The sequence below is a fragment of the Zootoca vivipara genome, chromosome 8 (assembly GCF_965207765.1).
Source record: "Zootoca vivipara chromosome 8, rZooViv2.hap1.1, whole genome shotgun sequence".
Classification (NCBI taxonomy): domain Eukaryota; kingdom Metazoa; phylum Chordata; class Lepidosauria; order Squamata; family Lacertidae; genus Zootoca; species Zootoca vivipara.
Window position 1 is genome coordinate 35258633 of NC_142591.1, and position 72089 is coordinate 35330721.

Consider the following 72089-nt stretch of genomic DNA (forward strand, 5'->3'; position numbering starts at 1 on the left):
ACCAGCTTTCATTGGCATCATGCTTGCTTGTTTTGTATTTTGAAATAACTGCCACTCAATCAGCTGATAATGTCATACAATTGTTCTTTTAACAGAGTCTTATTTTCCTCCAACCCCAGATACCTGAACAATATTCCGGAATGCATTCTGCTTTCTGAGGGTGGAAAGGGAAAGAAGTACCGGTAGAAGCAGTAACACGTTGGGGGAATTCCATCTTGTGTGAGGAGACTGAGAATAAACAGAGAAGACACAAAATGTATTTTTAAACTAAGGCCACTTTTTAATTACAGCTTATGAAGTGCATATGGGGGGAAATCAATGTGAGGGAAATATTCAAAAATGATCAGATTCCTAAGTCTGTCATAAATTGGGTATAACTACCCTTCAGGGAGGAATGGTGGTCTTAATTCCACCTCTCCCCCACATGCCACACCCCTTCAGTGCAGAGGGCAGCTCCCTAACTCCCATCCCCAGAAAGGCCCACTACTCTGAGTTATCCAAGTTAGCCTCAGAAGTGAACCATACATTGTCCCATGAGTCCCACAGCCCTGTGTACACGTCTCTGGAATCATCGTTGACCTGAGAAGTGCTTTGCGGTAATCCCATTCCCTTTCCCACACGTATCTGCCAGTGACCACAGCAAGTAACCTATTTATTACAGTTGATGAGAAAAAGATCCTGCTCAGCCCTGTAATGGTGCCGGGCTAGTGCCACACAATATACCATTGCGACAATGCAGGCAGCATGCTCTGCATGAGCCCTTGTAGAGATGACAGAGTGCTGGGCTTCAGGCCCTTTTAAGGTCTGTACTCATCAGCAACCGAGTGGATTCTGAGAAGTGCAGTCAGGTTCAGGGAGCATAAAAAGTTTGAACAAGAACTCTTTGAACAAGAGTAGCGTTCTGATCCCTGTCCAGGGTTCTGAAATACGTATTATTGACTGTGCATGTGATTCTGAAATCTCGTCTGTCTACTTCCTGCCTGTCCTTTTCTTCTACTGCACCCAGCTTGCTAGATTTGTGCTTTCCTGATTTGCATGCATTATTTATTTATTTATTTATTTATTTCTATCGATATAGATTTCTATCTATAGACCTATACCCGAAGGACTCAGGCTAGTTCACATAAAGGATCACATACATAAAATAAAAATACAAACAACAACCCATTTTTTTAAAAAAAAACCCTAAAAAGAGCCAGCATTTTAGAAAGGGTATAGGATTTAGATCAGGTCAGGCAAAGGCCTGGTTATTATGAAGGTGGCATTCAAATGAAAAATGGCAGTACAGCAGGGCTTTAGGAAACACTTTTCTCTCTCTTGTCATAATGAAAATATTCAGTTGATGGATTATTTAATTTCTATACTGCTTAATATATTTAGAATCGCCTCAAAGCGTGGACAAGCAACAACAGACAACTTAAGCAAAATGTTACAAAAACACGCAGTTACATATAAAAATGCTCCATTAATACAAAGTTATTAATATAAAAAATCAATATCAATTTGTTTTCTTTCAGACACACTCTCCCTCTCAGCCTCTGGGGGTCAACCAGGGTCCAAACAAACTCTCAGCTCACCCACAAAAGTTTCACAATGAGAAGAGTTCTGAGTCTTTCACCCTAGACTTGCTTTTTATGTGCGGGCTCAAGGGGGGGGGTATTTCCTCAGGCTCCCCACAGTTTTGTCCTATGCAGCTTCACTCTCCACACCCAGTTTCAGGTACAGCTTATTTGTTGAGTTTCCCAGGAGGTTCGGAGGATGGGGAAATGACTCCCCTCCACTCAATCTAAGTGTTGTCAGCTATCATCCTTTTTCTGCTTTTCATGCTTTTCATGCTGAAACACTTATCACATATAATTCACATTAGAACTGAGAGCTCGTTGGTGGACTTCTTTAGAACGGTGTAATATTATTTTATTTTTATCTCAACCATGTACAGTAATAACTCATCTTATATACTTAACCTTTGGAGTCACCCCATGGCTAGTGTGTAAATGGGATAGAAAGAACACCTTATAAAGTCAGGTGAGAGTCCATGGGTTATCCAGGTCAGAAAGAGCTTTTAAGCTCTCCACCCTTTTTGCTGGGCAAGACTATGTGCTGCACCAGCTCTGGAAGGCTATAGATGCTTGCCTGAGATCTCATGGGAACTTGGATTGTCCCTTGAGATGTCACAAGAAACTTCCAGAGCTGGAATGCTAAGTAGGCCTTCCCCAGAAACCAAGGTGGAGAGCTTAAGAGCTCTTTTTGGGTCAGGTAACCCCAAGCTGACCCAGTGCAAAATGAGCTTTTAAGCTTTCTGCCTTGCTAGGAACTTGACTGGCACAATTTCAATCATAAATGGTTGGAATCGTGCAAGTCAAATGCATGCAAGATGAAGGATTACTATACTGTCTGTGCTGCTTAACACTGCAGTCTCCAAGGGGTGTACATGTCAAAAAGATATAATATAGATAAAATCATTAAAATTAACCACAAAATTACTTTAAATGCCTCTAAATATATATAAAAAATGTGTTCATCAGGTGCTAGAAGTTAGCAGGGATGAGGCCTGTCTAATCTCAGCTGAGAGGCAGTCCCACAGAATTGAGCCTACAATATTTCTATAAACAAAAGGGGCCTTCAATTTGGTGATCATTGCAGAGGATGCAAGAAATGTTTTGAGTCCTGGAGTGACTTCTGATTAGTCGGGTCAACTTTGTGGCAAGAGGAGATTAAAAGTATTGTGTTACTTAACATTCTTTATTTTTCACTAGGGATACCCACATTTATTTTACTAAGTTATAAACCACTTCAGGTCTTATAGACATTAAAGACTTATACAAGAAGATAAAAAATGAAATGAAATAAAACGTTCTACAAACAATTAAAACCATTTCTACAAACTCTCAAAACATAACTATTCCAACAAGTTCTAAAATCAATAAAACTGTTTCTATCCTGTTTCTTAAATGACTGGGCCACAGCTCAGGGAAAGCCTTCTTAAACAGAAGTATATTCAGTGGGCACCTAACCATTGTGATTCTAAATGCCTGTCTAATTTCAGCTAGTAATTGATTTGAGAAGGCTGGAGCAGCAGTACTGAAAGCCTGTTTTTTTGTACAAACGAAGCACATCTCTGGGATACGTGGTACTTTCAGCAGTGAGAGCACTGTTGAGCACAGTTGACAGGCAGGGATATATAAGGCAAGGTGTTCACTTAGGGAACCTGGTCCAAAGTTGTTTGGGGATCTGTCTAAATCTGATTGACTACATAATATTGTTTTCCCTCCTTGGTGGGTGACATCATTCTGGAAGAGAAGAAGCATTGGTGAAGGGGGAGGACCTGAAGCAGAAAGGAGAATGTGAGCAAACAGTGGTTGTGAACAGTCAATGAATGTGAGTTAAGAGCTTTGGAGTGGGTGGGAGGGGGAGATAATACCCACCACAATCACTACTTTTAAGGTGGATAATATTCAGTGTATTATCACCAACATTGCTTCCTTCAGAGGATGCTAACCTGAGTGACTAATTCATTTTATTATTCATTGGAGTGATATTCTATTCATTCTTCCTTTTATTTATTTTTTGGGGGAGCCTACTACATAGGTGCAGGTGTTTGAATTCCTATTGCTTTTTTGCATACCATTTGTTTCATTTTGGAATCTAATTTCATGCAGTAATAATATAGGACTGGGTGGGTGGTTCCCCTCCCCCATTCCACTGTTTTATTGCCCTTACATAAATGATCGCAGAAATCATTTCTAATGGATTCAAAAGCAGCAGTGCCATTTTAATATTAGTCGCTTGAAGAAAAGCAATGAAAAGAAATCCAGCTCGATAACATGAAATAGGGTTATATAAAATTGCTCAAGTTGTTGTATGAAATATTCAGCACATTTCCAAAATTTGCAATGGCAAAGTGTTTAGTATCAATTCTTCAATTGTGAACTTCTTTTTGCCATCTTTGGCAGATTTCAATCTATAAAATGTTAGGATCAGACTCTGGTTGATTGCTAGCTGCTAAACATTTTGGCTCCTGAAACTTGGATGTATGATTTGTGTTTCAAATTTGACCAATTTAGGACTATCAATAAGTTTGATTTGCTAATGTCGGCATAATAAACCTAAGTAACAGGGATAATCTGCCCTTTGAGGGAAAAAGGTATATTCGTTATATTTATTCATTTGATATCTCACCCTTCTTTCCAACGAAGCTCAGAATGTATGATCCTCTGTATTGTATTGTATTGGAATGCATGCAAAAGCACAAGAGGTGCTGATACAGAATATCTCTGGCTGACTTCTTTAATGTCCATTCTGCAGTGATTTCCATGTCTCTGTGACCCAATTTCCTATAGCACATTCTAAACTTTTCTATAACTTAGTGAGCTTTATTCCCAGTTCATTTTTGCAGCTGCAGGCAGAATTGGTTGTAGTGCTACTTGGGGCTGAATATTCAAGCCAGGACATAGCATATTTTTCCATGTATAACATGCCCCCATATATAACACGCCCCCTTTTTTGGGAGGACTCAAAATTAAGAAAACACACTGTGCACTTCCTCTTCTTCTTCTTCTTCTTCTTCTTCTTCTTCTTCTTCTTCTTCTTCTTCTTCTTCTTCTTCTTCTTCTTCTTCTTTGGCAATCACTCGTAGCCAAGTAAGATTGTCTTCCATAAACACGATTTTATGGAGGCCAATTCTGGGTCCACACGTTCTTCCACACACTTATTTTAAACTTCAAGAAATTAGGGAAAAATATAGTCCTATACATGGAAAAATATGGTAGTTTTGTTGCGTGTTTGTGACATGTTACAAAATTCAAGCACTTCTCTCCACTTGTCAGGTACTAAATCAGTTTTCCATGTGATCTACCCTGAGTGCTTATTTTGAGGTATTTGCTCAAGAAGGTAAGAGGAGGTACTATAAGATGATTAATCCCATGACAACCGAATATAGTTGCACAAATAGTTGCAAGCTGCTTTGGAGTTTTTTATTTTAAAAACGATCAAGCAGTATAATAAAAATTATGAAAGAAAAAAATAAATGAATAAACACGCAGGACATTGACCACAGGAATATTATTGGTACATCTAATGTTGGCCTTGCTCAGAGTACTCCCATTAAAAATAATGAACATGCCCACCTTAGGTCCATAATTTTCAATGGGACTACCCTGCATGTTACTCAGTTGAATAAAACTTGTGAAAACTCTTTCATGCCTAATTGATCCAAACAAATGAACAATGAAGAAACAGGTGACAATCCACATCAATACAAACACACACACGAGCAGCTACAGTGATTCCAAATTATAGTCAGAAAGCTTCCCCCCTATTTTTGTAGCACATTTTAATAATAATAAAATCATCAAAATGTTTTAAAAATTAAAATGGCAAGGTAAACAAAGAAAGCATGAACAAAGCATGCCACATATAGTGGAAGCCACCAAATCAACAGTTAAATTAAATTACATTGTATACCTGCATATACAAAATAGAATACCAGGTTCCTGATCCTCAGTCATATTGAAAATTATTTGTTCTGCATTTTAACCAATCCCTTATTTGGAGCAGCTTGCACATGGATGCACATGATGTTTCATCAAAGGAGTGAGTCAACTGAGCACTTTTGTATTAAAAGTCTGCTTTCGATGAGAGCTATCAATACATAAAGTAATTGCAGGCTCCAGAGAAAATCAAAATGCAAAGTAATGAGCTTAGTTAAGAAGGAGAACTGAAAAGATGAACAGATCATCACAGGCACAGCAGTCTTCGGTCAGCTCAGTTTGGGTCCCTTGTCCTGATGTTATCTATCAAATCAGCAGTAATGGGACATAAATTGTCCTGACCTGAAAAAACACATGCCTACATTGTTACTGCAGAGATGAACTCACCAGTCCCATCTTTTTTCTTTTTTTCTTTGGAAAGTGGTGTGCATAACTGTTGCCACCTGGAGAAAATATTGCCCTATTTTGGTGTATAAAGAAAACAAAAACTGTTTTCATTGTGTGGTGTTATAAAAGAAGGTATCATAGTTTAGTATGAAGTTAGAATAATCTGAAATGCAAAGTAACCAAAGTGGCCTTCGGAGTGTTTTACTTGCCATTTCCTTTGTTTTGCAGCATAACACATTAACCAGGCCAGCTCAATCCTTCCTTGCCCCTGAAATGCCCTGTTTTGGGACTTTTTTGGAGGGAGGAGGTTAGCATTGGTGGAGGTTTCCACGGGTGGTACTTCAGCCGCTCACCCATTCAGCAGGTGGAACTGGGAACTCCTCTCCAGCAAAGAAATGAAGGTGGCACCAGAGGGTTTTTTCAAATTTCAGCAGCGCCCTATACAAGGCCAAAGAGCACTTAGCTCTTGGGTAATTAGTCTTGGGTAATCAGAACTTGGAAGCCCAGCAGCAGTACCCCCAAAGATTCCCAGCCATATTTATAATTTATATTTACAAATTTATATGCCACTTCAATGTATTCTATTTCAATTCGCATCAGATCTTTGAAGCAGAAACAGTAAATCCACCAAACAAAGCACATAAAGGTCACATTAAAATCACAAACATTAAAACAATAGGTTTATTATGGTCACAGTCAGACTAATAAAAGAATGATTCACACAGAGCAATTCACGTAAGAAGAAAACTTAAGATTCACTTGGGAGGCAACTGAAGAATTACATTATGAATGAATGCTGCATTGCCATTAAGGCTTACAAGTTACTTACAAAACCTGCCTTATGTAAAACTTGAAGAATTGTCACTCACTTCCTGATACAGACTGGTGGGGGAGAATAGCAATCCTGCTCTGGGTATAGAAAGGACTTGTTTCACCACTGTTCCCATATCTGGGCTTTCATGCAAGTGGTTGGACAATCAGGGCAAGCTGTGCATATTTAAATTGTAAGCCCAAATAGTCAACATGGTACCCTCCAGATGTTAGTGGACTACAATTCCCATCAGTCCCACCATTAAGGCCAAGGGCAAAGGGTGATGGGAGCTGCAGTCCAGCTACATCTCCTTGAAGACATCTCTTTGGCTTACTGTGATATAAACTATTTATAAATCAAAACATTATCTCTTCCAGCAATTAGGATTAGGGGTTGAGAGGATATTTCAAAATGTACAATCCAGATATGAAGAAAACAATAAGAATTCATTTTCAATTTGGTTGACAACTCAAGAATTGAATATAGCTTCTCTTTCCCTGGAAGCAATATTGGCAGTAATAAAGATTTGTTACTCCGTTTCCACACAAAGAAAAGACACTTGCACTAACAATGTGCTATTTTTAGAACCATTTTCCAAAGCCATCTTTTACCTGACCCCATTTTAATTGGTACTTTTGTGATACAGTTCAATAATCCCCTCCCCTCCCCATACTGCTGTACTTCGAGGGTAATATGTGGAAACTGTCAGCCCTCTTTGTGTGATTTCCTTTCTCTCTTTATGCAAAGAGGGGTTTTTATTTTAAAATATTTCCTTTCTTCATATGCAAACTTACTCCGCCCTGCTATGACTGTGTGAAAAGCACTCTCATTGTGAGGGGAGGGGCATGATTTTGTGAGGGGGGAAAAGACTCTTCCTTCAAACTTTATGAGAAAATGGGAAATAAAAATGTTTTAAGCAGGTAAAAAGTTAAATTAAGACATGATTCCATTGCACAAATAATCATATTTTCTGTGAAAGTGAACCCGCAAGCAACTAGTCTAAATGTGTTAATTTATTCTAGGGGAAATGCTTGCCTAGATGTAGAAAAGAAGATGAGAACATACTTATCTGTCTCAAAATAAATTTATGCCTTGCTTGCATCCAGAATTATAGTGGTTATGCAGACATTTTTGTTCTTCTCTTCCCCCCTCCCACTTCCATGCAATTCGTGTGTGTGTGTGTGTGTGTGTGTGTGTGTGTGTGTGTACCATAACAATAAATGCAATTAAGAGAAAATTCAAGTAAAACTAGTCATTGTTATTATCAGGATAATTGTACAATTTGTGATAAATTCCACATGCAAGATTCTTTTCTAAGACTGCCACCCTCAAGACAAGAAATCTATCCAGAACAATGCTTGGTCGGCTGAAAGTCTAGAAAGAATTAGTCTAATGACTGTGGCATCTATGGGAATTGCCATCCCTGCATTCCTAGCCCACTTCGACCTCAGATGTTGTTCTGGATTTGGCTGTTGAGTTAACTGTTACTTTGGGAGTATGATTCCAGGACTGTCTTGAGGTTCCGCCATCCCTGGAGGAACAATCATTGAAGAAAACAGAGGAGACAGAATTAGCAGGGGGGTATCAAGGTATCTTATATAGCTTTTCTGTGGTTAAAATGAACGACTTTACCTTTTCCAATGGAGGGTTTAAGAAGGTAAAGGTAAACAACCCCTGACAGTTAAGTCCAGTCGCAAACGACTCTGGGGTTGCGGCGCTCATCTCGCTCTACAGGCCGAGGGAGCCGATGTTTGTCCGCAGACAGTTTTTCCGGGTCACGTGGCCAGCATGACTAAGCTGCTTCTGGCAAAACCAGAGCAGCGCACAGAAACGCCGTCTACCTTTCCGCCAGAGCACTTTGACGTGCATACACACACACACACACACCTAAATATCTGTGTTAGAACTGGCTGGGTTTATAGGACATAGACATATGGGGATGTAGTATTAAAACTAAAGTTGTTCATTATAAGACATGTGGGAGACAAGTTGTACCATTAGTTTTATTTATCACCAGTGCTCCTGACATTGTCTGTCATTCACACTTAAGATAAGGAACACTCCATTACTCCTTTCTCTCTGAACAGGCATATTTTATCAATTCTGCCAGGTCTAAGAAGTTGCTTGCCAAGTTGCACTTCTCATTGTTTCTTTAAACATAAGCATTGCCAGGGTGGATTAGTTTACTGTTATGTCTTGGTCTGCTCCCCTGGCCCCAACCCAATGTCCCTCATTCATATAGAATAAAAATTCCAGGCATGGTTGTGGATTTCAGTATTGTTCAAGCAAGAAAAGGATTTGGCCCCTACTCTTTCTCAAAATGATGTCCTGTTTGATATTCCAATAAATAAATAAATAAATAAATAAATAAATAAATAAATAAATAAATGACTTGCTCAAGACAGAAACAGGCTGGAACAAAATTAATTGTCTTGCAAGCTCTTCTTAAGAATGGGGTTTTTTAAGGGAGGGCGACGTTTGGGGATTTTTCTGTTACAGTGAGTAAGGACATATTTATATTAAGTCATGTAACAAAGTCATTCTATACAGCCTTCTGGAATATAATCTATAAAGTCTATATGTCACGGGAGGCATAGTTTTCCTATGATGCACATCTGTTTATTATTTAGCCAGATGCCCATGGAAGTGGAATGCATAGCTGTGGGCAGGTGGTGGGCTTCATGGCATGCAAACAAACATCTCTACCAGGCATTTAAAATAAACACAGAAGAATCCTGCCTTGAATTTATGCTCGTCATTTATCTCTATTTGTTTGGGACATGTGTGGTGTAAAATGCAATACTTACATGTTCATAACATAGTTTTCCCTGATGTGAGTTTCAAACTTTCATTATAAATGTTAGCCAATGCAGTGTCAAGCTTCCTTGAATATGATCATTTTCATGAATGCTGAAGGTTCTCTCTTTTAGTAGGTTTTGTTTTGTTTTGTTCTTTTGCTACTTTATACTTCAGCTCTATACCCATTTAGCTGATAGTAAGTCCTATTGAACTTACTTTTGAGTAGACATGTAGTATAGGATTGTATTGTTAGCATATGTTAACTTTCTTGCTTCAGTGTGATAATGTCACACTGGCTTACATTATGTTACTTCCAACATTAACATCTTTGTAAGCGACATGTCTACCTTGTTAAAAGGTAAAGGTAAAGGGACCCCTGACCATTAGGTCCAGTCATGACCGACTCTGGGGTTGCACGCTCATCTCGCATTATTGGCCAAGGGAGCGGCGTATAGCTTCCAGGTCATGTGGCCAGCATGACAAAGCCGCTTCTGGCAAACCAGAGCAGCACATGGAAACGCCGTTTACCTTCCCGCTGTAGCAGTTCCTATTTATCTACCAACCTAGCAGTCTACCTTGTTCTAGACTCCAAAAAGGATGACCACCCATTCTAGAGAACAAGGCTATGTACACAGGCTTAATTAAATGACTACTGTACTTTTAAGCTTAGAGAAGTGGATCCTCACTTTCACAGTAAAGTATCATTGATCATTAGAAGGGACATCATAGATACTGACTTCAGTAATTTGTATATCTCCTGAAGCACATTTCTCTTCCTCTGTGATCATAACATTTGTTTTTGCCAAAACCGTAAGACCATGATGCATGTGGTGTATTTGCTCATGCAAAAGAGTGAACACTAAGGACTGACAAGGATAAATTGCTTGAGGGACAAATGAACTCACCACAAAGAGTGGCATTATGAGTTAGTGACCACCATCTCTGACAAACAGAAATGCAGCACCTGGATTTTGCAGATTCACAGCCCAATCCAATACTTGGATTCATTCCAACCCATATGATCTGAGGTTGACTCAATCCAGATTTGGGCCCCAAACTGAATCAGGGGCATTGCACAGTGTTTAATTAGAGGTTTAAACCAGGGGTAGGCAACCTAAGGCCCATCGACCACAAGCGGCCCAGGGGGGTCGTTTAACCGGCCCACGAGCTGCCCCCGGACCGAGCCACCCGCTCAGCGAGTTCCCGTGTGCTGCGCTAACGCAGGGACTCGCTTCTGTGGTGCTGGAAATCACGGTGCTAGAAAATGTGTCTGCACAGACGCAGATGCTGGAAATCAGCGTGCACGCAATCGGGCCCATGGAGGGATCTCCGCTAGAGTGAACCGGCCCAGGCAAGGTAAACCTTGCTGACCCCTGGTTTAAACTCTAATTAAGCACACAGTCAGGAGGTAGGGGGAAAGGAATGACAGGCAACCAGACTGTGGAAAATAGGGTGGACAATAGCCCTGCCTGCATACTTAAGCCCCCCAGCAAGAGCAATTAAGACGTTTCTTTTTTCCATTTAAAAGAAAAGAAGGATGTGCTCATATGCACTTGCCTATTTTTTCCGTCCACTGAAAAGTCACACGCTCCTTAGTTAATTGGAATTTAAGCCTAATTGAGCAAGTTCTGTGCATTTCAATAGGAAACCATGCACAATCAAAATTCTTCTACAGCTGGGGCAGAGGAAGGGTTGGGTGCAGGCCACCCTGGGTTTCACCACTGGGAGAGACGTGGTAGCTTGGGTGTGTGCAGGCTCCACGCTGCCTAAACTGTCTGCTGTCTGCCTCCCCCCCAGCTGCAGGGTGGCTGAGTGGAGGAGCTAGGCAGACTCTGGAGACCCCGCGCCTGGCCGCGCCACCCCAGGCGCCCAAGCCGCTTCCTCCGCTGCTGTTCTACAGCACATATGAGAAACAAAATAAAGGCTCCATCTTTAAATGGAGGACAATACTAGAATACAAATAATATGTGAAAAGAATGGGAAATTCCTGTTTTTAAAAATATGAATATTGCATATTTCATTTTGTAGATAACTACCAGAAGAAAATGCAGTTTCATGTTTTGTCAAGGTGCAAATATATGCAGAAATATCTAGCAAGGTGCAACATATCCCTAGGTAGAATATCTACTATGCATACAAAGCTTGCTATCATTCCTTTGGGATCAGAGCCATCATCTATCTATACCATTTTAACATATCTTTCAGTTATAGACTTAGCATTTTAAAGACATATAATTTCTATATGCCCTGCATTGTATAGAGAGGAAATGTGTTGTTTATAAGTCCCATTTAAATAACTAGAACAGGTTAGTCGCGACTCATGTAAGTCCTATCGATTCAAATGAGACTAAATTCTAACTTCCTCTAAATCCAACCACTCATATGATTCGAAGAAAATGCTGCTTCTTACATTTTGTAAAGTAAATAAATCTTCTCATGCCCACGTTCACGGAAAGTTGAAATAATTTTTAAATCACTGGTTTTCCTCTAACCTAAAAACTAACAATGCAGTCCCATTTTCAAGGTATACCATGAAAACATGGTGGCAACTAAACCTCCCATTCCAGCATAAATCTATACTGCAATGATGTGCTGAATTTATGCTCACATAGTGAATTTTAACAGTGTAGTGGCATTGTCACATTGTCGGAACCTTAAATCAGTGTAATTGCTATGTCATCATAAATACGTCTAGGGAAGAAATGGAAAGGTAGAGTTGGAGAGGATCAGATGAGTGTTCAGTTTAATCTCAGTACTGGGACATCAGCAAGGGTGATTTCAGGTTCCAACTTCTTGATTACTTCTTATATGAAATGGTGGAATGTGAGGATGGATATGAATTTGTGAATTCTTGTATAAAATGACCCAATATACACCTGCCAGACCAACCTGTGCATTGAAATTTAGTTATCTATGATATTCCTGAATCTTTCAATTCAATTGTTGATTTTTAAAAATGTATCAGTATACATTTTAAATTGTATGTTTTAAGAAAAAAAGATGAAATACCTATATAATAGGTTATTAAAAACAAAATTCAGTGCAGATATTCTTTAAAATAAAATAGCATGGCCGCTTCCTGCAGAAATGGGCTGACTTGGCCCAGAAATAAACTAATTTGTCCAGGTCTAGGAAAAAATAGCCAGAAGATGATGTCAGCCAAAGTAAGTACTATGCAGGAGGCAAGCTGGAAAGGGTTGAAGGGCCTTAGTATCCTGTAACTAGTTGAGAAAGTCGGAAATCCTAATCCCACTCGCCAAAGTGTTAGCCCCATTAAACTCATGGGAAGTATTTCTGAGTCAACATGTATAAGATTATGTAGTAAATGAGATAATCTCTTCTCTCTCTCTCTCTCTCTAAATTACAGCGGTACCTCGGTTTAAGTACACAATTGGTTCTGATTCTGCTCTGGTCAGACCTCACCTGTAGTAATGTGTCCAGTTCTGGGCACCACAGTTCAAGAAGTATACTGACAAGCTGGAACGTGTCCAGAAGAGGGCAACCAAAATGGTCAAAGGCCTGGAAACGATGCCTTATGAGGAACGGCTTAGGGAGCTGGGTATGTTTAGCCTGGAGAAGAGAAGGTTAAGGGGTGATATGATAGCCATGTTCAAATATATAAAAGGATGTCATATGGAGGAGGGAGAAAGATTATTTTCTGCTGCTCCAGAGAAGTGGACACAGAGCAATGGATTCAAACTTCAAGAAAGAAGATTCCACTGAAACATTATTAAGAGCTGTTCGGCAGTGGAATTTGCTACCAAGGAGTGTGGTGGAGTCTCCTTCTTTGGAGGTCTTTAAGCAGAGGCTTGACAGCCATATGTCAAGAATGCTTTGATGGTGTTTCCTGCTTGGAAGAGGGTGGGACTGGATGGCCCTTGTGGTCTCTTCCAACTCTATGATTCTATGATTCTATGATTCTAAGTCTGTACTTAACCTGAAGCGTACTTAACCTGAAGCGAACTTTCCCATTGAAAGTAATAGAAAGTGGATTAATCCGTTCCAGACGGTCCGCAGAAAACTTAAACTGAAGCGTACTTAACCTGAAGTGAACTTTCCCATTGAAAGTAATGGAAAGTGGATTAATCCGTTCCAGACGGGTCTGCGGAGTACTTAAACTGAAAGTACTCAAACCGAATCATACTTAAACCGTGGTATGACTGTACTGCACGAAATTAGATTCCAAAATGAAACAAATGGTATGCAAAAAAGCAATAGGAATTCAAACACCTGCACCTATGTAGTAGGCTCCCCCCAAAAGAAAAGAAAAGAAAAGGAAGAATAAATAGAACATCACTCTAATGAATAATAAAATGAATTAGTAACTCAGGTTAGCATCCCCTGAAGGAAGCAATGTTGGTGGTGATACACTGAATATTATCCACCTTAAAAGTAGTGATTGTGGTGGGGATTATCTCCCCCTCCCACCCACTCTGTATTCACTTTTTCCAATCAGTACAAACACCAAACTAAAAAGACACGTACAACAAAAACAACCATAATAACAATAATAACACAAATTGACAAGACAAATTTAGATACAGTAATATCCCTATGCCTACTTAAATGTGATCATCTCTGATGATCTGAGTCACTACAGAAACACCATATCTTAGGAGTGCCATATTTCTCCCTTCACAGTCCTGCCTCCTGGACTGAACTTGGGGGCTTTTCTTCTGCTGTGCTGTGGTGTTATCACTAAATTTGAACCAAGATTTCTCACAACACATTCTCCCGCCCAACCCCAACCCCTTTGAAAAGGCAGGTCACTTGCTAGAAATTCCCCCGATATTATTCACTGTTTTTCTGTGGTGGCTGCCATTCTTTCCTCCCTGCTTGGTCCAGGACTTTGTGGAAGATACGGATTGGTGTCCAAGCTGCCAACTCGGTCACTGCTGCCAGCATTGCAGTGGCAGCAAAATAATTATTGGGGAGGGAGAAACGATGCTGGTGCCACTGCTAAATGGTTGGAGAATATTTTTCTTCTTCTCTGAAAAACTTCCATGAAAGAGTTCACACAGTTTCTCTGCCCACAAATAGGATGGAGAATTTTGAGAAGCCATTTGTCTACAGTTCGGTGCTATACTGAGTTTCAGCTCCACAGAGAGCTCCTTTAGCACCAAACTATATGATAGGGATTAATCCACTAGTCAAATAGGTCTCAAATTTTGCACATTGCCTGCCTCTCTTTTCTACCTGATGCCCTGCTCCAACAGTCATGGATTGCTCTGGCCTCTGGGCCAGTCTAACCCAAATTCCAGTGATACATGAGCATGTGTACCCAACTCATTTGGGATCCTTCAAATATGCCCAATTTGGCTTGGGCTTTGGCCATATCTGGTGCACAACCTAGTAGATACATGCTTTTACTCTCTTATGACACATGCATGGACTTTGTAGTTGTAAATCTATATACTCCTATTCTAGTCAAAGGGAAACAAAGGGGAAAGCCTTATAATCAGACCAGATTGGTTCTAAATGTCTCTCACTCCCTCATGCGCACACATACACCACAGTTTGGCCTCTCTGTCCTGCTGAGTACCTCAGCATGTGGCGAGTGCATTTGTTTCCATGACGACCATTGGATTGATTGTTAAGAGCAAACTTGTCCAGTTGCGCCCTCCAGACAAGCCAAGGCCTGAATGATTCGAGGTCTTGCCCTTCTTCTTGATAACAGAGGGTTTAAAATTCTCAAAAATATCTGTGCTTTACATTGAGTCATGCTGCGAGAAATGTGAATCAATGTTTTCTCCTCACATTCCTTCAAATAACAGGTGGGCATAAATACAGATAGCTAGACTAGATCTTCTCTTTCTATTCCCAGTCCAAGACACAGCTGTATCGTTCTAATGTTATTCTTAAGTATGAAGACTGCAATTGTAGCCAACTCCTGGAATTAATTCTACAATTAATATAGATAAAACCCATTTATCTGAATAAATCTCAGAAGGGTTTTTGTTTGCTTCAATTTTCTTTTAAATCCTCAATGAAAACTGTTTCAGGGAACAGATGTTGTCCATAACCCCCCCCCCCCATTAAAGTAGCTCAGGTGCTCAAACTATTAGAAAATTGCTCAATTAAACTTCCTTTTGAAAATTGGTGGTTGTAAGTATAAGGACTACAACAGGGATGGGGAATTGCTGGTCTGTTGGCCGAATTTGGCCCACAAAACCTTTCTTCAAAAAAAAAATGGCCTACCAGCTACCTACAGTGGTATGTATCCCTAGGATAGCGTTTTGGAGCCAGGTAAGAAAAATTGCTCTGTTATGAACAGTTGTGATCACAGGATTTCTTGTTTTTTTTCCAGCAGCTATGGGAATGTCCTGTGCACTTCCAGAGTGATCTCAGCAGGAAGGAAGAACCTGCCTCCTCCCAGTCCCACTGCTGCACCAGCATCTTCACCAGTCATCATCATCATGGGTCTGGGCTGGGTGGGGAGACTTGAACCTTAGTCCTGCTATGGGCATGAAAACCATCCCCTCCTGCCTCTTCAGATGATCATCTAGTTAGTTCTCTTTCTCAATTAACTTTGGGTAGTATCCAAACTAATACAAGGATTAGCACAAGGATTTCTGCTTGCACAATAATACTCCTCCCCCCAAAATATGATATGGAGGGGTGGGGGAGCTCCTAAAACAGGTTTAGGGGGTGCAAGTGGAAGAGGGGTGGGGACCCATTGTGCAAGCAAAACTCATTCTCCTGACCGTATGCTTTACTCAGTTCTGTTTTGGATGCAACCATCTGAGAGTTATTTGAATTCACTCTGCACACCTATTGTTCTCTGTTCCCATATAGAACGGCCAGGCAGGCAAGAGTAGGAATTTCTTCCCTCTTCTCTTCATGCCCTTGCTCGTGCACCATGGCACTCTCCCTCCTCCCCTTTGCCCCATACAGAAGGGGCAGGCAAGCATGGAACACCCTTTTTGGCCAACCCTTTGGGGATCACAAAGCTGTTCAGTTGAGAAGGGTGATTATCACCCTCACTCCACTCTTCAAAGGATTGATCAGATTACTGGGGAGGGGCAATTTGCATTTCCATCCACTGACTCCCATGCTGGGTCCAATTGATTGATTGATTGATTGATTGATTGATTGATTGCCACTGTTGCCCAAATTGGTCAAGTCTTTGGGAGGGAAGATTAGAAAAAATGCTTTGGGGACTAGAACAGAGGCTCCCAAATACACATGGAGCTCCTTAAAGATCAAGTGCTTCTTCACTGATATTAGCAGATCCGGGAATGTATTGTCTTTAATGTCAATGGGGATATCCACTCAAGTGCTCATAGACTTCTGTTTGCATTTAAACATATATGCCCAAAACTGAGGGGGAGCCATTCCTGCAGATAGTATTGAAGGGTCATGAGTGGAAGGGTGAAAGAGAGATTAGAGTCCCACTTGGGAGAACTCAAAGAAAAGTTTCATATGTAACAAAGTGTATGGCTTTTTTCAGTGGCCTCATGGATATTTAACAAATTGTAAGAAGCTGTTTAGTTTCTCTGCTTAAATGAATCTGCCTCCACTTCACACTGAAATATTGACAGAAAGAGGCATCTCCTCCAGCCATACAGTTGTCACTATGGAGCTTTTATGTGTCTGATAAGGTCGAAGTCATGTACCTGATTAGGGAGGGGAGGAAAAACTGAACAGCTCACCCAGGTGGGAAGCAAGGCTCTGAAAAGGACATACTGTCATTTCATGTGGTCATCAAATAGGAGCATGTGGAATCAACCCTGTGAGCCAACACAAAAAATTGATCATTTGCACAGCAAGAATTTCTAAAGGCCTCTTTGCTTAACAGGCAGGTGCAATCCTTTTGCAGTTAGTAGCACCAAGTGGCAGTACCTGTGGCGTCCCCTAATATGGTCCATTTAGAAGATCGGGCTGTTCACCTCCTTTTCTTAGACTAACAAGAAGAGGGGATGGAAATCTCTTTATCGTGCCAGGTTTAATCCACACTATTTAATCCATTGTGCTACCTTTTAGGATAAACGCAAGCTAAAGAATAAGGACCTTGTGCACGTTTATAATACAAATGAGTTATTTGAATTCATTGCAAATGGAGTGGAAATATTTAAATGGAGAGGTGTTTAAGAAAGTCCCCAAACACTGTTTTAAATGTCAGGCTTCAAAACAATTGCCTTTCCATTTATGTCAGTGGTCTAATTTATTTTTAACTTGATTCAGGTGATTCATTCTTGTGCATGGCTTTAAATGTATAAACTGGGGAATAAATATAATGGAGTGACTGGAATAGGGCATACATCTGAAGGAGCTTTACTTTGGAGCTTTACTTTTCACTTATTATTTGTTTATTTGCAGTCATCTTGTGCATTCTCTATCATGTACACTTCCTGCTATGTACACTTCCATAATCCCCACTACCAAATGATTATGTACCCCTCAACTATGCCATATTTGGGCATCATTCTCTTTCACAGGTCATGTGACTCATGTGGGAGGAGGAGGAGGAGGAGTTTGCACTTGATATCACACTTTATCACTACCCTAAGGAGTCTCAAAGCGGCCAACATTCTCCTTTCCCTTCCTCCCCCACAACAAACACTCTGTGAGGTGTGGGGCTGAGAGACTTCAAAGAAGTGTGACTAGCCCAAGGTCACCCAGCAGCTGCATGTGGAGGAGCGGAGACGCGAACCCGGTTCACCAGATTATGAGTCTACCACCCTTAACCACTACACCACACAAGGCTCCAAGGAGGGCCTTGGTAGACTGGAGTCCTGGTTTTCCACTGCAACATGTTGGAGGGGTTGTGATTAGAGAAGTGCACATGGTGCCCTCACATCATTCCCCTGCCTCAAAACAACCCTGTATGGTGGTTTATGAGGATGATAGAAACTGCCTTAGTATCACCCAAGCAGCTTCTCATTTTTGAGCTTGGATCTTCTTTGCATTGTGCTCGACAAGAATGCATGAATACATAACAAATATACCTTAGTCCAGGGCTCCCAAGTACACATGGAGCTCCTTAAAGAACAAGTGCTTCTTCACTGATATTAGCAGATCCAGGAATTTCTTGTCTTTAATTTCAGTGGGTATATCCACTCAAGTGCTCATAGACTTCTGTTTGCATTTAAACATATATGCCCACTTGACCGCTTCAATCTGTGGAGCTGACACTGTTACAGCTGCTGCACCTTAGTCATTCTGCACTTGTGAGAAATTGTTCTTTTAGTGCTGCAAAACCTATGCTGTGGAACTCCCTGCCTATTGATATCAGCCAGACATCTTTGCTGGACTACATACCGTAGCCTATCTAGCTATGTAGAAATGACATGTGTTTTGTTTCTTTTTCACTACTGTCTATTCTTTCTCTCTCTTTTGCAGTATATTTCCTATGTTGCACTTCTTTATAAAGTCTAGAAAGGAAGACTGGGAAAGGAAATAAATGAATCTCCATTACAAACTGCTTCCAGAACGTGTGTACATCCATATGATTATATGCCTGCTTTTATTGAGAATTGTTGTTTACTATTTTTGCAGACTACTGCAAAGTTTCCTTACGATCAAGTGGTATATGAATAAATAAACCACCTAGTTTGCACTTACTGAAACAAAACATGATCATGGTGCATACTGTTTAGTTTAGTTTCATTTCATTTCATTTTATTTTATTGAAGCTCTTCCTTTTATGTTTCTTTAAAAAAAATCCTCACTTTCTTTAAAAGTAAAAAGACATCACTGAAAGAAAAATAAAGAAAGAACAGCTGTTGGGCACAAGGTAGGAAGTCTCCCTACCTGTTGCTGCTGCTGCTGCTGCTGCATTTTCAGGGAAGGAAAGCACCCAGGAAGGCTGCAGGCCACTGGGTGGATGATTTGCAGGATAAATGATAAGGACTCTCACAAATACTACTTTGCCACAATGAAAACAAGATAGTGTGTATATAAAATAGAATGCATCCCATTCATCAGTTTTTCACCTCCTTGGATAATTTGCATGTAATTTCCTACGAATTGTTGAAGGGCAGTTGGGAAGGGCAGAACCCAGGGGGGGAAATTGGCACAGCACAAGTTGTGCTTGTGGACCTCTTCTCCACCAGCAGACCAGCACTGATATCACTTCCAATGGGACCTCAGCTGGCCTGCAGGATTGCCTCCTTACTCTGGCAATGAAATAAAATGAAAAAGCTGGTGAAGCAAATATAAGCTTTACCCAGGTAAGGGTTTATCTTGCTAGCTACATTTCTCTGTAGAAGGTCATCCTTGTTTTTCAGCTCTGCCATTCAAAGAGACAGCTAATGGGAGAAATAAAAAAAACCAGAAGCCTTTGATATTGCTTCATCTACAATGAAAGCCTGAACTTTCATTTCTATTTCCATAAAACTCTCATGTATGGGCAGAATTCAGGCTTCCCATTACGCGTATACAGTAGTTAATTAAAAAGAAAGTTCATAGTACTCAAACAGCCTTGCTTTGGAGTATTACCTTTCAAACTACTGATAAAGCATGAAAAGCTGTATTGGCCTTTTCACCTTTAGCTTATTCACACTATCATAAATGCAATTTGTTGCTTGTTCACTGCAGGGGGAGATTGATTTCAGTCTCAGTATGCAGTCAGCCTGTTCTCAGGGTGCATGTGCATATATATATATATATATATATATATGCGCAAGATAATTTGTATTGTGTGTTTTTTGTCTAATGCGCTGAGAAAAGTCTTAGAAATCCACAGGCAGGCATCAAACAGATTACTACATATTTCAATTAAATGAATTGCATCTATTAATAGCTCAGTATTTGATGAAAGGTAAACTGGATGCTTCCCATAATTTCGGCTTTAGCTGGAGAAAGAGCATTCTTTTTCTCTAGTTATTTATAACTTTATTTATGCCATACTGAATCCAGTTACATATTCAATGGGTGAGAAATATTGGATGGTAATCTGGCTAAACCACACTCAGAGTAAACCCATTGATATCAATTGTCTTAAAGAAGACTTCCCTTCTAACCTCATTTGCCTGGGAGCAAGCCATGGCTAGGATTGCACTGAAATATGGTTTACTGAAGCCCTATGTTTTCAATAGGTCTACTCTGAGTACGACTTGGCTGAATATCACCCACGTGTTTTGGTGTCATGTTAAGAGTTACCCTCATAGCCCTTCATTATAATGAATTTGTGAGCAGGATTTGAATTATGAGCAACAGAAGGAATTAGATACTATTGTATTATTGTAATGATATAAGAGAGGGGAGATAGGGTGCAACTTGAGCTCCTTAGAGAAAAGTTGGGCTGTAAATGCAATGAATCAATCAATCAATCAATATTTCGACCCTGGGCCTGGGGTTCCACCCCCTCCCCCAATTAACACCTATGGCAAATTTGCGAAACTAATACTAATCCATTAGTTTCGTCTATAAAAGACTCAGTGTTGTTGTTGTTTTAAGATATGTAGTTCTCTTTGTTTTGGGATTTTATTTGAAGAGAGGTTCTTCTAGTAGTTCCAGTATTGTGAAAAGGGTCCATGATATATTTTCAGCTACAGTATTTCTAGGAATAAAATACAGCATGCCTTATTGTCCTTTAAAGATAATTTGTCTGGCTTCATTATCCTGTATATCCAACTTATCAAACCTGTCTTGTAAATCGCAGTGCACTTCATCAACAGAAGCAGAGCTTGCATAAATAACAGAGTTATGGGTCGAAAATGATAATTACCAGAATCTAATGAATCACATAAATCATTTATAATGAAAGGAAATAAACAGGGATGCTGAGATGAGCACATTAATAACTTAAATTTCTCAAAAGCAATGAGTAGTTTAATTTATACGTTATGTCCATGGACGGTAACAACTTAAGTTCTATCAGGGAAATAATTAGGAGCTAATCTAAAGGGATAAGTATAGGCATTCTAAATTGGAAAAAATGAATATTAAAGTTACTGCTAAATTACATTTACTATCATGAACCTGCAGTATATGACCTATAATGGTACATGGAGATATGGGAACATCACAGAGGTATTAAGGTTTGAGAAGCGTGAAATCTTGTTTCAGCTAAACCAGAAAAAAGAAGCAAACAAATTAACACATTTAACTATATTTTAAGCGGGACCCCCCCCCCCCCCCGGTCCAAATAGTGCTCCTCTCAGGGAGTTGTTGTCAGGATTCCTGAAAGGGGGTGTCTGGACTCATCTTCCATCTACCATGGCTTTTTTTTTAAGAACAAAACAAAACAAAACAAAAAACAGACATGAAAGGCCAAACTACCTGAATGATGTAATTCTGGCCTTTAATCCACGGTGATTTGTCCTCACACCAAATAGTAGAGAAAAGAGACTTCCATGCCATGTAACTGTGAATTTTTCTGGTAACTTTGTCAGGGTTGGGCCTGGGTTGTGGTTAGCCAAATTCAGACCTGGAGGCTGTGCTCTACAGCTCAGATCCCAGAGGTTGGTAGTCATTGCCAATTTATTTATATACCTCACGTCTCATAAATACACCTGTGCTCAAAGAGGTTCACATCAAAAACAAAACAGTATCAATATAGCAGTACAATACATAATACAAAAGCATAATCACTGCCACATGAACATGTTGTTTAACATCTATCAATATTTGTGAGCTGATCAACAGGCAAAGCAAAAATATCCAATAATTTCACATCCAAAAATACCCCCAAAGCTGATATTAGTACTTAGCACATACACCCCAGTCCACGGCCATTCCTGGAAAGGAATAGCCTGACTGGTGTCATTCATGTGTTGCTAACCTCGTGAATGGATTATTGAACATGTGCTATGTGCGTCTGGAAATTGCAGCTAGTGCTGGATGCCACAGCTAAACTGGTAACTGGAACAGACTCCCCCACCACCACCACCACCACATGAACTGCACTGTCTTCACATCTACTACTAGGCCAGGTACCAGGTTTTTGTACTAGTGTACAAAGCCCTGGATAATTTAGGACCAGGATACCCAGGATGATTTATCCTGTACACCCCAAGTCGGTCACTGAGATAATCTATGGCCCAGAAGCATGACTCGTGTCAATGAGAAGTTGGTACTTCAGTGATGTGGGTCCAACTCTATGGAACACCCTCCCGTGAGAAGTTGGACAGGGTGAGTTTCAGACTCCTGGTCAAAAAAGTTTTATTTCCGGAGGTCTTGCATTCTGAATGCTTCTCAGATGTTTTTCTTTTTTCTTTTTGGAAATTGTAAACTCTTGAGTTTTACATGTTGGAGGTTTAATTTATCTTTTAAATTTTGTATATTGCATATTTCATTGTTGTAAGCTGCTTTGAGGGCTACATGGTGAAAAATGTACACGCACACACACATTAGTAAATAAATCTATATCATCTATCTATCTATCTATCTATCTATCTATCTATCATCTCTATCTATCATCTATCTATCTATCTATCTATCTAGGCCAGAAAGCCTGCCAAGAAAGGTTTTCTAGAGGAGCAACTATCTTATGAAAGCTCTCTGAAGAATGGGACAAGACAAAACCCTTCCTCTGTTAAATAAACCGAGTCCCTGTCCCCTCATAGCCCTTCATCTGGAAGCAGGTCCCTTATGAAGGATCTTAGGTGGAACCTGCCATTCCCTGAAGGAAAACACAGAGGTTCTCTCTCGTCATCTTCTGTTGATCAGGCAAAAGCAGAATGAAGAAGAAAAAGAAGAAGAAGAGTTTGGACTTGATAGCCCGCCTTTCACTCCCCTTAAGGAGTCTCAAAGTGGCTAACAATCTCCTTTCCCTTCCTCTCCCACAACAAACACTCTGTGAGGTAAATGAGGTTGAGAGACTTCAAAGAAGTGTGACTGGCCCAAGGTCACCCAGCAGCTGCATGTGGAGGAACTGCATGAAGCAAAATAAAGCAATCAATTCAAGCAAAAAAGGGAACTGACCCAATTAGAGTGACCGTGGGTCCAACTTTACAGAGAACAGTCCTCTATCTCAACGTCTGCCAGAGGGCAGTCCTCTTTTTGAAGCGATGTCTGATGCAAGTGCAGTTTAAGGATAAAAAGCTATAACATCAAGATAGTGCCCTTGAAGCAGATAGAGCAGGAACACAGGGCACAGTCTCCCTTCATAGGGCAAGATCTGCAATGTATTTCTATTTGTCATTTTATTGCTTTTTAATGTTTTAAAAATTTGCTGCTAATTTTATGCAAATGTGTGACTTCTTTTGTCTTAATTTTGGGTGATGCCTAATTGGTCATTTTAGAGCCTTGGACTTCTGCATTAAGCTTTAACCTTTTTGATCTCTGTGTAACTTCAGTCCACTTTAAGATACCATATGAGTCAGATCAGGGTTTTTTCCCCAATTGAGCAGGAAGAATCTGGATTAATTCTGCTAAAAGTCAATTGAGGCTTTTCTCTTCTTTTCAGGCCGACAACTTGAATCAAAATTGGCATTGCATTGTGACTTTCACTATGATGATTGCCTTATCATCTCTAGTTTCAGATTCCGAACACCTGCTGATTGACTTTTGTTTGGTCCTCTGGACAACTTCAATTTGCTGAGAGATCTATTTGAAGATGTGTTGTTCAGTTCTTTTGTTTCTTCTTCAGCAATTCACCCCTCTTCTAATTGACACTAAGCTATCTATCTATCTATCTATCTATCTATCTATCTATCTATCTATCTATCTATTGTGCTGTTAACATGTGTGTGTGTGTTTTTTATTGCCAGTGAGATCACTTTGGAACAAGTTGGTACAGGACAAAACATGAAACATTTCATATCGTAACCCTTAGGATGCTACTCTAAGGACTGATATTAAATTTTATGCCTACTCAGAGCAAGACCAAAGAATAAAATTCATAATGTAAATAATGAAGGCTGACTGCAGATTTCACATTATAATATAGTTTGAAAATGACAATGAGATTTGAGTTTGCCTTTGAACATGAAACAATGAATGGTTTTATGAATATCTACACCAACTTTCATTCAACTGAATTCTTTCATTCAGTTATTCAAACTTTGCTAGCCAAATGATCCTACGGGCACCCCACAGGCTCTTTAGGACACCTCTTTTTAGGCAAGCATTCCCCTGATTCTAATTTCTCAAGCAACCTTATTACTTATAAGGCAACAAGTTAGCTGAAAATATGCATAGCAAGAATCGACATAATTTGGAGTTGGCTATTCAACCACACATTAAATTTCACATCTTCACCCAATTTGTGGTAAAATATCCTCATTTGTCAGGATGATAGAGAATACATACATCTTCACCGAATGTGTTGTAAAAACCTTCTGGCTACTTGGTAGGATGAGATGACCAAACTACTAGGTTACCATTATGATTGGTTACTTATATAGGCTCAGATGTAGGACAGTTTGCCCATCTCAATGAAAACAGATGGTTTTTTCTTTAGATTTTGTTTAAAACAAAATATTTGTGTAGCTAAAAGTGCCTGTCTATTCTGTGGGCTTCACTTCTCATTTCTACTTGCTTGGCACCATTCATGGGTAATAAATTACTTTAGCAAAATAGAAAAAGGAACAACAAAAAGCACCCCTCTTTATGTCATCCCTGGATATTACTGCTCAATGGTCCTGTCACTTTTCCAGCAGCTTAATCCATTTATGGCTAGTGGCACCACACGTTAAGGGCTTGATCCTCTGCTTGGATGCATGGGCACACATTATCCCTGACCGATCAATGCCTAAATGTGAACTAATATCCCACCTAGACAGTCTGGATTAACAGACGGCAGGATGGAAATTGTAGATACATACATTGAAGTGATCCATCCATGGACAGACAATCCAGGTGAGACATTTTTGTGCATGCATGTATATCACTGATGTAAAAGTCATTTCCAGTGCCCCAAGCAATCAGAATCATTCACCTTTCAGCTGCTTCCTTGCTTTCTGTTAGCTAATTTCAACTAGTAATCTAGTTCACATACATCAAGAGCATTTAGATAACACACACACACACACACACACACACACACACACACACATACACACACACACACACACACAGAGAGAGAGAGAGAGAGAGAGAGAGAGAGAGAGAGAGAGAGACCCCATCAATTTTTCACCAAACCCATTAGAGCTAAGATAGTTGTAGGAGGCCAGTGTAGGTCGATCTGGATTTGAACAAGGTTTTTTTCTCTCTCCTAATTTGCTTTATATAAATAGTGTCTGTGGAAACACTCTGGATTCATCTTAGTGATGTTTATCAGCCTTCCCTACCCTGTTATCTTCCAGATTTATTTATTTTTTAAATACTAAAATTCCCCTCAGCCCCATTAGCATAGCTAGTGGTCAGAGATGATTAGAACAACAGCACCATAGTGCAAAACATTTGGATGGCACCATCTAGATATGTCTGATATTTAATAGTTTATGATAATGAAATAAAGAAGAAAGGAATTGGGAAAGTGAGTCCTATCAGTGGTGACACAGGAAGCTGCCTTATATAAAATCAGACCACCAGTCCCTCCAACTCCATACTGTCTACACTAACTGGCAGTAGCTCTCCAGCATTTTAAATAGGAGATATTTCCAGCCCAACCTAGATTTGCCAGGAATTGAACCTGTGACCACCTGATGCCATGGGCTGGCTGGATGTAGAGTGGAGGGAGGCACCAGTTGGGGAACCTGCGAGGGAAGAAGGCTCAGAGCCAGGGGATTGGTGGTGGGACAACGATGAGTGGACAAGCAGAGGAGTGGGAGCTGACTGGGAGGAAGCTGAAGAGATAACTGGGTTTAGTGAGCAGGAAGCAGCTGTTGCAGAGAGTAGTCCATAGGCAAACGTGGGGGGGTGGAGAGGGGGAGGGCCAAGAGGCAGCAATCAGTCAGGCTGGTGAGGAAGCCAGGAATCTCCCCCTCCTGCAGTGACTTGCTCCCTTCCCTTCCGGTCTCCCAGAACACAGAGAGGAATGAAGAGGGCAGAGCAATGAGAGACAAGATGAAGGAGCCTCAGATTGCTTTGGAAGGATCCAGGGGAGGAGAAGCCTTAGAGAGCTGTGGGAAGATGGGGACCTTCAGTCTTTGCAACTGCCTCATTGGGGAAAGACCACCTGGGAAGAGGTGCTGTGATCACTAGGTAGACCTAAGCCATTTTGCTTCTTTGAATATAGAGTTCACTTCACTGACACTTTGTGAGTTAGTGCTGACCTGCTCCCGACTTCCATCTTGACACTTGAATACAAAGTAGGTGTTCTGCTGCTGAGCCATGGTCATTTGTATGGTCCAGAAATCAGCCCTGAGTTGCTCACTGGAAGGACAGATCCTGAAGCTGAGGCTCCAATACTTTGGCCACCTCATGAGAAGAGAAGACTCCCTGGAAAAGACCCTGATGCTGGGGAAGGTTGAGGGCACAAGGAGAAGGGGATGACAGAGGATGAGATGGTTGGACAATGTTCTCGAAGCCACCAACATGAGTTTGACCAAACTGCGGGAGGCAGTGCAAGACAGGAGTGCCTGGCGTGCTATGGTCCATGGGGTCACAAAGAGTCGGACACGACTAAACGACTAAACAATAACAAAATCCGAGTGCTGGATTAGGGGTTGTGAGTCTACCATTCAAGCATCCCCTTGCCTAGCACACTAGGAGAGAGCTGTTTTGGGGGCTCTATTATATAGCTGGCTGCAGAAATATGTTTAATTAAAAATGTATTGGTCTATTGGTGATTCACCCACAAAGCTGTGTTGCAAATCCAATTCAGCAAACACTATTGGCTTGACAGTTAATATAGCAAATGGCTCTTAAAAAAGCAAAAACGGACTACACCATGGTTGTTTCCTCCATATTAAGTATTCTGCAATTACCCATTCAGACTGAAATCAATAGGAGTAATTCTGAGTAAGTAGCTTGGAGATTGCAGCCTTAGTGTGCGCTGTATTTATACACTTCTACACTCACCCTTTCTCAGTGTGAAGTAATTTACATTTTATTTCTGCCACATGTACATACACCAAGGTAAATATCTAAGTATTGATCTTTCCCCAACTTTGTTTTTTCTTTATGACAGTTTTATATTTAGTTTGTTTTTCTATCTCCACATTTCTAAGGCCAAAGTGCTGATTCCAATCAAATACTTCAGAGATGGCATTTATAATTCTTGACATTCTGAAGAATGACTCAACACTGCAATCCTTATTATTATTATTAATATTAATATTATTATTATATTGCAGAAGTCGAGGCTACTAGGCAAGCATATGAAATCTGTAGAGATTTGGATCATTCTGAAAAGAACATGCATAATACAATTTTGACCTGTGGCAGGAAAACTCAAACTCCATTTAAGAATATTTATCTGGTTATGAATTGCACCTAATCACATTCTGACAGAATGCTGTAACCCTTAAGGGTAAGTGATATCTGGTCAGTAAACAGTGCAAGTCACCTGTTCCTTTTGATGTGTGAGTAATATATACTGTAGTGCCATAGAGAAAGCTTCTCTCATCCATTCATTGGCTTTTCCTGCATAAGCCTTTAATTGAAGCCCATAGATTCCACAGAGAACTATGCAGAGTGGAGATATAGTGGCAGAAGGATAGCTTTTTTATATTTAGCTCTACCTGTATTGTCCATTGAAGCGTGCCAGTTTTCTAATCCAATGGGATGCAAACAATCATGTCAGTAGATGGGAATTGATCAGTGGAATCGCAGCTGGGGATGAGCTGTGTGCAAAACGGTGTCAGTCAGTGTGCAAACCTTGGGAAAGCTTGCCATAAGTAAGAAAGCAGAAGGGAAAGTGGCTTGGGGAGAGCTAAATTGCATTGTATTGGGGCAGTTGCACTGTCAGTATATGAGATTAAAGCAATTCCTACTGTATAGATCTGTCCAGAGCCATAATCGAGGAGAAAATTCTCCAGTGAAAACAATAAAAATGGCTGTTAAACTGTAAATCTAATCAGAATCGATTGAATGCAGCTTTGGAATTCATTTGTGCACTAAAAAATATCTGTTTTCTACTTTTTAATAGGTCTTACAACAGGACTAGGAGGGAGTAAAAATGCAATCTGCATTGATTTTTTTAAAATTAGAATCCACCGTCTCAGGTACTTCTAAAACTATGAGTCCTTTGTTTTAGGTCTTTAATTGCTTCCTATGAGAATGGTTTATAAAGATAGTGGTACCCATGTAAGTTGCATGCTGTTGTTTTAGAGTACTCTCTCACAGAAGGGTCAGATGGACAAGAAATATGTCTCATTGAACATTGCCAAATGGATCAAGCAAGTGATCCCAAGCCATTGACAAGAGGAAAATACTCTGTATTCAACATCCAAACTTACTTCCCCCTAACCAAAAGAGAGTGCAGGTCTCTCAAATGTGCCTGAATGCTTTAATGCAACCCTCATGAAGATGAATAGAATCCCGAGGCTCTGCTATCGTAACAGTTACATACTATGACTGAAAACACCCATAAGTGTATTGTCATGGCAAGACTGTAAGGGCAAGTTTGACTATCAACAAGCAGGCATGGCTTGATTTGTTAAAGGGCCAAGTATTGTAAAGATAAACTGTCTTGTGTCCAAAATATATCACAGAACTGACTTTAGTGGGTCCAGATATACAGCCACTAAAAAATGTCCCCTTTGTTCTTTGGAAAAGCAGCAGATTACTGTAAAGTCTAAAGTGTGTCTCCATAGTTACTAAGTGAAAATGATTGTTTAAACCACTGGGGAAAAAAGAGATAGTTCAGTAAGATTGATAAACCTTTCTAATGTAGAAAGGAATCTGATTTATCTTCTAACTGAGGTTGATTTTCATGACTATAGTTGTTTTGAAGAAGCTTAGGTGCAATATCATGCTGACATTAATAGGATGAATATTATACAAGTCTAATCAGAAATAAGCCCTACTAAGTTTAATGGGATTGTAGTGTTTGTGCTTGTGGGCCATTGGTGCCAATTCAAGATAAGAACACATAATTTTCTTTGGACACTGGCCTTGGGTTCTTGGCTAAACACAATTAAAACTGGATGACAAATTTATTAACTAAATATTCAGCTAATAAGTAACTAATTATGGTTAGAGATTGTAAAGCTGCAAAAGGCATTTCCTTTATTTCAACAATTCTCCTTTAGCCTTGTTGTTATTTCACCTGGGAAAAGCTGCTACTTACCAGAGAATCTTGAGCATTCGTATTAAATTGCAGAGAGGCTTTGGGAATCCTTAAACACAATTCATTAGAAGTAACTTGGAAGAGAGGTTTAGTCATGGATTTATTTAATTTATCTGAATGGGGAGGGGTATAGATGGGAGTCATCCTAGCACTCCTCAGTCTTGTGCATTCGGCTGCAGGGATCACCAAACTGGCTTTTTCAGCCTGAAGGCAGGCAGGATTACTTGTATTCTGATCTACTATGGGCTCCCCTTGATGTCTACTGGGAAGCTTCATCTGTTACATAATACAGTGGCTGTAATCACTTAGAAGTTATGGCTCTTTCAGTTCTCTGCTTCACCATGAAAGTGAAATGCAGAATACGTACTGGGATAAGGGAGACATGTCAGAGGCAGTTTTAGGATCACACGCCTGGCTGAAACAATGCAGTAGATTGAGTAGAACACAGCGAGAGAGGCAAAAAGTGCCAAATTTCAGTGTTGCTGAACTTTGAGAACACAAAGCCCATCACTAGACAGATCCTTTCCTGTTCTGACAACCCAGGAACAGTGGCTCCCCATTTGTGGAATGCCTTCCCTATTAAGGTCTGTCAGTCTCCCTCATTATTAACTTTTCAGACAGATATTAAACTATTCCTTTTTATCCAGGCATTTGATGACTAAAATTCCTATCCCTGGCAACACTGAAAATTATTAGTTTTGAGAGTAGGCAGTGGTTTCTAGCGACTCAGCTATACTGGTAAAGAAAAAAAAAACATTTTATATGTGTTGTATATGCATCATAACACTGTGGCACCAGATGGCGCTGTGGAGTTCCATGTATGATTTCTCATACAAAGTTTACGTGTTTAACTTAAATGCTAGGAGATTTTAACTTCCATCGTATTGTTTTTGTATTGATATATTTGCCTTCCCTGGGCTCGTTTAAAGGAACATGTGTGATATAAATGTAGTAAATGAATACAATATTCTGCCTGCCATATGTATTGATGGCATTTGATCTCTGGTATCAGGATTGAGAAGTCAGGAAGACACTGGTTGCAGTCTCGATGATGCCCACCCACCCACCCACCACAAGTTGTCAACATTTTTTTATGTACAAAAACATCAATGAAAATATGCTACAGAACATTTCCAAAAATGCAGCCAAATTTCTTAGTGGTTCATCCCTTTATTTAAACCTCCTTGTGCAAATAATAGCTAGAGACACAAGCTTTTCCTGCCGACACAAAGAAAAAAGTCAGTCATGTAGAGGTGCTTTTTTCCCTTCAGATTTCTGCAAGCACAAAAGATCCAGGGTCACTGCTATGCAGTTTTTTTGGTGTTTTTCCCCCAAGAAAGGGTCCCCCCACCCCCTAAAAAAAGCCATAGAAATGAGCACAGTGGGAACAAGCTAACGAATGCGTATTTACTTACACTGTAATGAGAAAGCTCCATGTCTGGTGGACTTGGCTGCCCTTTTGTGGGATTCTGGGGGTGTGATGTTGCTCTCCCCTGCCAGTATTTACTCAGATACTTCTTTTAACAACACAAAATGTATTAGGCAAATAAAGCAGACAATGTGCCCACCCCCAGTTCTTCCTAGCACAAACCTTCATTTAAAATATTATATATGGTGGTATGACTACATGCATTACATGATCATCAACATGCATCAAGTGAAATCTTATATGGAAAATAGCAAATAAAAGCAAACTTCTATAAACCAGAACTTTCAAAATCTGTCATAGTCTTTTGTTGTCGAAGTAATTTGTTTGGGGGAACGAGAAGAATAGCCGGAATAGCAGCCATATATAATGGAAGGAATGATATTGTTTGCCTACAAATCATGAAGCCATTGCAATGTGCTTGGTACAATATGGTCTTAACTTGGTGCTGGACCATAAAATCCTCTTCGAAGCATTACACGTTTAAGGTTATTGTTTGTAATGCAGTCCCACCCTTCCATTCTCTGCAATACTCCCCTGGAATTGAGCATTCTGGTGGTGGCATCCTTATTCATTCTCCCATTGGGATGAATGGGATGGGAAATGGGGGGAGCCAATGAATGACCAATTTAAGAAAGAAAAAGGTCTTGCCTCCGCTCCACACGTGTATCATGCCCTCCCAATATGAGCACAACAGGGCCTTAGATTGGGTGATTTGTCTGCCTTTGATCATTACTCATCCCCTTTTTTGGATTAACCTGCCCACATGTTTAACTCTGCATTCGTGCAATACAGAGCTTATCTCGAGTCCACTTCTTTTTTCCTTCTCTAAAATATCACCAACTGTCAGGAGTCCAGGTTCCCTGCTTGATAACGCAGTAAACGTAGGTAATTAAAAAGGAGGATTTATTGCAAAAACCAAACAGATAGCTCCAGACAACTCGAACATAGCCTCCAGAATCATTACTCCAGATGATCCTTCTGAAGACTGCTTCCGGCGTCTACAGAAGATATTGAATTTACGACCTTTACATCTCTTGTTTTGCTTCCGATCTAGCAGCGCTCCCATTCACCAACTTTTCTGACTTAGTGGATTAGCTCCAACCTCTTCCTGTTCAGAGAGGCTGTCTCTAAGTCTATTCACTCCTGCTTGTGCTTCCTGCGAGCTTTGGTTGTGTTCTAGCCTGCTCTCAGCTACTGTCTTATCAGCTCGCCCGTCAAGGTCAGGAAGAGCCGAAGTCTGCAGCTGCCGGCTCTCCCCTGCCTGACTAACCTCTAAGCTTTTCTGTTCCTGGCTGCTTTCTGCAGTTGGCTGCAAACCTTCGCTTGGAGCTGACTCATTCCTGACACCAGCCATACAGGCATGTGCGCATATGAGCACACTCATGTGTAGTGACACCCTAGATGTGAGTTTATCGCGCCATAACGGTCATTATTAAGTGCTAAACACACTTCCAAACCTCACTGAAATCAATTTTTTTTGTTCATGTAAGAACAGGCTACCACATGCTGTATTTGGCACTTCACAGATTTTGGAAAGATATCTGAAATTCACTGCCCCTTAAATCTCCTGAGGTGGTGCCTTCCCTTTGACTAACCTTTGATCACCCTTGACTTTGATGGGGTTGCAGGGGTTTCTGGACAGCCTTTCTGTATATCAACCTGTCCAGAGCCTGAGATCATAATCTGAGGCCCCTTTCTGCACAGCACCTCCAAGGGAGGTCTGGTAGGTGGCAGCAAGATGGTGAACTGTAGTAGTTCCCTGTCTACGGAACACTCTCTTGAATTTTATCATCTCTCAGCACCAAATGTTTTGTGTTTTTAATAAATTTGTGCATATTTATTAGGTAAAGGTAAAAGGACCCCTGACCATTAGGTCCAGTCGTGACCGACTCTGGGGTTGCGCGCTCATCTCGCATTATTGGCCGAGGGAGCCGGTGTATAGCTTCCAGGTCATGTGGCCAGCATGACAAAGCCGCTTCTGGCAAACCAGAGCAGCACATGGAAACACCGTTTACCTTCCCCCTGTAGCGGTTCCTATTTATCTACTTGCATTTTGACGTGCTTTCGAACTGCTAGGTTGGCAGGAGCTGGGACCAAGCAACGGGAGCTCACCCCATCACAGGGATTCGAACCGCCGACCTTCTGATCAGCAAGCCCTAGGCTCAGTGGTTTAACCACAGTGCCACCTGGGTCCATGTGCATATTTATTACTGGATTTTATTCCTGCAAATCACTTCCAGACTTTGGTTGTGGGAAGCAATTTATAAATTAAATAAACCTAACCTAACCATATGGCCTCTGGGGCTTTCACCACTGTGTCCTCTTAAGGATGACAAAAGTCCCTGATATTGAACTGTAGACATGTTTCTCTCCAGAAGTATTCAAGTTCAAATCTTATCAAAGTCCTTTCCCCGCACACATATGACTGTCTCTTCCTGCAATGTGCATCTCATGCTGCTTGTCTTTTATCTTATCATCTCCCATCTCTCCCATTCTCTCTGTACAACCTTCAGACTTCTCCCCATTGCTAAAAAGAAAAACTCTTCCTATGAAAAGGCTTTGCATGAGCACATTTTAAGGATCAGAAATTCTTGGTCACTTTCATATTCCCCCATCCCCCACTCAGCACATCTCCCTTGACATTCTCCGTTTTAATTTTCTCACCCTGTTATGTCTCATCTCATCCCTCTAATTTTTATTTTCCTCCATTCAGGAAAACAGTGAGATGCTGTCAATATGCAAATGAGAAATGAAGAACCATGGAAGGGAGGGGGGAGAGAGTTGCTTTGTATAGCTGTGCAACTCACAGAAGAGGGAGAAACAGCCAATTATTCCTGGGAGGGCACTACTTCACTACCTCTCTCTAATCCAAAAGAGGCCATGCTACACATTCAAGGGTGGGGGGGGGGGGAGAGGCCAGTTGCCTGCCGAGAGAAGAAAATAACATGATATGGAAGTGGGAGCTTTCTTTGTACTTTTTACAGTTGTATTAAGTGAATGTGACTTTGCATCAGCAAGTGCCTTCCAGCATTTGCAGAACCCCCAGTCTCTTCAGAACACAACAAATAATAGAAGAAGTAGTATAGCCTCTGGACAAAGAAGAAGCAAAACCAATCCCAAGTGCATTTGTTACTAAAAAATAACATCTAAATTTTAGCACGTTTTAATGTAATGACCATGAGGCACTGCGGCGTTGTCCGGCATTCTGTCTGAGGGCACCAAAGGCTTAAATTGGCCTTACAGTCCCTCACTTTCTCCAAGGACCCGTCTCCCCAACTGCATGTTTAACATGTTTAATTGGGGTTTTACAATCAAGGGCAGTCCCATAGAGAGAACATTGTGTCTCTAAATAGCATTGCGTCTCCTGCTTGTGGGCTTCCTATAGGCCACTGAAAGAAGAGAAGGACTTTGGCCAGATCCATCAGGGCTGTTCCCTTGTTCCTATTTGGTCAGGTAACACTAGTGAGACAGAATGCAAGGAACATTTCCCAGAGATTAAATATATTACTTAATAGGTCAATGGCATTTATTTCCCCAGGGCATTTCCAGCGAAGGGGTATTTACTGCCATTAAACCCGAAAAATTAAACAACAAGCAGATTTCTTATGGGATCCTCTAAAGAAAATTATCCAAAGAGAACTTCAATTATCTTTTCTGTTCGCATGTTACAATAGCTCACGAGTTTTTGATTCAGTGTTTCAGGTGACATGAAATGGAGCTCTGAGGTGTCTCAACTTCTCTACCAAACAACTGCCACTTTTACACACAAACTTTAAATATTATAATATAATATTAATTTGTCATATACCAACCCCCAGAGAATCAGAACTTGATCCATGACTTCAAACGGGCAAGACTGGTTCACATAGTTAACAAAACAGAAATCATATATAAGCAGGGCCTTTTCTTCAGCCAGAACTCACTGGAACTCACCACTGGCACCTCTCAGATTGGTGTCACCTGGGCACCAGAAATCGGGCAGCGCCGGCACCGGAAGTTGCATCTACACATGTCTTGACATGCGTAGAAGTGACTTCCGGTGCCAGTGCTGCTGATCCCGTATTTTTCTAACCGGGACTTGGCAGCTTTGATGATATTATGAAGTGAGAACTGTATGCCCATATAACCTAAAGGTTTATAGCTAATTCCCCACAACTCTTCCAATAAAAAGTGAATGGGTCATAGCAGCTGTCCCTATCAGGTGTATGGACTTTCATCATTCATCATGACATGTACAGGATTCAGAGCTTGGCTTACTTTGTTTATCAGCACATAGAAAACCTGGAGGGGACTCTTCCCTGAATCTGATTGGTTATCAACCTAACACTTTGATTTGCTTGGAATTCTTTATAAATATTCCTCTGCCACTCAGGTCCAGTTCTGGATATATTGTGGCTGAAATTCATTCTCGTCTATGAAGGCTCCCGAGTTATCTCTCTCTCTCAGCCTGTTCCCCCTGACATGGCTGTTGGAAGTATGATCATTGAGTTGCACTTGGACTAGGGACACCTCTCACTCAACTCTGGGTTCCCTGGAAGAAAAGTGCATTATATAAATACTAATGTGCTACTTGGAAATTTGGACTCTTCCGTTTCTTTCTGCCTAAGCTTCTCCTGCCTTCAACTCATCTGTATGTTCCTTATTGCCTGCCACAAATTGCTTTCTTGGGTATGAATCCCAGTTTACATCTTTCATCACTCAGTCACCACAAACACAGAAAATATTGACACACAAAGACCAGAACATCTTTTTTCTTTCTCTTTTGAACAGCAGACAGTGTGTGGAGGACTGTAGAGCATATCGTTTTCTTGTTACTGACTGGAAACTCTTTAAATAATTGATAGTAAATTTCGGAGGGAGAAAGAAAAATGGTTCAAGAAGGTGTAACTCAAGCTAGTGCCGTGCTTACCGGTAGTGTGTTGGAATAGGAGTAGAGAGACACAGAGTCAAATTGCCCCACAACCCTAAGGTTTACCATGTAACCCCGTGGCTTTCTCAGTCTTCAACTGTGGGAACTAAAGCTGGCAATGTACCATTAAAAATCAGGCATCATGTACAACAGCTATGTCAGTGTACTGATGACGTGCTTCAGAATTCCTATACTTTCATACAACATTTAACTCTGAATTCCAGGCTGTCATCTGACATTATGAGTTCAATTAATTTGTAAAATGCACCGGAAATGTCAGGCACTTGTAAATCTGTGTTAAAATGCCATTGCCATTTAACAATCCTTACTCCACTCCCAATATCTATAGTATGTTTTGGGAATGTTCGTGTCTTTGAAATGATTCTCAATACTCCTTTTCCCCCTGATCTGTAGCAGTTATGTGAAAATCAAATTATATTGGTGCTATGGACTTGTTCAATAAAGTCAGTGTTCAGGAAGTTTGCTGTGATTTGTACAACTGCACTATTATGTATGAGTTGTTTTCTTTAAATTCATGCTGACTCTAATCTAGAGAGAATGTCCTGATGTGCATGTGAACCATTGGAAGAATGTTCACCACCAATTTATATTGACATTGGTGACTACTAGCTATGTTGTCTATGCTCTACCTCCACAGTCAGAGGCAGTAATTTTCATTTATTATTTATTAAATTTATATACCACCCTTCATCTGAGGATCACACTGTGGTTAAAGGTAAGAAACACGAAAAAAAATTACATAATAACAAAGAAAACAATAAGTCCATCACCAGTTTAAAAGGCAATATATTGTTTAATAAGCCCAAGGCCTAAGTGAAGAGGAATGTTTTTACCAGGGCCGGCTCTAGGTGTAGGTTGGGTGGCGCGGGGTGCCAGGGTGCCGGCAACTTATACACCGCCCTATACCTGGAGGTCTCAAACCAAAACCAATAACCCAATAGTCACCCCCAGCCCCACTAAAAAAGCCACATTCTTAAAGGGTGTTGGATATCAATGAGATCAACCAAAGGCCTGGTTAAAAATGAATGTTTTTGCCTGGCGCCTTATGGTTTATAATGAAGGTGACAGGTTAACTTCCCTGGGGAGTGCATTCCATAGATGGGGAGCCACTGCAGAGAAGGCCCATTCTCGCGTTGTGGTCCTGAGCTGTCTAATGCTTCTAAAAAACAGTTGCTGTAAACTGCAGGGTCCCGTTCAGCGTTTCCATAGGCATGTGGTTAGCCACTGTGAGAACAGCAGGGTCAGCCTACCCATGAAGCAAGGTGAGACAATCACCTCAGGCGGCAGGATCCACAGGTACAGAAAATCTGGCCTCCTCTCATTGGCCCTGCTTCACACCCTCCTTGAGTGTGAAGGAATTCCAGGCCGGAATGTGCTTGCTGAGATGTTGCATGAGCGTACAACAGTTAACTCCACTTGCTTTGTCTCTAAATGCAGTGGGTGACATCTTCTTAAAACTTAAAATAAAGCAAAATGCCATGCTTAATTCTTTTAGTAAAAAAGAAAGTTCTGACCAGTCGTGACCTAATGAAAATGTTCTATAGCAGAGTATTTTGGCACATCACCAAGCTCATTTTCAGAAATGAGACAAGCTTGGCTTTGGTAACACCTGCATGGGAAGCCACCTGGAAGATTCGGTAGGCTGAGCTCTGATGAGAGGTAATGGCATACATATGTAAAGAAACAGCCAAACTAATCAACAGCAACCACGTTACTCAGAAGAGAAAATACAATTAGAAATCTATAAATACTGATCACTTGTAGTAAACTTGCCAGTTCCTAAAGATTTTTCTAAATACCATTTACGGTATGCTACAAAAGTCAAAATTGTTAATATACAAAGTTAAGTGCAGTTGCTACTAATAATACATTCCTCGCTGGCTGTTGCTCAGCAGGACACAGCCGTATGTGCTGAAAGACCACTTCATTGCAATATCTTGAGCTGCATGAGGTAATTAATTTACAGTATCCAAGTTAATGAAATCTTTTTTGAAAGATTAGCACAGTGTGCTTTAAACACCACATGCAGGTTTGAAGCATGAATGGGTTTTGTCACCACATCACAAAAGCCCTCAAATGCTTACCCCTCCAAGGAAGAAGGTTTGGCCATGTGTGATGACAGCAGTGGCAATGGATTACATATTCAGATGTGTGCTATTGAAAGATAAGTTATCAAATGTTGTGATTGTGTGAAGTTGTCCTAGCTAGTACTGTATAACATTAGCTGAGAACTTATTGTGCTATTGTGAGGGAACTACTATATAAAATGATAAGAGTTTGCTGGATCAGGACAAAGGGCCATCTTATCCACTATGATGATCTCAGGTGGCCAACCAGATTCCCATGTTGTTGGAGCTAATTCTATAGTCTAGCTATGTACTGAATGAAGAAGTACTTCCTTTGTCTATCCTGAATCTTCTAACATTCAGTTTCATTGGATGGCCCTGAGTTTTAGTGTTATGAGAGGGGAAGAAAAACTTTTCTCTGTCCACTTTCTGCACATCTCTGTCATATCCGTTCCCCTATAACAGAGCCAGTCAATCTTTAGACTCCTTAGAGGAAGTCCTGCTGGTTGTGCCACAGCTGGAAGATTTTCATCTAGTGACAACACAGAGGCAGGCCTTTTTTTTTTCCAGTGGGCCTTTTCCAATCCTCTTAGAACACCCTCCCCTATCCAGTCTGAGAGACATCAGTAGTTAGATGCCCATTAAAAATGTATCTGTTGGTTCAGGCATTTCTCAATTGCTATATTTTAATTGCCCTGCTCAATAATTTGTTTTAGAATTTTGATTCTAGATTTTCCTTGACAGAACATATTTTCATTTTATTTACAGTATTTTATTTAATAGACACCATTTGATTTAAAAGTAAAACACCTCAAATGGTTTATTTGCCCCTCCCTCCCTTGTTCTCTTAGAATGGCAATGGCGCCCACCTGAGAGGTGCCAGAACTGAGTTCCTGTGAGTTCCTCCTGAAAAAAAAGATTACTTTGTAAACTGTCTGGATATTTTCTTATATTAGAGCAATTAAGCAATCTATGAATTGATTAAATACATACATACATAGATTTTTGGATTGATTAACATGACCATTTGAGGAAAGACTTTAGATCAATGGTAAAGCACATGCTTTGAATGTAGAATGCCCCAAGTTCAATCACCATAATCTCTAAGTAGGGCTGGGAAAGGCTCCTATTTGAAACCACAGAGAGTCACTGGCAGACAGTGTCATCAGTACTGAGCTAGATGAGCCAGTGGTCTGATTTGGTAGAAGGCAAGTTTAGATGTCAAACCATAACATGGATTTTGGATGGTCCAAATCTGTCGTCAGCGCAGACAGCCATGTTGCACACTCCTGCAAATTACCCTAATGCAGACTGAGATACAGTTTTATACAATAAAGATTTTTACTCATGCTAAAATAAAAATAAAAATAGGTTGTGGTATGGATTAGGGAACCTCAAAAATAGTATTGTGAGATAGCAACATTTTTAAAGACTTGCTATTTTTCACTTATTCAAGCCTCTAAGGGCTAACTGGGGATAGAGGGGGAGGGACATCAGCTCTTATTAAGAATGAACATTGCCAATTGGCCCTTGTGATTAAGTACTTTAAAAGCTCTTCCACAATTTTGTAGGGTGGGGGTTTTGTTGGGAGGGATCTTCTTCATCACTCTCATAAAAAAGCAAGTAGTTTCGTGGCTAGACGTTTTATCTATTTTAATTAAATGAAGAAATTCATATCAAAACAACCAAAATTCAGTACTGATCCGCTTTGTTAGACAGTTTAAAATCAAATTTTAAGGACGTTTCAAGCTAATTCTGAATGTGGTGAGTGCATGCACACACACACAAATATAGTTGTTGATTTATTGGGATGGTACTTACTAGTATAGAGTACCATCTTTTTTTGCTGTACATGACACCAATTTTGTGCTGGCAACCATGACTCTTTTATTTTATCATATTGAGAAATCACTATACATTCGTATGTGCGGTGGGAAACTGGAACAGAGATACAACCATCTACAAACTTTCCACCTTTTTTCTTTCATGGAACTCAACAATATACATGTGTTTCCCAGGTAATCATCCATACAGGCACTGACTTGGCCCAGACCTGGTTAGCTTCAGCAAGGTGGTAGCCTAATCTGGCTTCAGAGCGTATTCTGGAGGGGTTGTTGTTGTGTTATTTTGTTGTGTTATTTTGGTTCTGAGAATTGGGACATTATTGCCAGTAAAAACCTGTCTGAGATGGAAATGAATGGCACTTGTTTCCATATAAGAATGGTTAGAATGGTTGGGCTGGTAACTTCCTAAGGCCACATCATGACTCAATGATAAAGGTTGGATTTGACCCAGTCACTTAGCCACTGGTCCATAGTCACTGTTGTTTCTCTTTCCCACCCTCCTTTAAGTTTAGCAAGGGAATTGATCACAATAAACAGGAATAATAAATTAATATGATGGTTACGATGATGTTTTTAAAGAGAAAATCATGTCTTCCAAATTATTCATTGTGCTTGTCAGGGTCACTGCAGAGCAGTTGTTGTAGGATTCAACGGAGTTTCTTGAAATACAAGTAAACAATACCATGGCCAAGATTGGTAGCTTAATGATGACTAGAAGAAGAAAAAGTCACGACAGAGTGGAAATGAAGCAAGTTAGGAGATGCAATGTGCTCCCAGAGAGGTCTTGCTCCACAAATCACTGTCTACACCATTGCTGTCCAATCCAAGCCCAGATGCTGCATACATACCAAGTGTCAGAGGGTGGAGCCTGCACTCAGGTAGGATGTCAGCAGCAGAGGATGGATGGATGCAAACTGGCCAGTGAAGTGTCACAGATAACAAGCACAGAGAGACTGTTAAGGTCAGCTGGAAGAAGCAGACAGTACACAGGTAGCAGGTGTTAGACAGATGGCTATGCTCTTCAGAGAAAACAAAGCACCAAAATGAGATTGCTATTTTTGTCTATGAATGCAGACCCAAAAAAGGGCTTTTGCTGTCATCTAATGCACAGATTTCTATTACCTATTATAGGTCAGATGTGCATGAATGTCTTGTATTCGTATTTAAGGTATTCAATAATGAATATTCAATATTAAATGAATGTCTCTGTATTGAAGGTAGTTGCAAACTGAATGACAATTGCAAATTAAATATTTGCTCAAAATTGGTGCAATAAAAGCATGAATAAAACAACAATTTAAACAAACAAACAAAACTTTAAGGGGGAAAAGGAGGGAAAGCTCAATAATAAAAACAACTTCATATGTCATCTTTTTTCTTCTTCTTATAGATAGAAGTCTGCAATAAACTGATAAACTGCTGGGCAGGAGTGTGTGTGTGTGTGTGTACAAATATTTTGACCCAATTGAGTGGTTGTTGAGTAGGAAAAGGAGGTATGTATCCTCAAGGCTGAGGATACGGTTCAACACTTTCACCCAGCTGCAAGATAGGTGGGAAGGGACACAATACCGATATCACATAGATGCTTCATGTATAGAAGAGCCACTGTCCACTCATTTCTGACCTCATGAGGAAACCATACACAGAAAAGTCCCTGCTTCCATATGTGTGTTTCCCTTTGCATGGGAGACACTTGTTTTTATTTAAAAATCAACGAAGACCTTTTCCCCCTGCTGAAAGCAGCAGCTGCTGAATAGTCAACCTGGCAGCCTGTTGTGGATATGAGTTTTTTGGTTCAGCTGTCATATATTGACCCAGAAACATTGAATATTTTTAAAAAAAAAAAAAAAAGATGCATGAACATTAATACTTTCAAAACTAATATAAACACCACTTCCTTGTGCATTGTTCTAATATTGTTTATCCATGTATAATTCCTCTTTACACATTATTTTTTTCCAGCTATCATAGTTTGGGCAGCGTTAGTGTAATAAAATATTTGAGAGACGTAAGGGTGGGGAATGAATTTGATTTTTTTTGCATTTTAATGAGAAGCTACCCAATTCACACTTCTCCAACTAAGACGTGACCCAAAACACAATTACCCATCAAAATCCACAAATTTTGTGATGCAGTTCTCCAAACAGAAAGTATGTAAAGGTAAAGGTAAGGGGACCCCTGACCATTAGGTCCAGTCATGACCGACTCTGGGGTTGTGGCGCTCATCTCGCTTTATTGGCCGAGGGAGCCGGTGTACAGCTTCCAGGTCATGTGGCCAGCATGACTAAGCCGCTTCTGGTGAACCAGAGCAGCACACGGAAACACTGTTTACCTTCCCGCTGGAGCGGTACCTATTTATCTACTTGCACTTCATGCTTTCAAACTGCTAGGTTGGCAGGAGCAGGGACCGAACAACAGGAGTTCACCCCGCCGTGGGGATTTGAACTGCTTAGTGGTTTAACCCACAGCACCACCCATGTGTGGGATTCCATGAACACCAGTGCATACTATGCCAATTCTTGGCCAATGCGCTAATACTAATTGGTCCCCCAAATCAGGCTTTGAATTTTCTCAGCAGCAATGAAATAAGAAGAAGGAGCAAAGCCTAAACAGTTGTATCCACAGACTCAAAAAAGTGATATAAATGATTCCACTGATTTATTGGGTGCACAGAGCTCGCTGGTATTATGAAACATATTAGGGGAAATTACATATGAAAATAAAGCATCTTAAGGCAATACTATATAAATTGCACAAACTAATTAATTGTTTAATGATATGAAGTAATAAATAACACTGACAAGCAAGCTAACAGAGCATCTGAGTGAACTGGAGTAAATTGGCCCCCTGCTGCATCAATGGTTCTCAGGACAGGGAACCTTGGCACACTCCACCATTGGCTTCCAAAATATGTTCTACTTTCTCTTTTGTTTTGTCTTCATGGATGCTTTCCTACTCCTCTCATCATCAGGATCACAACATCCTAGCAAACAGCAAAACCTAGCACGAAGTTCCAAGCAGTTTACATAGAAATTACACAGAGATAGCAAATAGCCATCCATTTTAATCCTTCGTGGCTGCTCTAGGTAAAAGGTAAAGGTAAAGGACCCCTGGACGGTTAAGTCCAGTCAAAGGCAACTATTGGGTTGCAGCGCTCCTTTCACTTTCAGACAGAGGGAGCCAGCGTTTATCCACAGACAGCTTTCCAGGTCATGTGGCCAGCATGACTAAACTGCTTCTGGTGCAACAGAACACTGTGACGGAAACCAGAGCGCACAGAAACGCTGTTTATCATGGCTGCTCTGCTGTGTTATAAACCTACCAGAATTGCTTGGTATGAAGGCCTAACAGAGCCCAGATTAACACAGAGAGAAAAATGCATATATTAGGCTAAAATGCATTCTGTTATAGACACGTGAAAAAATCCAAACTTTCCATTTTCACAGGGATTGGGAATGGTTCTGACATATACTTTACAATACACATGCCTTATATATTATTTCCTTCTCATAGGGAACATATTCACCTTAAAAACATTTAAACACTGGGGGGGGGGTTATAGATCTGTTTTGAGCTAGCTAAGCTTTCACTATGCCATCTGCCATTTTAAGAGTGGTTCATTATGTAAATGTAGGTATGGAAAGTACATTTAACAGCATTTTGTGTAACATAGTATCTGGATATAGAAACTAGCTAAATGGTTTCTTTTTATTACAAGAAAATATGCGGGGAAGGGGGGTGCCAGGAAAAAAACTAGAAAGGAACTGGCACAAAAGCAGACAAGCTGGCCATGGCATTGTGGACAAATACATGCTTGGGACTATAAAACAAGCCCAGAGCTTCTGCAAAAATAATTATAGGTGACATTTTAAGTTTACAGGATGTGACCAAGGACACCAATGAATTTTAAATGAAAGGACCGAGAATTCTTTAGAAATGAGCGTCAAAGATATAGCGGCCGGGAAATGGTTCATTGTTAGTTGCTTTTAATAGTATCTTGGAAAGGTCAAAAATCAATCAGTTTGTTACATGAAATAATCTGAAGTGGAGTTTCATATTATAAGGCAAGCTCCATTGTAAGAAATGACACAGTTTGGGGCAAGGCAGTTAAACAATTGGGATGATCCAGGAGGAAACAAGAACTGAGTTGAAGTCTATGACATTATATAAAGGTGAAAAAATTATGCCTGAAGAAAGGTTTGAATCATTTGGTCATTGTAAGGTTTCAGAGCATGTTTACTTGTTAACTTGTTTTCTTGCTGTTCTTTCTCTGGATCACAAAAAGACTCCCTGCGCCATTGTCCCATTGGTCAAGATCCTAGGCTTCAGTATTCGTTTCCAGAAAGAGAATGGTCCTATTGGGGCATGTTAACCCTTCTTCACACATGGAGACTCTCAACAGAAGACTGCAAAAAGGAACACCAGCAATATCAAGTTGTTATTAGTTTTCAATGTCCACGGCTTCTTTTAAAATAAAATAATATTATTGAATTTAGAAAAATAGAAATAGATATAATTTTTTGCAAATGCATTTGTGTATTCAAAAATCTCAGACTTGCACATCATGGACAGGTGAAAATGTGTATGAAAAGAGATAATGAAACTCTGTGGCAAGGCTGGTAAAGTGTGTTCTGTTGCCCACGAAAAGCTGTGAGGAGGCTGTAAATTAAGTAACAACTTTCGTGATGGCTTGCAAACTAAATTTAAATATTCCAACAAAATAAATAAACATATTCATACTGAAAAATAGAGTTATGCTGGTATAAGATGTATTAAAAAAAGGTTTATAGTGCATCAGAAATGGAGAAAGTGTGATAAAATATAAGGCCCAATTGAAGAGGCATTCCCTCTTTTACAGAAAACCAAGTGATCATAGATTAAACCGTAGCACGTCTCCTAATCAACAGGCCTTTCACCCAACATCAAACTGACATTGACTTGATTTCATGCTCTGTATATTCTTTACAACAGTAGGTAGGAGGAAGAATTAGGAGCAGAGGCATGTATCAAAATATGTCAGAGGTTAGAGTTCCTTCAATAAACACCTAGCACTTCCCATTAATGTCACTTGAAAGACATTTGTGCACAAAAGTATATAGTGAAAAGATGTAAGAGAGAAAAATGAATGGCAAAGAGGAGTTGTTCCTGCAGCTATATTGCTTTCACTAGCTAAGCCATGCACAGCAGGTGGGGTGTCTTAATTTGGCTTTGGGGGGGCATTGTAAATGGCTTACTCCATTGCCTCATGTGCTTTCACACTTACTTTTAGTTGGTGGAACCACATGAGCAAGATATATGATGGCAAGATCACTCTACTTGGGCTTTGGGTGAAGCTCATATAATAAGGCACAATATTCCCAGTCCTGCCATGCCCACTTGGCGTTTTCAGACATTCCTAGAGTGCTTGTTAGACCAATCTACAGAAAAAAGTGTATTTCACAAAGCTGTGGGGCACATGAATGGGCCCAGAACCCCATTTTGTTCAGCCCACATTGTATGTGAACTGACCTAATTTGCACCTCACACACTAGTACACAGACCAAAACATAATTATCCTTTGGATTTCAGTCTTAAAAAAACAACCCAAAACAACTCCTTTTTTTATCACATACTGAGCAAATAAGCTACATTGACACCAGTGAAAAAAGAGAAGAACCAGGAGTGGTAAATGAGGAGCAGTAAATCAATCTATTTCTGGTGTTGCATATACATTTACTTATGGCATTCACCCTTTTAAAAGAACTGCAATAACTATACATTGAAGCATGCCCCTCCTACCTATGACATTTTGCAACTTATCATACTAGTTATTGACTTTCTTAATATCTATATTATATTCTGATGCTTGATTCTTTGTAATTATCTCTTCCATCTTTACTTAACATCAATAACCTCCTATGACTAGTGCAGGAGCATTCTTAGACCAAACTAGTGTCATTTTCTTGTGTTCAGATTAGTTATTGGCGTCTTGCAGCATTGTGCCATGGATAGAGTGTGGAGGAACACTGAAGAGGTAATTGCTACTATTTTCAAGGGTTTGGGCATTCAATTCTCAATTAAAATTAGAGTGTACTGTTCATCTGAATCCCCTAGGTTGCCTTGAAAAACTTCTCTGAACATGCTTAGATTAGGGGAGCAGGTGCTAACTGGAGTTTTATAGTTAATGTCAGCCTCATTGCTCTTTATGTCTCAAGACATAAATCCCTTGGTTGCAAACATGTTGAATACTATTTTTCTTCTTGGGTGAAAACTAAAAGTGGTAGCTATAGTACTCATCCATATTCATGCACATGAGAAATGGAGAGCATTCCATTTCTAAGCAACAATGTCATTAACGTCACTCTACACAATTTAATTTTAGGCATTTTTACCCCCAAAAGGTGCAAAACATAATCATAGCTATAATTAACAGCAATGGAAATTGATGGTGCTAAAGACAGCAGCATAATCAATAAAGGGAGTCAACTAATGAAGCAGAGCTTCACTGTTCTAGGTTGTAAGGAGAGAAAGAAGATACTCTTGCATCACAGATCACTGTAGTCTCATTATAGGACAATACAAGAAAGGTAGTAAATGAAGCAAACAATGGGAGGGGCACAAAGCATGCAATATGGGTGCTTCTTAATATCTCAGGCTTTGGCCATTCAAAATAAGATAAGCATAGAAATAATCTCTCACTGGGACATAAGAGCCCATTCACACAACTATGTTCACAATACAATGCCATTGGAGAAAGCTTCTACAGTTTAGTTTTCCCTCTGCCATGTGCATACTAAATACTAATGATGCTGGATGTAGCAACTGGTGAGCCAGCCAACATGTGTAAGCTTAAGCAGTGCTTTTTCTGAGCTCAATTTTCATGTGAATACATATTTCCTCCCACTTCAAATGTCACAAAGAAGCAGGTATAGCAGACATGTGAAATTCCTAATACAGTGGTTTACGAACTTAATCCGTTCTGGAATTCCGTTCTTAAACCGAAACCGTTCTTAAACCGAGGCACGCCGATGCCCTTCCACCGTTCAGATTCTGTTCTTAGACCAAGGTAAAGTTCACAAACCGGAACACTACTTCCGGATTTGCGGAGTTCGTAAACTGAATCGTTCTTAAACTGGACTGTTCTTAAACCGAGGTAACACTGTACAAATTTCAAATGTTTTCTTACTTCAGATCTTGGAGTTGTTCCACATAAGCCACCATTATGAGAACATGGATCTCAGGGTCCTTCTCTGGTCTTATTCAACTATAACATAGATACCAAAAAACTTGCCTCTGTGGCTTTGTCCCATCAATATAGCATCTAAAAGTATGAAAGCTCAGGCACTTTCTAGACTGAATAGTCATAACAGCTGTTGTTTACTGCATATGTGCCCAGTCTTGTGAATACATTCTTCAAATGTAAAAGGAGTAAGAAATAGTTGCCACAAGAGGCACTCACCAATCTCTCTCTCTCTCTCTCTCTCTCTCTCTCTCTCAGCACACATAAACAACCACATCCAGAATAGACACAAATGAGGAAAGGTGCATAAAGTACATAGAACAGATGATTAATAGATCTAGAAAGACATGCTTCAAGAAGTGTGACTGTTAATAGCATTCCTCATGCTCAGTGAACTTGTACCTCAGGTGGTAGATGTTCCCCTTCAGGTCAACAGTGATCTGAAGCAGCTGATACCTCAAAATCCTGATGGATTCAGCATTGTTGAATTCTAGTAACAAAGTGAAATGGAGCCAGAAATTGAATGTATCTGGTTACTAAATCATGTTTTTGAAAAGTGTTGCATTAACAATTAGGCCTTAAGCATTTGCTTTGCTTCACTTACCTGGCCTTGCCTACTACTTTATAAAACATCCTTTAGTGCTTGCAAAAGTCAACAAACAAAATTATGTAATACTAATACAAGGTAAAGCATGGAGTATATATGCTGGTAATTATTTAATGAAGAAAAATGATCAGAATCTCATCAAGATTTGGAATTTAGCTATTTGAATATGAAAACTTTGCATTGGCATTTGGGAATATTATATTTTAAAAGTCCATAGAACATTGGAATGTTGACTATATTAGGGATGTGCATTCATTTTAAAAAAATGAATGAAACATTAAGGAAATGTATCCTATTTGTTTCATTCTTTGAGTAATAAAAACAAAAAGGAATTGAATGAATTCTACCAGCCCTATAAGCTAGCTTAGGTGGCAAGCAGTAACTGTCATGCAGTGCGTTTCATGGCTGATTTGGGATTTGAACCACCCTGGTTTCCAAGGTCCTAGTCTAACCACTACACCACACTGGCTCTTCCACTGGAGGAAGTTTATCTCCCCACTCCATGTATGCTGCATAAGCACTGCATGGACACATTTTTCTGGTGGGGGGGTAGTGTGATGCTACCCAGTGTGTCTAATGCAAGTTCTGGCCCTCTGTATGTTTTTGGACTACAACTCCCATCAACCCTAGCCAGGACTAGTGGCCAGGAATTATAGGACCAAAGTCCAGCAGCAGCTGAGGACCACAGGGTAGCTCTCCCTAGTCTAATGTAACATGACTGAAATTTCCATATACAGATCCAAAATACATGCTTGTCTTGATACAGCAAGGATCATGCTGCTTTGAAATGCACAAATCATTACACCACTACAGGATGTGGATGTGCTTTCAAATTCACATCACACTGAAGACAATGCTGTGTACAATCTTGAATGTCCAGTAGAGTCACCCCCATGGTTCTGATCCAGCAAGTGATGTACAGCCACCTTAGCCTTTTTAGCAGGGTTGTGATTATGAGTGAAGATATGGGAGTGCAAACTCTTTGAAGACAGCAGTCTGCAAGATGCTCAAATAAATCATCCTTTTACCATGTTTCAAACAGTGCCCTTCCAATCAGGGCAGCAAAATTTGTAGCAGGGAACTTCAGAACAAGACACCTTCTTCCTTCTCTGTGTTTGATGAGAAAGCATCACCTGAATTTTTGACAACAAATATACTGAGTTGACATATTAGACCAGCAAGCGTTGAACTTAAAATATACTTTAGCTAGAGTTATGGGGAAATATTCACACTTCCAGCAGAACTGTCAAAAATCCTGTTTTTGACACATTTACAAAAAAAAATGAATAGTTTGACATTTGCTTGACAATTTCTTGTTCTGCATTTGTGTGCATAAGAGATCTCCACTGTACTCTCTGCCACACTATCTGAACATTAATGAACTGACCTAAATTCCTATTTGTTAGGGAGGAAGACTTTTTTAAACACCTAGAATATATTAATACATTTGGAAATAACGCTTGAATGCAGAAATTTGTTTGATAGATTGTATACAGAGGGCTTAAGAAGTGTCTCCCTAGGCTCAGAGGAATCAGATTTCTTTAGGTTGCATTCTATGTCCATTAACATCACTACCATACACCTTCCATGGTTGGAAAGGAAAGGAAAGGGCAGACTTGGCAGGCATTAGCAGTGGGCTCTATTTGGGTCTTGGGACTGCCTAAGGATGCCTGCTACTAATGTTAGCTTTGAGCACCAACTTGAGCAGACATCACGCGAGGTGTCTCTCTAAGTCCAGCTCCATAGAGCTATATACAGCAGTGGTTGCCATCCATTTTAGATTCATGGGCATATTTGGGATTTTGAGAGGGTTCCATGGGCATCATGTCCTCTGGCTGTTTATCTTCTACCTCCCTCCAAGAGAGAGAAAGAGAGGACTAAGTCTTTACTTTTCTTTTCAATGTTTCAAGAGTTGGATCCTGCAGAATTAAAATGGATCTTCATGAATTTGCAAGAGTTGGATCCTGCAGAATTAAAATGGATCTTCATGAATTTGCATGATTTTATATGGGATCTCGCTTTTCCCTAACAACCATCAAATTAGGCTGAGTATGGGATGCAGGTAGCACTGTGGGTTAAACCACAGAGCCTAGGGCAGGCATCCCCAAACTTCGGCCCTCCAGATGTTTTGGACTACAATTCCCATCTTCCCCAACCACTGGTCCTGTTAGCTAGGGATCATGGGAGTTGTAGGCCAAAACATCTGGAGGGCCACAGTTTGGGGATGCCTGGCCTAGGGCTTGCCGATCAGAAGATTGGCGGTTCGAATCCCCGCGATGGGGTGAGCTCCCGTTGCTTGGTCCCAGCTCCTGCCAACCTAGCAGTTCAAAAGCACATCAAAGTGCAAGTAGATAAATAGGTACCGCTACAGTGGGAAGGTAAACAGCGTTTCCGTGTGCTACTCTGGTTCGCCAGAAGCGGCTTTGTCATGCTGGCCACAGGATCTGGAAGCTGTACGTCGGCTCCCTCGGCCAATAACGCGAGATGAGCGCCGCAACCCCAGAGTCGGTCACGACTGGACCTAATGGTCAGGGGTCCCTTTACCTTTACCTTTATGCTTAGCAAAATGGTTTAACAATCAATTCCACTTCACAGAAAACTCTGGGAACTGTAACACTGGGAGGGCAGTAAGGGTCTCCTAACAATTTTCAGCACCCAAATTTTTTGAGGGGAAGCCATGGCTGCTTAAAGTGGCATCCCAGTGCTTCAAATGGATATGGTGTGAATCTCCTCCTGGTACACACTCCTGTTAGTTTGCTGCTCATGCCCCTAGCTAGCATTTATAATGCCTTCATTAAAACAAGCCTCTGGAAAAGCAATGTAGTTGAAAACTAAATGGCTTTATTAACTCTCAGAATGGTCAGGAGTCAATAACCTTCCAGCCTAAGAACAATTTTTAGTTCTAGATGGTAGGTCCTTGGAGTTTTCCCTACAGCCGGTATTCCCCTCTTCTATTTTCCTAAAAGTTCAATTCTGCTGATTTCCAAGAGCCAAGAATGTAACATAACTCATCCAGTGGTGTGTGATTTAATTTCTTCTAAAGTGCTATTTTTGAAACTCATGATTCAGACTAAAAAGGCCTAGGGGAGCTGTTAGCTCTGCAAGGCAGGTGGCAAGTGATGGTCTAGACTTCACAAGACTTCTGGTAACTGGATGCCAGTGAATTGGAAAAGGTCGGGAATTGTGCCTTAAATATGCTTGGTGCTCAAACAAACTGCTCTAAATATGCCTGATGCTCATACTAACAGCCTGCATTGCCACGTGTTCAATAGTCTGGGCTAAGATTACCAATCCATGCAAATATCTCATTCCGCAGCATCTTACCATTTGCTTCCCTTTAATTACAACTGTGTTTATAGCTTCCTGCTTGGAACTCTCATTATTTTGTGGACTGCAGACATAATAACTATCATTAATGTGAAAAATTAATGCAACTAATCAATGCAATCACTATATTCACAGCCATTTCTATTTACAAGCAGAATTTTTGCTCGTGAAGAGCTGGAAATGGCATTTCGTTACTAGGGGAAAAGGCAAACTGTGTGTTGCTGACACTGCGTACGTCTGTGACTGTGGCTGCATTTCAGCTGCGTAATTCTTCCGAGAAATATAAGTTCTTGGAGCCATGTAGATGGAGATCTTAAAGACCTATGCTGAGACCAACTCAAGTGCCATTTTACCTTGTTTGCTGTTGCCCATTTGTTCAGGTTTGTAGCATAAAAACTAGAAAAGAGCCACAATGGATCAAACGATAAGACTATCCCCATATGTGCTGCCCACCACCTGGTATTCAGAGCCATAATGCTTCTGATGTGAGGTAGCGTACAGCCATCATGATCAGTAACCATCCTTGGAGGCCTGCTGTAACAACTCTGCAAGGCACTTTAAGTACAAAGGAATTTTTCCCACATTCAACATTGGAGGGGGGGGAGGGGTTTGCTGTTCCCATAGCAACTCCCTCCCCATCATTCTTGTCTTATACATTATTTGTTATTTAGTCATCTTAGTTGTATTCAACTCTCCATGACCCCATGAATCAGAGCATGTCTTGGACACTCTCACTTTCTTCTCAAAGCTTCTCCTTTTTTATGTGCATGGAGTTTCCTTGGCAAAATACTGGAGTTGATTGCCAGTTCCTTCTCCAGGTGTATCACATTTAATCTAAACTGGCAAGCCCTAGCCAGGTTACATAGGGTTTATGTGATCCAGCAGGGCTTTTTCATGGTTTCTTGGGGTCATTATTCACATGAAGGAGGATCTTCAGTATTTTTCAGGAATGGTGCCAATGTAATGAGCAGCTGAACAACAAACAAAAAGGGTTTTTGAGGGCACCACTTTTGCCCTCAAAATGAAAACAGGTGAGCATTCAGTATAGACCTAGTTTGGGTGCAAGTCTTCTCCTTGCCAACAATAGCTGTTGATTTGACTGCTCTTTCTTCAAAATATGACAGTGTGAAGCATGTTCTTTCAATGGCGTGCTGAACATAATGTCTGGAACTTTTTCAGACTTAGGAAAGTTCAGCGTTGAACTTTCAGTGATGATCCATTACTGCATGTATCTGTGAATGCCTAAAAATGGAATAAAATGGATAAAATTCATTTTATCACTGACAGTCTGGATAAACATATTTTAAAAATGTGGCATTTGCTTAATTCCCAGTAACAGCCAGAATTAGGATGTATAGCAATTGGTTAAGAAGAAAAGAAGAGAAATAAGCAATACTTCTTAAAGATAAACAAACAAACAATGGATACTGGTGAAGTGGCCTTCCGTTTTGTGAGGTCAGCTGAAAAGACCAATGGGAAATATACATACTGTAGTCTTCATTCTGTCTTTGTATCCCTAAGGTAGCTGCAAATACATACTCAATGGTAACAGGGTCTTGGAGGATTTAGCTGCCTGCTATGTCACTGATAAGAGTGACCTCAACAAAAACAAATGCTTCATTCAGGAAAAAATAAATAGTAATGGGCTCGTATCAGGAGCACCTAAGGGAAGAGGGATATCCCAGATTAAAGTGTAATGTGCCAGGTGAACACACCAGTGCCAGGAGAGTCCTGAAATACCTTTTAGTCCAATACCCTATGGAGCAGTTCCAAATAGGGCAGCTTTCTCTAAAAACAAAAACAAAAACTTGAAATAATATATTAAGATGCACAGCCAGCAGATAGATATTTTGACCCTTGTGTGGGTAATTCAGAAATGAGGGGCTTTGCACACTCTCCAGTGGGAAAAAGCCCACAACAGAGTTAAAAGTACTCTCAGAATTAAGCAGAATATAGTGTGGAATATAGGTTGTTAACTAGGGACACAGGAGGCACTGTGGTCAGTAAAGCAAGATGAGCGCCGTAACCCCAGAGTCGTTTGCAACTGGACTTAACTAGTGTCAGGGGTTCTTTACCTGTACCTTTATAGGTTATTAAACCCTTTTCATACCCTGCTTAGTTTGCTTACAGCTCTTGCCCCCCCCTCTTTACCCCTCTTGCAATGAACAGACCACACACTGTTAAGTAACTTCAAATTCTCTACTTATTAAATCCAAAGGTCTGGTTCATACGTTATTCCATGCAGCAGCAGGGAGAACACAGGTAGATTACTCTTGAGTTTAAAATACAGCATATAGTTTCAAACATTTGGTCTGAACTTGAATTAGGACACATCTGCCCTGGTCAGTTATATGGCTGGAAGAGGGAGAGAGAAGGGAAGAGAAACAGCTTTACTTCCTCCCTCATGGAGAAGTGGTGTAACCTAGCTGAGTCCAGGAACAGAACTCTATGGTCTTAACCCCTTCATGCACTAGCTAGCATTAACGCATAGTTATGTTTGACTGCAATTTCACACACTAGATAGCTTTAAATATGCATTATTAAGTTTTTAAAAGAAACTTCAATAACTTTTATTTGGGGGCAGAATTATATAAAAAGGGGAGACTTTTCCCCTTCTGAGTGCCTGAATCCCATCAAATTTCAGTAAGATAGCTACAGTGGTTTTCATGCAAAAGCAGTAGCCACCTAGAACCCTTTAAAAAACATTTGGGAATGCATTGAAAAGCATCCCGTCTAGGTGGTGTGCCTTACTTTGAATGTGGGTTATGCACTCAGTCCTAACACATATCTGCAATAGCATAACTGCCAAGTTTTCCCTTTTCTCGCGAGGAAGCCTATTCAGCATGAGGGAAAATCCTTTTTAAAAAGGGATAACTTGGCAGCTATGCAATAGAGTTACTGGGACTACTTTTATGACAGAACATTTCTTTTAAACTGAAAACTCGTTTCTTTTTTGCTGCTAAGTGGGACTTTTATAGACTCCTTCCCTACCATTTCTACTCCAGTCATATTCTGCAATGTTTTCTAAAGAGCACTTGAACATGCTCTTCCGTCGTGTCTTGAAACACTCAGGGCTTGCTTTCTATTCTCCTTGACTACTCTCTCAAACACAACCAGAGTCACAAATCACTTCGCAAAGCTGTCCCTTCCGAACATCGCTTGAACAAGATCGTGATTGCTCAGCTCTGATTAACTGTTATGCCCATTCTGAATCTTCAAAAGGAAAAGTGGGTGGGGGAGGACTTTGGGATCGTAAAGATAGAAACGAGCATTTGACTCTAAATTGCAAATGTATTGATTGCTACAATATTGATGTACACATATATAAACTCAATAAACAATTTGTTTGAGCTGAAGCACTTGGATTTCGGCCAATCTGTTCTCGTTAGCTTCAATGAATAAAGTGGCAAAAGTCCAGGTTCCTTGTATACATTAGGTTGTGGTTTCAGGGGGCAATCCTAGTCCAGGATCTGCTGCGATGCAGCTCAACCATACTCTGCTGGTGCTAAGTCCCCAACCCCAGCTCAACCAAAGATACACTTGGATAACTTAGCCAGCTAAGTAAAAGCTGGCTAAGCCAAGGCTGGTATAAAATCACCCAACAGGGTGTTGGGGGTGTGGGGTGGGACCAGAGAAGGGAGACACCTCTGACTACAGTCAGTCGAGAGTCACTTTCTATGGTGCACTAGGAATGAGCCTTTTTACCTCATTCTACACCTTCACTCTGCCTCACATGACACTTTCTAAACTAGGAGAATTTCTAAATTTATATTAATACGGGAATTAGGAAATAGATTGTGTGCATGGCTTTCAGTTCCTTCAGTCAATTTGCATCTTTTGCTCTCCTCTGTGTCCATTGATGAAGTGAAAAAGAATGAATGATTACCCTTAACTAATTTGTATACAAAAGCAGTGTTCAAGTAGTATTAATATTAGGCAGGAACCATTGTTTTCGACACCTGGTAATAACTTGATTTTTTAAGGCAAGCCTACCCAGAGGTGTTACTTTATCATGTATATTTGTTTATGGTTTTTTTAACTGTTGATCTTGTTCTATAATGACATATATATATCAGTTACCTAAATGCATCTCCAACAGTTAATTACTTTTAAGGATTTCCAAGCATATAGCTCTCCCCCTCTCTCATTGTTGTTGCTAAAAACAGCCACAGGATCCTTGCTTTGGATCAGTGTAATACATGGTGAGAAATCTTGACCTTTCCTTCCTTGCACTGATTCCCTGATTCAACCCACACCCTTAGAAATAGCCAGGAGGCTAATTCACTGTTATTCTCATGGTGGAAACTTTTAAAAGGGGGGGAGGATGCTTCTCTTTTCTTAACACCAGCAGCAGCTGTGATAAGAGCACTGCCAAATCTGTTTGGCTGTTCCAGCTTCCCACCTGTGAATGGGGGTACCAAAGTGATGTGACCATTTTGCAGCAATATGGTAATAGCAACCTGCTGAAGGGAACTTGGATCAGGTGTAATTTATGCCATCTTATTTATGCCATCTTAATTTACACTGACTAGCTTTATGTCAGCTTCTTGTGTGTAGTATCGCTCCCTTCATCAATCATATTGGATTTGTCAGCTAACTGATGTTGAGCTGCATTTGTTTTATTTATTTAAGATACTGTTGGTTCATAATCTATAGCACTCATTTCCAAAGCACTCACTAGTTGCCTTCGACAACAGATTAATATTTCATAAGGTAAAGGGACCCCTGGCCATTAGGTCCAGTCGCGAACGACTCTGGAGTTGCGGCGCTCATCTTGCTTTACTGGCCGAGGGAGCTGCCGTACAGCTTCCGGGTCATGTGGCCAGCATGACTAAGCTGCTTCTGGCAAACCAGAGCAGCGCACGGAAACACTGTTTACCTTCCCGCAGGAGCGGTACCTATTTATCTACTTGCACTTGACGTGCTTTCGAACTGCTAGGTTGGCAGGAGCTGGGACCAAACAATGGGAACTCGCCCCATCGCAGGGATTCGAACTGCCGACCTTCTAATCAGCAAGCCTTAGGATCTGTGGTTTAGATCACAGTGCCACCCACTTACATAAATTTCTGCATTTTCCTGTTGCATGATTTGGAGAAGCATAGCTAAATACCGAGACATTGTCTAATAACTTGAAGGGGAAAATAACTCTGAGAAGTATTAAAAATTATCAGTGAAAAAAAGAAAACAAATCTTGGTGGCTTTTCAAAAAAGATAGCTAAAAATATCGTTAATCAACCAACTGCTTCATCAGCTGATTCGCAGGCTAACTTGAAATGTGCCCCCCTGCGGTGCATTTGGGGGGCGAAGAGGGATAAAAGGTTTCTAGGTTGCTTGCGATTAAACCATAAGGTATTTCAACAGGTTTTCACACCAGCCCTTTTATGTTCCTTACATTTATGCTATAGCCACAATGGTGGGGGAAACCCTGGCCCTCCTGATGCTTTTGATGGTAGTGGCAATTTTGTTGCTTTAACATTGGGTTTTAATGGTTGTAACCCATAGTGGAAGCCTAGGATTCCAGCATTTCTTTTTGAATGATTTTTTTTCATTCAATTTCTAATTGAAGTTCCTGGTTGAATTAGGTAAACAGGAACTCCATTCCTTTTCTCTGCTTTCCCCCTCCTCTCCTGCTTTCCCCCTCCTCTCCACAGCTAGCATACCAGTTTATTATTATTTTGTCTTCCCGGCCTCCTTTCCCTTCCTTGTTGTGTTCGATTTCCACCTCTCTGCACACAGATATATGCTGCAGTGCTCATGCTTTTGATTTCATTGCCCTTTTCTTGTTTTGGCAATGGATTTTTGAGGGCAAAGCAATCCAAAGGAAATGCAGCATTTAACAATGCGGCCTGATTCTTAATTACAGCACCAGTCCCATGTTGGGCTACAGTGGGGTAAATACAACCTGTTCTCTCACTCAAAGGCCTCTTTACAATCCCATGGTGGCAAAAGGTGACCCTAGACTAAATGAGAGACATGCTCAGTATATCAAATGGTGTGCGCACTATGAACAACAAATATAATTACTGGCTGTATTAAAAGTACCAGGGGAAATGGAACTAGACTTAGACAGCTTGCCCTTCACCTCACTGAAACACATCACTTCAGTTAAATTAAATGTGTTCTGGAGAAGTAACAGGTTAGTAGCATTGGGCATTTCCGGGTAGCCCTTGTAAAGTGCATGCGGCATGTTTGCTTGGTTCCTTCTCAGAAGCCAGAGATGAACCAAAAAGAAAGTTACGTTCTGTTTGAAAATATTGCATTGCTTTGTGAAGATCTACACCAGGAACAGCAGGGAATAAAGATCTACATCCGGAACAAGGGTGCGAGTAAACTAGCATTGCCTCCTATTCACCAAGAGGCAGCATGGGGGAACGGAGTACTGCTGAGGAGGCAGCAGATCTGGCCTCCAAGCAGCATGCTGCAGCTGTTGCTGCCACTGAAGCAATGGCAGCAGCCAGTGGGTAATACATTCCTTGAAAGCTGGATCTGCTGCCTTTGTAGATCCTACCTCCTAAGCTGGTCACCCCACCTTTGCCCACTGGTGGGCCAGCCCTGGCTATTGCCCTTCTCATCTATATCTCTCTTTAGATAAATGATTCCTCCTGAACTCTGTCTCCTTCCTGAAGAGTGGTGAGTTTAAAGACATAGTCCTCTCCCTTGGATACTAATATTCCATTGCCTCTTTTCAGCGCCATTTTGTGTGCTGGCAAGCTGGCACGGGGGAGTGTGAAACCGTCAAGATAGAGTGGAATAGTTTCTCAAGATTGGTCCTTAGGAATTGCCGCTAGACTGAGCATTTATTAGGATTGTTGAAAGAGGGAAGACATGTGACAGATATCAAGGATCCACTGGCTGTTCCCTAACAGTGATCCATCACTGGGATGAGTGATCCACCTGGGATGAATAAAGACATAGGATTCTTATCTCATTATGCATGATCAAGCTTTCTTTAGCCTCAGCCCTTGTTTTTCCCCCGCAGGACCTATTGCAGTAATCAGCAGTCGTTAACAGCCATCAACAGGTTTACCACTCTTACAGCCCATCACCCATTCCCATCACCCCACCCCCCACCCTCTGAATATATATAAGGGTCTGGTTGCTTCTGTTTCAAGTGTATCTGAAGAAGTGTGCATGCACACGAAAGCTCATACCAAAATAAAAACTTAGTTGGTCTTTAAGGTGCTACTGAAGGAATTTTTTATACCGTAGTGATCCATCAGGTTTCTCTCATAGAAATCTCAAGGCAAGCTTTAAATTTAGGCAGCTAGGGTGTCAAAATATAGCCACAAAGGAGTTTCTCCATGAGAATGGCACTGTCTCCTTCAAATGAGTTTACCCCGGCACATCTGGTTTAAAGGAATATTATATGATTGGAATCACAGATACCATTCAAAATTTTAGGTATCAAATTGAATATAAGTGCATTAGTACATTAAAGGCTAATTCAATATCTTAAGATGATATTATCATGACAAATTTTGATGCAAAAGTTACAATAATGTGATTAGGTTCATCAGTCGCAGGAAGGAAGATTTGAAATAATAAGTAGAATTTATCCATCCATTGTAATGCATTGCAGAATAGACTTTAGCATTACTGTCCATGCCTCCCAATAGATCTACATGTAACTTGCACAAGTACTTATCTGATTTTCTATATTTTTCTGCTCAAACTACTGAATTGCAAATGAGTTCTTGGTTAAAATCTGATACTTCCTATTTTATTTAACAAGCTTGCTTTATTGCTCACGAGATTCATAAGAAATCAGTTACTATCTGAAGAGTTAGGATCTGTACTAATGGTCCAGGTATTAGGAGGGTTTAAGGAATTTGAATGAATAATCCCTCTGTTCATAAGAGGAAATGATAAAGCATAAGAAGTAATGTTTACTTTCTAGGGGGACACAGTGTAACTCATAAGTTCACTAAATGTAAAATGGCTCACCTGATCTATATATGGAAGATATAAATATAACAGCAATTATTGTATTGATCTTACACTAAAAGGGGGACATTTATGAGTTACTTCAAACTCATCCTACAGTTTGGATGTAAGGGTTTTTTGTTTTGTTCTTTTAGTAGCAGTAGTAATTTCACACTGCATTACATACCAATGGATTTCATGCAGAGATTCATACTGGTAAGTGAGCATAAAAGAAGGAAAATAAAAAGAATTGCACAGGGTCAAGGATAGAAAATTCCATCTTACCGATGATATATAGATACAGATGCAACTGGTAGGCTCTTAAGAGAGTTGGCATGAGGCAATTACCAGTAGAGCCCTGAAAGATGGTGCTGATTTCTGTTGGGTTATGCCTGGATCCAAATTAACCATAGCTTTATACAGATCCTTTATGCATTTAGGTTAAGAATTTAGTCAAGACCAGGGTGAAATATTGGGAATACAAGATGAAGCACAGGACTGAATAGCACAGTCTACTCATAAATAAGGTCCGCTAAATTCAGTTGCGCTCACTCCAAAGAAAGTGGATATAGGAGCCAAACCATAATCTCCATTTCCAAGTTTTTAGAAAATGGAAGAGGAGATGCCCAGAATGGCAAAGTCAACCATTTAATCTCTCTGTGTGTGTGTGTGTGTGTGTGTGTGTGTGTGTGTGGCATAGAATCCTCTGCAAATAAGCATTCACCATAGTTATTGGTTTGCATTCAATGTTGTACTCATGAAGCATCCCAACAGTGCAATGATTTCCATTTGCACAATGGGACTTTCCCCCTCTCCTTCCCCCATTTGTATCCTGTGTCCTACCCAAATCTAATTCAGAGGGCTGAGGAAAACAGATTTTGGGGCGCTTGGGGGGGAAGAGAATGACTAAGTCCAATTTTGCAAGTCCTGGTGTTGATGGGCCGCTCCTTGACACTGCATTGGATACAAGCCATTATGTAAATGTAAAAGAGAGTTGAACCTGAACTCAAGGCTTCTCAGGGCAATAAAACCCACACGTGATGTTCCATTCCCCCTTCCTATCTGGGTGTTCTGTTAAATTAATAATTATACCAGTATGTCTTTTTACTGCATGCTGGTCTTCTTTCACTAATATCTGACACAATCGTCTTGAGGTCTGTCTTACTTAAATTGAAAGTCATGCAGTCTTGAAGTTGGTGGCTTATTTATCAGAAGTAAAGCTCATCTTTTGATTTTAAAGAAGGCAAATGGCAGGAGAGAATTAGGAAGAAACAAGGAGTCCTTTGGGTCTCGCTCTGGCAACAATGCCAGATTTCTTCTCATTCAAGCTGAATGAGTGGAGCATGCTTCCTTGTTCTGTTCATTGCTTTTCTTCTTAGTGCTGTAGAGGGATTTTTCATGAAACAAACAGCTCAGGAGAATAGGCATAATTATAGTCCTGGTTGCCATCCGGAATTACAACACTGCGGGGCTCAATTCTTTGCATCTCCTTACAAAAATGATTGTATTCATGAAACTTTATGTATTTCAGGAATCACAAAAATGATCGTCCTTCCATGTATTCTATTCACAGCAGACCTCTAGAAAGGTTACTACAGTACTGCAAGGAAAGGCACTGCCACTAGTAATGCTTTTATCCTTGAGTCTGCAGGAGCAATGTTTGAAAAGTCTAGCATACACATAAATCCATCCTATCTCCAAAACTTCTGAGGAAAACGTAGCGTCAACCTGGACAGAAAACTAATATCAAGTAATTATGAATCAACAGAAGAAATGCCTGAACTAGGGTTGTGCATCTCCAACAAGATTCAGCTCAGAGCCCTTTGGGTCTGCTTTGGTCCCTTTTCTCGCGAGAAAGCCTATTCAGCATAATGGGAAATCCCTTTAAAAAAGGGATAACTTGGCAGCTATGGTCAGGACCAGAGGCAAGATGGTGATGTAGAAGCAGGAACGGGTGCAGGGCTGAGGGTCCAGCAGCAAGCAGTCACAGGGTCAAGGAGCAAGGAGCCGGCAAGGCAAAGGTCCAAGGAGCAAGGCATCAGCAGGGCGAAGATCCAAGGGTCAAGGAGCAAGGTGTTGGCAAGGCGAGGGTCCAAGGAGCAAGGAATCGGCAAGGCAAGGGTCCAAGGAGCAAGAGGCCAGCGGCAAGCAGGCAGAGAATAGAGTTGCTGTGGCAAAGAGCTGAAGGGAAATGCTGAGCTTTTATCCCTCCCAGCTCCTGCCACCAGGTGCAGTGAGATATCAAGTGGCCTCACCTGAGTGACCACTCCTTGCCTCTCCAGTACAAGCTGAGGACTCACCTGAGTGGCCACTCCTTGCTTCTCCAGCACAAGCTGAGGCAGGCCCCAGTCCTGCAAAGCACTAAAGGCCCCAGAGCCTGACTCCTGCCCATACTCCTGACAGTTTCACTTTTGCGTGCCCAGGTGTTCCCCCACCCGATGGACCATTTAGCCATTAATAATGAGACATGACAAGTTCTTTTTTGGTCAAATTAGGCCACAACTTCATGGGCTACAAATGTAAGAGGTGGCATAGGCATTGGGCAGAACACATCCCTCCTGGCCCGACTGCTGGGAGTACTTAATTTGGGGGTCAACTGGAAGAGGGAGTTCTTGACCTACATCAGAGTAGCTTCCCCCCTGGATTGCACCTGGGGAGTGCTGTGGCCCTAGCCCCTATCTGGGCATCTGGACAGAAGCATCTCCCCTGGATCTCATTAATGGAATACTCCATTTTGTGGAGGGGCAGACAGAGGCCACAACCTCCCCTCTGTCCAAGCTTTTCTCAGCCGGAACTTGCTGGAACTCATCTGGCATTAATAGTTAAGCATAGAGACATCATTTCACTTTTCTCAAACATATCTGCAGCTTTCTCCCCTCATTTATGTTGGCCTGATATGTTTTAGTTAGTTACCCCACCAACCATTTTCACTCTGCAGGCGATTCGTGTTTAAACAAAGTGGCTCCTAGTTCAACTCATACTTCCTAACTAACTATATTTCCACCTCCAGGTCGCAAAGCATGTTGGCTCTGAGTTACTCCTTTCTTGGTCCCTGTTATGGGCACAAGTTTAACATTCTTGTGATTTGGGCATTTCTTGGTTCCTTCTGGGCTTCTGGGCATTCATACACCTTATACAGCTCTCTTACACAGAGAGAATGAGAGAGAGCCTTGAAATATCTCAAGTACTAAGAGGAACATTTAGGTAGGAAATTTCATTGAGTTTTATTAAGAAATGTATTATTAGTCTAATACAATACTAACAATATGCAGTAATACAACATGATGAATGAGTAGTACCCCTTTCATATTGCAACAGCAGTATATTAGACTAATAGGATTCAGTCTTAATACACTGTGATGGATGATGTACTAGCAATTGTGTTAAATTATGTATATTAGAAAAACCACTTTCTGTGGAGCAACCTCACATTTTGTCTCTTATAGATAAATAGGGTTAGTAATGATACTGATAAAATACTAATGCAGATTTTGTCTCATGAATGTGCTGTGAGTCTTTAGCCTTCTTTTACTTCAGCAGGGTTTTCCCTTGTCATTATGTAAATGGTTTTCTGTTCCACATAAAGCTGAACAAAAACCCAGATTTCTAGGTTGAAATCTCCATGTCTCTATGAGTAGCAGTTTACATATATTTCTTCAAGGCATATTTCATTTTTAAATTCTCCCTGTTGGATTTTATTTTATGCCCAGGAAAGAAACAAAGGATGTTGAGGGTGTTGAGGAAGGGCCAAATTCCATCTCTGGCATCTCGACTTGAATGGTCAGACTGTGAGTGATGGGCAGGAACCCTGGAGAGCTGCCCATAATAATTTGGTCTGACTCTGTAATGTGCAGCTTCATATGTCCTTAGTTGTCAACCTTCTGCCAAATGAGGTGGGGTGGCAGGTGTACAAGTGGGAATGTTGAATCGGTGGTGATGTCTCTACCAGTATATCCATGTACTGTAGTCCCAATCTCAGCACCACCCTGATCTGCCCAGACGACCAGCAGCAATGCTGGTGTCAGGAAGGCAGCTCTGCCCCACCTCATACCACCGAGGTTACCAGGGATGGGGGTTACCAGTGCCAGGTGGCTAGTCTAGGAGTTCAGAGTGACAAAGAGGAATGTTGTGGTATCAGATACATTGTGCCACTTAAGTGCTTTCCCCAAAGATGCTGTTTTCTGTCCTGGCTCTTTTACTGAGCTGTGAAAGGATAGGTTGCTCAGACCTCCTTCTTTCACATTCTTTACTATCTTAAGCACAGGCTGCTGGCACATGGTCAGAGAGGCATTGGCCTGCAACCCAGTTTTCAGCTGTGTGCTGATATAAGGCTGAATCCACGCAGGGATTTGGCTGGGTGATATTTCTTATTGCTCCAATGAGCTTCGGCTCTAGGCTATGCATGGAAGGTCACTATCGTCCCTCCAGTCCAATTAGAATATATTGTATTCTCTATATTTTCAGATACACACTCTGTTCTACCGCAGTTTTTTAAATTCTTATTTAAAAAAGCATTCTCCCTTCATCAAGCACAGACAAGTTTTTCTTTATCTAATTTACATAGCAAAAAATGAAGGCTACAACCTGATTTAGCACCCCTCGTGCTCCATAGGGAATGGAGGAAAAAATGAAGTGCAAAGTCCCACAACTGCAAAGTTTTTGTAAGGCCATTATTCTTAAATATTGCATTATGCTATCTGAGTTGATTTCGCCAGCCTGATTCAAAAGGGCTTGGTTTTTTTGTGTGTGAGCTCTCACCTGTGTGGCTTCTAGTTTAAGAGCTTTATCAAGTCAATTTACAGAACCTGAACATGTTGCTCCTGGGCAGGGCCTATGAGTCAAACACATTTGTGAAGCTCAAAAATGCTTTTTAAACTAAATACTTACTTATTTTTTTATCTGTTTCAAAGATTTATGTCCTACCTCGTCAGTATTGCTTAAGCCAGATTCTAACACATAACGACATATAATAAGTAAAATTTCAGAAATAGAACAAGCAGGGGAAAGCCCATAAATATCAAACATCTGGGAACTGTCCTAGAGCTTGAAAGCTTACTGGATAATGTTATCCAATAGCATTCCAAGAAAGAGATGGGTGAACTCTCCCTACTCACCTTAGACCAGGCATCCCCAAATTTCGGCCCTCCAGATGTTTTGGGCTACAATTCCCATCATCCCTGACCACTGGTTCTGTTAGCTAGGGATCATGGGAGTTGTAGGCCAAAACATCTGGAGGGCCAAAATTTGGGGATGCCTGCCTTAGACTATATTCTGAACACTGGTATGCCTCATTAAAAGTATTGAGTGGTTCTGTTACATTAACATATTTTCAATTAATATGCAACTTTGTATTTCACAGGAAATGTCACAACTTATGCTTCTGTTTTCTAGAAAGGGGGGCATTGCAGAAGCTGACCAGTTTTACACACCTTTTCTTCAAATCTACAAGCAGTAGGAAACAGCAAGGGATAACCGTTTCTCAAGTTTATGCAGCTTTAGATTGCCTGTAATATGGCCAGTTAATCAGTTGAAAACAATTTCTGGTTATGCTATTCAAAAGTAACATTTAGATAATAATGCAATGCCACCAGAAAAAGTAAAAACAACTGTTGTAGACCTCATCACTTTTAAATGAATGCTGAGACAAATATCTGCAGTGAAGCTCATACTTGCTAGGTTTAAATTATCTGAATACTCCCAACAGGAAGTCCTATTCTAGGCAAATCTCTGAAGGGCATTTGCTGAACAAAATGGATGACTGAACTGAATAAAATGGATGACTGACCACAGGGAATGACTGAACACAAATGAAAATTTCAAAGCACATTTTGTTTTGTTTTGAGTACCCACTGAATGGATTGGGTTATGCTATTGATCTGCTAATGTAATATCTTGCTATAATTTTTCAGAATATCTATCAATCTTCTGCTTTAAAAAGTATCTTAAAAGAGTGACTCATATAGAACTTTTCATTAGAAAATTATAACAATTAATTACAGATCCAAAAAGAACCATTCTGGATCAACAGAAAATGTAGCTGTGATTTAATTGCATGTATATTATTATAGAAATAGTAATTTTTCAATTTTTCAATACTTAGGATCATTTGTTAGGGAGTTAGAAAGAATATATTATTTTCCATATTTATTCTGATACTGATACCTTGTTTGCTTAGGTCAGTCTATGGGCAGTGACAGCAAAATATTAATGTTGACAGGGTGGAGCCTCCAGGAAAGCATGTCTCCAATGCAAATAAACACAATGAATTGATATTGCAAATTGATATGTTAACCTTTTTCATGAAGAATTGCATTGAACTTTTTATTTATTTATCTCCAAGTTCCTTTTAGAAAACTTAAAACCACCCTATTGCCTTCTAAGCCCCATACTGAGATTCCCTGCTGAGGTAGGGAAATGGTCAAAGCCTTTCAAAAAGAAAATTTAGAAGAAAGGGCTATAAAATTCTCATGTAGACAGACAGCTCAGTATTGATCACCTATCCAATGAGACCCCTGTGCATCATTTATCCTTCCGAGTTCATGGAATCTGTTGTGCTGATGAAATATAGCATTGCTACATCAATTTCCAATAAAACACCCTGTAGCTAATCATTTGCTGGAAGCCACCATTGTTGGACATTGTAACACAATTAGAAACAGAAAGAAATCCCTACAGGCCTCAAATAGTATAATAGATTTGTTAATATGTGAATTAGTTTGCCAGATGCTGTGTTGCCTCAGACACGGTAAACAATAATTGACTGACTAAACCTCTTTGCCATCCTGCATTTCCTGCTTGAATGAGATACCTATAAACAAGAACTGTGTAGCAGAATTGAGCGTGTGCCTCAGCAGTGTCTTCTCTTTATTGTCTTATTAAATTTCCTTTGCTTCATTACAGTTGGAATGTTAGCAGTTTTCAAATTAGCTCTTTGGGATATATCTGTCTTGACCTGGTTCTCAAACACCAGAGTACTGACACAGATAGGGAAGGATGAAGCAGGTTGGGTGAACCAGCACTAGAGATGTAGGCATTGGGCACAAGTCATGATAATGAATCTGAACCTGGGAGCTGGGTTCCCCCTGCAACCCAAGACCCTTATACCAGGATTCCCAGAAACAACATCCTTGAACGGGACTCCATGGAGGATGCACACCTTTCCTGCTAGGTATTCAGGAGTTCCCATTCCTTTCCACCAATATCAGCAAAGTGACAGGTAGGCAGGTGATGGAGTCCTCATCTTCATGGCCTGGGGGTTTCTCTCTAAAGGCTCTCCATTCCTTAGCTATGGTAGTAGGCCCTGATCTAACTATATAAATATATTGGTTAGTTCTGAGACTCTAGTCCGCTTTAGGAATTCTTATTCCAAATTAAGTAAACCTGCAAGGGGAGACATGGAGACTAGCAAACTAGCTCTACCACTTTTGTCAAATCCTGTCACCCTCTATGAGTTGGAAGTCAATCTTCCAAAATGGGGAGCTTTCCATTTTTCATGGGTTCTAAAACATGCAAGACAGTTCCATAAGTAAAGAAGGCAACCCACTCCAGCAGTTTCCCCTCAAAGTCATGGAAAGCAGCAAAAACCACTGCCCAAGAAGAAGCAGGCAGTGCTAGCACACTGGTCCAAGGTCCACACACCCTACATGTTAGCAGTTTTCTCAACTTGGAACAAAGTGATCAGCTCACAGGGTCTTGTCCAGGGTCCTGATAGCATTGTCTCTGACTGCCCTTGTTTGTTAACTATTCAGCTCTGGAATCTGGCTCCCAGTTTGGACTCTGCCTGCCCTGTGATATTCCGCTTAATTTATCTGCTTAGGTATGTTTTCTGTTCCAAATGGCTCGCATGGACTTTGTTTATTCAGGACACAACACTACAATTCATGCCAATGTATTGCTAATTACAACGGAACAGCATTGAAGGTGTTTATTGAATCGTATCATTTCTCCTTTCAAATGGTCATGTAAGTACAGTATAGGCTAAGATTATTACCCCAACATTGCAAATCAGGGTCTAAGACCACCTTCAGAGTCTTTCCTCAGAAGTAGAATTTCTTAACGACTGCAGTACATGTTTCCTTTGCATTTAACTGTTATGTGGCATCATATCTGGGGCATGAAACAACTGCCAGGTCAATGGGTACCAGTTTGCCATTGTACTGATACTGAAAAAAGAAAGCTCAACCTCACCTCTCAATTTGACCTTTTAACATAGACCTCTTTGAATTCATGACTATGCAAGAGTTAACTGACTTCATTATAGGTGCATATAATTGATGTATTAGCTGCTGAATGTTTTATTGCCAATATTTATAGGATGTTTCCAGCTCAGAGCTAGCTAATTAGTTTGACAATCACATTTTTCCTATTAAATGGTCAGTTATTGATGAGGTGAAATAGAGGCAGAGAGATTCCTTTCTCTTCACCTCACACTGAATTGTGAGTAATCATATCCATCTATTTATTTATGTCATTTTGACAAGTGTAAAATAAGGGACTTCACTGACATTATACTTATTCTGCTTGTCATTCAGCTCCAGGATATTATTTGTGTACTTCATTACAGTATTTTATTCAGTGCAAAAGTCCTGAAATGTTTAATTTTCAATAGATTCCATGGGTAGGGTTCAAGAAGGGCTGCAGGGTGGAATTAGTACTAAAAATGCCCTGCTATAATCCCTACTCAGAAATAAGTCCCATTGAATTTAATTGGACTTACTTTCAAGTAAGCATGTATTGCATGTATTGTAGCCCCTAACTCACAAAAGCAATAAGATTTCGAGTTATGAATCCTGTTTAGGGAATTTTTAAATATTTAATGCTGTATTGGTTTTTAACACTCAATTGGAGCCGCCCAGAGTGGCTGGGGAAACTCAGGCAGATGGGCGGGGTATAAATAATAACTTGTTGTTGTTGTTGTTCTTGTTGTTGTTGTTGTTGTTGTAAAAATTAGCCTCATAGTTTAGGGAAGCCTCTGGATTCAGTTTTGGCTACTGAATGGCATCCCTGGCTATAAATGCATGTAATAGCTTCAGCTGGCTTTTCAGCTATCCATTTCATGGATAACTGTATGGCACTATTACATTTAGGACCAAGGTCATTTGGTTCTGAATGTATTTTCAATATGAATCCAGAATTCTCAACAGTATTCTTCAAAATACACAGCAGTCTTATAATCTATATTGTTCTATACAACTGTTACATGTCTGTGGGTAATGAATTAAAACTTACCCGTATAGGATATATTCAGTTTTCATTTGGTCTGAAATGAATGCATAGCCTTGTGTCATTATGGTCCAGTTCAAACTAATTAAACCAAAGTTGATCTTTGTTACAGAAATGATCCCCAGTAAACTTTGGACTTGTACAATCCCCAGTGTGACCAGGAGGATTTTGGAAGCATAGCCTTCCTGATTTAAACTCACCAGAGGTTTTTATAACCAAATTGAGAACTCTCGTTTGTTTAAAGCGAACTATGATTTGCCTTTTTTAAAGGGATCTGAAACAATAGTTTGATTCTGGGTTGTGTTTAAAAAAAAAAGTTTACATTATCCACTTTGTCCTATAGTGGCTAGCTTGAAAAGGGAAGTGGATATTTCCAATCTCTTCTTTGCAATGTCTGATCAACAGAGGAGAATGTTAAGTGTGTGAGGGTGGTAAGTCTTTCCGGAACTTATTTCTCTGCCATGTTGTGATCCAAATAAAAATTCCCCATGATTAATGACTGTGATTTTTTTTTAAGAAAATAAGAAATATAGGTGCATATTATACCTTAAGTGTAGTTTGACCTAAGGTCCTCTTTTTCAGCTCTATTCACAGCCATAAACACCTGCACTTCCACTTTAGAGAAGAAACCATAACTCCCAAGATATTGAGCCTAAGAGTTCTACAAAGTAGAAAAGCCAATTGACCTCTCAGAAGCTTATAGCAGAAGGAAGGAAACAAATTGAGGATACCAAGCAATTAAATGCTCACACACTGAATCATGTTTTGCTCTAGCTGAATGCAGGTTATGTTTGATGGTTCGCTGAGATGATTTTGGTCTTGTTTTCGACATAAAATACCAACCTGGAACTCTTCATGTGCCCCTTTTATTTTCTTAAATTTTTGTTAAAATAAAAATAATACATGCCATTATCTTAAAACAGGAGTTTTATACTTAAGGAACGAGTGACATTTTTTGCTATTTGCAACTTAGTCAGCCACATCAGAAAACATCCTAGGAAGAACTAAGGTAACAACAGATTGATTTGAGATTTGACCTTGGGTCAACTATCCTTTGAAGTATATCACCTTAAGGGACACAACCAGACCTTCTGTGCTTAAAGGGGCTTTCCTGTAAGAAACAGATTGTGCAGTCTTTTGCAGAGATGTCCTCCCTTTCTTTATTGGTCTGATTTATCTGGGAAGTTTATCATTCATATTAATTTTAGGCTATTTTATATATTATATTATATTATGGTTTATATTCTGCTTTTGAATGCCTCTCTAAATGCACAGCAATTCATAAATCCTTAAATGGGTTCAGAAAAGAGAAACCAAAGTGATCAAGGGGGCAGAGCAGCTCACCTATGAAGAAAGTGACATTATAGAAGTTTATAACATTGGGCACAGCATGGATAAAGTGGAAAGAGAAAAGTTTCTCTCTTTTTCTGGTGACACTCAAAGTTGTGGACAACCCATGAAGAAGAATGCTTGAAGATTCAAGCCAAATAAAAGAAAGTAATTATTCACACAGTGCATAGCTGAACTATGGAACTCACTTCCACAGGAGGGAGTGATGGTCACCATGTTGGATGGCTATAAAATAGAGAAAGAGACAGATGAATAGTAAGTGTGATGGTTATAAGCCATGAAGGTGATATTCTGCTTCCACAGTCGCATGGCTGTCAAGTTTTCCCTTTTCTCGCGAGGAAGCCTATTCAGCATAAGGGAATTTCCTTTTAAAAAGGGGAGAACTCGACAGCTATAGGAGATAATGCTTCTGAAGCCACAGGAGGGGAAAGCATGCTTGTTCAGATCCTGCTTGTGACTCATACTAGGCATGCAGTTGATAAGACCCCTAGATTCTCTGCTGTAAAGTCAGGCGTCTCCTATCCTACATTTGTGTATCTGATTATTCCTGCCTAAGTGAATAACTTTGCATATGACCCTCCACATGCAGCTCCTGGGTGACCTCGGGCCAGTTACACTTCTCTGAAGTCTCTCAGCCTCACTCACCTCACAGAGTGTTTGTTGTAGGGGAGGAAGGGAAAGGAGAATGTTAGCCGCTTTGAGACTCCTTCGGGTAGTGATAAAGCGGGATATCAAATCCAAACTTCTTCTTCTTCTTCTTCTTCTTCTTCTTCTTCTTCTTCTTCTTCTTCTTCTTCTTCTTCTTCTTCTTCGATTCATTTTGTTTGTTTGGGCCCCATAGTCTCTTCAATAAATAAATGAGGCTTGTGTAAAAGCTCATTTAAGAATACAAGACAGGAGTAAGGATGTAGGGATGTGAATAGGGATTCACAGTCCCCAAAATAATATGCAAACTGAAGCGCTGCCATCCTTCAAAATTTGCACTTCCCCAAATTGTAATGCAATTCTCCAACCAAGAAATATGAATACAAATGTGTATAGTAAGGAATATGTGCATTTTAAAAATCACATATCCACGAAAGGAACATGCAAACGTGCATTCTGTTAGTGAAAATTGCATACCACAATGTGTGTTATTAGAATATACTCAGAATGCTTAGAAACGTTTGTGAGAACTTTTTTTTTCTTAAAAATGCCAACTGATGAAGCCCTGTAGTGAATGGAATTTAATATTAGGGGGGAAATGAGAATCTGAGAAAAACTGAAATGGAAAGAATCACCCAGCCCTAGAGAGTATGCAAAACTATCTCTGCTGTAACGTGTAGCTTCATTTAATTTTCTGCACATAGGTATTCCCCCTGAGCACTGAGGAAGATAATCTCAGAAAGAACTCAACAAATTTCCCCTTCCTGTCTGCCAGCTAACTGTCAGGTTTTAAAATCTTTTTAAAACAAAACAACAACAACAACAAAAACTATGCCATGAAGATTTAGGCAGTAATAAGAGTTTCTCTATTCTGCTGTTAATTTATACCATTGCCTACTTCATCCTAGTTCCATATTTCCCAGTCCCTGAGCCTATCCCTTTAATTTTCCCTTTCTCATTTGGATACTAAGCCCTGTGATCAAGTTGTAGCACATTGTTAGCCCCAATTAAATGTTGAAATAGTATCAGTCAAATGATCAAAATTACACACCCATGCCAGTCCTTGCCTGATCACATAAGGCTTATGGCATAGTGTCCCTTTTTCTAGCTCCTGAAATGAATTAGTTCAATTCAATAACATTGGCTTAGGAAGCAACCCTATACACAAGAAGCTGGCACAGGGTGTAAAGTTATTCCAGATCCCAACTCAGTTCAGCATCATGACCACAACTGGCTCAGCTGACCTAAGCCTAGCTGAGGGAAAGCAAGCCTTTAAAATAGGGTTTGAGGAGTTGTTGTTTAGTTGTTTAGTCTATGGTTACCAGATTTTTTTCAATGAATCCGGGGACACTTTCGTTTTTTGAAACTGAGTAGCAACAGGGAGTCAGTAGTGGGGATGGTGAGGCAAAAGACCCTGGCCACAAGCATACATGCATATTGTATAAAGGTGCAAAGCTCTTCTTTCGCACCCTGTGAAACTTAAATGCGCAGAGTTTTATAAAAAAAACCTGGGCAATGGTGCGCTGCCCGCCCATGACTCCTGAGCCTCCCCCCGATCTCCTGTCCCCTCCCCCCTTTGTTTTGACTGATCAGGGGAGGCTCGGGAGTCGTGGGCGGGTGTTACCCAGTGCATTTATGTTTCACAGGGTGCGAAAGAAGGGTGTTGCACCTTGCCTGGCTGAGAAACCCGCAACTTGCGCCCCTCCTGGGCAACGGCTGCCCACCCGTGACTCCCAAGCCACCCCCAATCTGTAAAAACAAAGATCTGTACTGCTGGACATCCGCAGTTTCCCTTTGACAGTGGCGGCAGCAGTGAGCAGCTTCTGAAGCCAGCCAGAGCCAACTGCGCTACTAGTCTGGCTCCAGGCTGCCGAGGCTGCCGCTGCCACGTTTCCCGGGAACAGATTTGCAAATCTGGGGACATTCCAGGGATGGAATGTGTCCGGGGACAGATCTGCAAATCTGGGGACTGTCCC